This window comes from Delphinus delphis, chromosome 9 (assembly GCF_949987515.2).
Source record: "Delphinus delphis chromosome 9, mDelDel1.2, whole genome shotgun sequence".
Classification (NCBI taxonomy): Eukaryota; Metazoa; Chordata; class Mammalia; order Artiodactyla; family Delphinidae; genus Delphinus; species Delphinus delphis.
The window spans coordinates 102,321,768-102,382,715 of NC_082691.1; the positions used below are offsets into that span (position 1 = coordinate 102,321,768).

At 40.3% G+C, this 60,948-nt stretch overlaps 1 protein-coding gene across 1 annotated transcript; it reads right to left on the reverse strand.

Moving 5' to 3' along the window:
• Positions 1 to 24,515: 24,515 nt before the first annotated feature.
• Positions 24,516 to 46,472, reverse strand: XRCC2 (X-ray repair cross complementing 2). The gene is made up of 3 exons (XM_060020080.1): positions 46,379 to 46,472; positions 34,384 to 34,465; positions 24,516 to 25,968 (listed from the first exon to the last, which is right to left on the reverse strand). Exons 1-3 carry the CDS (start codon positions 46,415 to 46,417, stop codon positions 25,247 to 25,249), a joined length of 843 nt encoding a protein of 280 aa, XP_059876063.1. The 5' UTR covers positions 46,418 to 46,472; the 3' UTR covers positions 24,516 to 25,246.
• Positions 46,473 to 60,948: the final 14,476 nt, after the last annotated feature.

Sequence of the window (60,948 nt, forward strand, 5' to 3'; positions counted from 1 at the left end):
CTAAGTGTGACCCAAATAATTCTGTGTATGAGACTATTATTTTCAGTACAGGGGTATAGGAAGTAAACAGATGGATAAATAGATCAATACACATGGACAGATAATTAGATTAATACCTTTCAAAAATACATTTGCTCAAACTGCAGAGGCCAGAATAGGAGAGAGAGTGAACATAATATTCAAAGCTGGAACTTGGGAAACTTGGCTCTCCAACAAACTCAATTTATCAATTCCTTCAAAAACCTCTGGGGAAATGAAATGTGCCTCTCCCTTACTTGAGAAACGGTGTGAGGTGAGTCTGAGAGATGCCACCCACGAGAGCAGTGTCCACCTTGCACTGACACCAGCAGAAATGTAAATGTAACCTCTTTGGGCATGTGCTCCTAAAAACTGTCTCAGTTAACAGAACTCAGACCAGCATCTTGCGGAGAGCTAACACAGGCACCATGTTGGGCAAAAGTGCTAATGTCTAGCCCTGGGGTTTGTATCCCATCAGAAGTGGACTGCCAAGTTCTTCTGGTAGGGCTTAGATTTAAATGAATTTATATTTGATTTTAACTCAATTTATTAGTTGCTGTTCTTGGATAAATAACTTAATTTCTGAACCTAAGACTGCCAACTATTAAAAGAGGGTATTGTTAGGACTTCCCTGGTGGCGCAGTGGTTAAGAATCCGCCTGCCAATGCAGGGAACGCGGTTTCCATCCCTGGTCCGGGAAGATCCCACATGCCGCGGAGCAACTAAGCCCGTGCGCCGCAACTACTGAGCCTGCGCTCTAGAGCCCGTGAGCCACAACTACTGAGCCCGCGTGCCGCAACTACGGAAGCCTGCACGCCTAGAGCCTGTGCTCCGCAACAAGAGAAGCCACCGCAATGAGAAGCCCGCGCACCGCAACGAAGAGCAGCCCCCGCTCGCCGCAACTAGGTTACTTTTAGCTTGGACGATGGCTATCTGAAGGGGGAAAGGATGTGAGTGGCTGCACGAGCAGGAGGAGGTGAGAGGAAGAGGTTAGAGGAGGAAGTGCAGCATGTACCAGTGCCACAGGCACAGTCATGCTCAGTCCTGGCCCTGTACAGGCCTGCAAGTAGAAAGATCTTGAACTTGTATGATGTGTCTCCACCTGTGGCAAATGCGTATCAAGCCTATTTTGTGCCAGGCCCACGTCCTGTGTTTGGAAATGGCAAAGTAGAAGGATTTCATTTTACTAACTAATATCTTCTGGGTACCCTGTTCAATATGGCAATATGCCCCCAAGTAGTTCTAGAGTACCAGTGGAAACCAAAGAAGTACGAGGCCAGGTGAGGGGAGTTTTCTAGAGGAGAGTCCCAGTTCTTATTCAGGTGTTTCCTTATGTCAGTGCAAGAGCACTCTTAGCTTTCAATTTCTTTCCTTAGTGAAAACAAAAGAAGGATCACAGTGGAAACTACTCACAAAGTTTTCTAGGTCTTAGGTAACCGGGGTAGCTCATAGGGAGGCTTAAAATTAAACCTGTATCCATGCAAGAAAGTATTTATTTAGCTGAAGGCTGTTTAGTGCTGTCCCTTCACTCTTTTGGTTTTTCTTCACTATCTCACATTAGAACATATTTGAGATTTATATTTGGAGCCAGAATTTTAAAGGGCATCAAGGAGGCTTTCCATTTGTATGTTATTGTAGTATGGTCGGAGTTATTTTCCAAATGAAAACCAGCAGATAAATAGTCCTCTGGTTACTACCCTACAAGGATTCCAATTTTCCATATGAAAAAAGCCATATTGTTGGACAAAATTTCAGCTTGATGTTTCATCCCAGTCACTGCAATTAAATTCTGCTATGGGTTATAGGTAAATCCTTGTCTATGATGTAAAAGATCCAACTGTTTTTTTTGAATAATCTCAAATGCAGTGAATTCACGTCTGGGGAGCATCTGATACTTCACTTCCTAATCTTGCTCCATTTTTTCCATCACAAATAGCTCATTATTGAAAAGGAAGGGGGCTGGGCTTCCCCGGTGGCGCAGTGGTTAAGAATCCGCCTGCCAATGCAGGGGATATGGATTCGAGCCCTGGTCCGGGAAGACCCCACATGCCGCGGAGCAACTAAGCCCGTGTGCCACAACTACTGAAGCCCAGGCACCTGGAGTCCGTGCTTTGCAACAAGAGAAGCCACCGCAACGCGAAGCCCGTGCACCACAATAAAGACCCAACGCAGCCAAAACTAAATAAATAAATTAATTTTTTTAAAAACAAGGAAGGGGGCTGAGTCCTATTTCGTGTTGGTGAAATAACAGGGATCACTGGTAGGGGGAAGTTATAATAGCCCTATGGGCTAGAACATGAAGAAGAGAAAAAGATAAAAGAGTTTCAGGAAGAGGGTAGATTCTAGGGCAGCAGCACTGAGGGGTCTGAAAGACCCAGATTCTCTAAGGCAATGATTATCACAGTGCAATCCCAGACCAACACCAGTAGCACCACCTGGGAACTTATTAGACATAAAGAATCTCAGGCCTCACCCCAGACACACAGAATCAAAATCTGCATTTTAACAAAATCCTCTGGTAATTTGTATAAAGTTTGAGAATCACTGGTTGAAAAACACCAAGAGTTTTATCCTTTTATGCCATAATATTCTTGCCTTATTTAGGACTTTTATTAGAGTCACCCTAAAATGTACTTGGACTTGGAAGAGGGTTCACGATCACAAAGGATAAAGTGGTCCCTTATGCTGTCCATGTGTTAGCTCACAGCTTACCCTAATGACTCAGTTAAGGAATTTTTAATAAACTCCTATGAGCAAAGTACTAAGATATGTGTTATGGAGGATATATACTCTTTACAAAACCTTAATTTTCATGACTGGGAGACAGGCTATCCTTAAAATAGGAAATAATCCACATATCCTGTTAGGGTCTACTCTAATTCCCTAATGTATTAGACTTTTAAGATTCTAACCAGCTGCCATGAGAAACAAGGCATGTGGCTTTAATAAATGTTTCATTCAATCAAATGTAAAATGCATGTTATTATATGGAATTAGATTTGTTCTCCCTGTGCACATCCTGCTCTTCATTAGATGAGTCAAATTTAAATACTACATTGCAAATTCAAGAGTAGTTTCATAAGCTCTCTGCTAAATAAATACAGCTCCAATTTTAAGCATAGTGCAGTATAAAGAAAACAGCAGTAATGGCTGTGGATAGTTAAAAAATGCTGTACAGCAGACTGCATGCATTACTTCAAGATCATTCAGAGAAATAAATGTATCATTTGCCAATGAATTTGGTTATCTTAAAATAAAAAAGTCAGGCTATAGCACTTTTTCTACCAACATTGGCCAAGAGTAATCTACTCTCCTATGAACCAACCAACAGCTGCTGATTGTTGAGTGGCCCTATATAACCAACATTGTGAAGGACATAAAAGTATAGGAAACAAAACCTGTTCCCCAGGAATTTATAGTCTAGACTGAGAGAAAAACTAGATGCACATAAAAATAATGGTCAAGACAGTATATAAGTCTCAAATGGGGGATACAAACAAGTGTGCAGAAGTTAACTCTGTCTTGGATGATCTCTGAAGCGTCACAGAGCACACAGGATTTGAGCTGGGCATTGAAGCTCAATCTAAGCTGAATAAAATGATAGAATTGATATTTGTCTGGAGGAAAACATTCTCCGTCAGCCATAGTTCTCATAGTGCTTTTCTTAAAAGAAACATTTTCTTGCGACTCTCTCATATCAGAGGTCTGAGTCTAAGGTCCAAACGTGTTAGTCTTACTATGTTACTATCCATTCAGTTAAAAAAAACCAACAACAGGGCTTCCCTGGTGGCGCAGTGGTTGAGGGTCCGCCTGCCGATGCAGGGAACACGGGTTCGTGCCCCGGTCCGGGAGGATCCCACATGCTGCGGAGCGGCTGGGCCCGTGAGCCATGGCCGCTGAGCCTGCGCGTCCGGAGCCTGTGCTCCGCAACGGGAGAGGCCACAACAGTGAGAGACCCGCGTACCGCAAAAAACAAACAAACAAAAAAAACCCAACAACAAAATGACCATTTTTGAATGATAACTTAGCTAATGCTACATGGAACTTTGTTTATCTGGCAAAATGTTAATGTATTAGCCTCATCTCACCATCCTGGTGGATTTTCTTCCCTCATGCTTTGGCCGAGCAGGATTCTAGTTGAAAACAGTAACATGAAACTATGCAGTAACATCCCCCCTTTGACTGCATGTTCACTGTGTCCTACAGGGCCATGCTCTTCACACAGGGGGCTTAATAAATGTTGTTGGCAGATGGATTAACAAAAAGAACGGTCCTGGTGCAGCTCTCTAGTCCATCTTTCCTAGGTTACAGCAGAAAAAGCACTCAACAGTGAAAGAAGAAGGAAAAAAAAAGGCTGGCTGGGATTGGATACCAGCTAACTGGTTTCTGTCAGTAATAGTATATTTTTTTGTTTACCAAACAACCCAAACTACTTGGAAGCTAAAGTAAAAGTGAGGGTCTTAACATTATGCCAAAGAATAATTTTCAAAAGGCTAAAAACACGATCTCTCACATATAAAATAAACGCGTGGTGAATGATTCTTTTCAACTCATTAGTTAATGAGGGAAACGGTAAAAGACTGGGTTCTAATGAGAATTGGAGCAGCTAAGTATTAATAAATTTAAAAAGGAATGTTATGATAAGATTACTAGGTTAGATACAAAACTAGTTAATGTCCCACAGGGCCACAACCTACAACCTCTAGGATTATCTTTCCCGCTGGACAGAAATTATTTGTATCTCTAACCAGACAAAAATCTACAAGTTAACCTCTGCTCCTACAGAGATGTCAAATAACCTAGTCAACAGTCAAAGGGGTCTTCCCTGGTGGCACAGTGATTAAGAATCCGCCTACCAATGCAGGGAACACGGGTTCGAGCCCCGGCCCAGGAAGATCCCACATGCCCCAGAGCAACTAAGCCCATGCGCCACAGCTACTGAGCCTGCGCTCTAGAGCCCGCGAGCCACAACTACTGGAAGCCCGCGCGCTTAGAGCCCATGCTCCGCAACAAGAGAAGCCACTGCAATGAGAAGCCTGCGCACTACAACGAAGAGCAGGCCCTGCTCGCCGCAACTAGAAGAAAACCCGCACGCAACGAAGACCCAACGCAGCCAAATATAAATAAAATATATAAATTAAACAGTCAAAGGTGCAAGCCCGGAAGGGCATTGGAAGAACACCCAGTAATCTCATCGCTTGTGTCAACACATTTCGAGTTTTGAATAATTGTTCTGACACTCAGAAGAGGCTCTCAAAAGGCAATGGCAAAGGTCCAATGTCATGCTAGAATAGTATGCAGATCTTTATAATGCATATGACATTGTACGAATTATAAAAGAACATTGTTAGGGCAGGTATTCATTCTGTACAGTTTGAGGTAACATGATTTGATTTATGTAATGACAAGACTCAGAGAAGTAGGGCACAAAAAAAATGTTCCGGTGAATATTAATGACCACAGAGTTCACATACAATGGCAACCTCCGTGATCTGGAACCTAGCTGGGAACCAACCTAGATATAAATTTAAAGGGTATTTAAGTCCAATTTTAGATTTAATTCTAACAGTCTTGCTTGTCTGGAGAATACTGGACACAGTCATAATTCAGCAGAGAGGTGCCTTTAGAGAGGAATACATAATCCAAAAGCACCTAGGGGCACTTAGTTATAGGCTGTAGCACTATAGACCTCTGGAGGCATCAGTGCCTTATAGAGTAAAGTCCTGTAAATCATCTTCATATAAGGGTCAGTTATCAAAAACCCTAAATTGTTTTTTAATAAGCTCTGCTGAAGAAAATGTGCAAATATAGAATTCAAAACTACTTCTATGAAAAATGTTTTAAAATGTAAAAGGGTTGGTATTTATAGAGTTAACAAATCAATTCAACCCCCAGTATTGAATATATATCATGTGCAGGATACCTTATTGGGCCCTGAGTTGTACTAAAAGGAATAAGATATCGTTCCTGCTTTCTAAAAGCTTACGACAGCGAGATATCTTTGCAAACATATTTAATACAAGAAAGTCTGAATGAAGTGTTAGTGCACATATCGAAACACAGGAAAGAAAGAGTGACTCAGACCTAAATTAGAGGAAGTCATGGAAGACTTTGTGGAGAAAGGGACATTTAGGTTGGGACTTGAAAGATTTAGTATTCATTTGACTGGAAAATTCCCTAAAAGGAATGACTGTGAATAAATGAAGTGTTGCTATATTTTTTCTCAAAATGACTCCAATTATGTAGAAAAATACACGTGATACTGTAAACAAAGACAAGTGATAAATCGAGATGAAAACATCACAAAAGACAGACCCGTATTGTGGACAATTCATAAAAGAAACAGTAATGGCCATGAACATCCAAAATTGTATTTGATCTTGCTAATAACCAAAGAAATGCAAAGTAAATCAGATACACTTTTGCAGAGAGCAGCATGACAAACATTAAAGCGAGAGATAGTACTTGTGGTTGGTAAGTGTGTGAAGAATCTAGTGCCCTCGTGTACAGTTATTAAGAATTTAAACTGGTATAACCTTTCCTTTAGATAAAGGATTTATTCTATGAAAATAATTACCCAGTAGTACAAAGATTATATCCATATGAATGTCACCAAAACACATAACTTTTTTTTTTTTTTTTGCGGTACGCTGGCCTCTCTCACTGTTGTGGCCTCTCCCGTTGCGGAGCACAGGCTCTGGACGGGCAGGCTCAGTGGCCATGGCTCACGGGCCCAGCCGCTCCGCGGCATGTGGGATCTTCCCGGACCGGGGCACGAACCCGTGTCCCCTGCATCGGCAGGCGGACTCTCAACCAGTGCGCCACCAGGGAAGCCCCATAACAATTTTTAAAAGGAAAAAGCAAAGAAAGAAATAGCCAACAGTTGAGAATTGGTTAATAAATTATGGATCCATGTTATATCATGTGGCATTAAAAACCGTAATCACATAAAATTTAATGATGTGGAAAAAAATTACAAAATATTAAGTGAGAAAAACAAGCATGTTATAAAAGTCTGTCAGTCAATATGGTCCCAGTTTTGATTTTTAAAACACAAGAAAAAAAGGATCTTTGTTTTCCAGTTTGTTTCCAGATTATGCCTTTAGGTCTCATCTCCCACATTTAACAATGATCTAATTCTAAGCTGATACATTTTTTTTTCCTTATAAGAAACTCTGGAATCAACTAGTGAAATAATGTTTCTTAACTATTATAATGCTTAAGAAAATCTGAGAGAGTATATACACCAATAAAGTTAATATAACTTTTAATTTTCTTATTCTGTAAAATGTCTGTGATAACATATATTACTTTAAAATCAGAATAGCAAACATACAATTATTTACAAGCTGAAAAAAATGGCCTTATTTTATTTTTGGCATGGGATCTTAGTTCCCCGACCAGGGATCGAACCCACGCCCTCAGCAGTGAAAGCGCTGAGTCCTAACCACTGGACCTCCAGGGAATTCCCATGGCCTTATTTTAAATAGCGTCAACACTTCTAGGAATTTAGTGTAAAGAATTAATCATAGGGCTTCCCTGGTAGCGCAGTGGTTGAGAGTCCGCCTGCCGATGCAGGGGACACGGGTTCGTGCCCCGGTCCGGGAAGATCCCACATGCCGCGGAGCGGCTGGCCTGTGAGCCATGGCCGCTGAGCCTGCGCGTCCGGAGCCTGTGCTCCACAACGGGAGAGGCCGCAGCAGTGAGAGGTCCGCGTACCGCAAAAAAAAAAAAAAAAAGAATTAATCATAGATATACAGAAGAATGTTTGTACAGCACTGTCTTAGCCTGTGTTCCCCAGAAAAAGAACATGAGGCAAAGCGTACATACTAATAATTTATTAGTGAGGGGAAGGGGAGTCAGAAGAGCATATCCACGGGCACACGGCAAGCTTGCCACGGAACCCTAACAGTCAGCTTGGTCTCACAGGGTGTCTTCAGTGATATAAAGTGCTGTGTCTAGGAGCAGTCCATTCAGGGGGAGGAAGGGAAAATAACTCATATAACAGTTCCCTTCCTTTCGCGAACTCTCATTTGTCAGTCAGCCTCAGAGGACATTAAGGCCCCTCAATTTCCAGGTTGTGCTACCTGGCCTCTCCAGGCAGTTACTGGGGAGGCCAGTGGGCAGGCACGGCAGGTGGTCTTCATTGTCAAGTTGGTGGACGGAGCTCCTTGATTTGCAGGGCTATGGTGGAGGCAGCTGTTACTGGGTCCACAACCACGGAGAACTACGAGCCACTGCTAGTGTTGCTGTGTGTGTGTGTGTGTGTGTGTGTGTGTGTGTGTGTAAGGGGGTAGGGGGTAGTGGGGTGAAATAGGCATGGCTGTGCAGATTTTGGTTGGCACACCACAGCGTGAGATATAGTCAACCCCTTGCACCACTTGGACCTACTCATGTCCTCTTATGATATCCAGATCTCATACGAGAGCACGATGCCCTCACTTCCTCTCCAGAAGAAAGGAAAGAGTCATCTTAATGGTAATAGCCACTCATCTCCTTGAAGCACACCAAGACCCACTCTGCCGCTGCAGCTGGCCCCAAATTTGTAACTAGTATTGGTGTCATTTCCTGCCACCTATTCCAGATTGTTCTCCCTTTCAGCCAAGCGTTTTGGCTGTTCTGAGTTGCCTGCTGGACATAGATTGAGCCCTTCGTTGTCTTGTCCACGTTGGGTCATGGATGCTTCAATTGCTCATTTACAGTTATCGGTGGCATGGAAACATCACAAGATACTCTCATTTTATAGAATAAAGTGTACCTACTCATTTTACACAAGAAAGGCATACCTATCACCCATACCAAATCTTACTACGGTACACTGCTGAGGCACCTCCCCCCCCAAAAAAAGGCAAGTCAGCGGGTGGTGGTGGGGGATCAGTCTGAAATACTGGTGTCTGTGAGGATTCCTTTAATCAAAGAACCATAAACCCACAGCAGGTTTTCATGCTTTGCCCTCTCTTATTCATTAATGGTGGGATAGCTTACAGAGTGCGTCAGTGGAGAAAACACAATTCTTCTAATGACCTGACTAACATCTCTGATTATTTAGAAGAAAGCATCACTTCTGAAGGAGAATACCCTGTGAGCAAAGAGGCATGTACACAAAATACTGAAGGCAGAGGATGCTCACTTCATCCAGGCAATAAAATGGCAAGGATTTATGTCCTCTACCTACTACCTACCTACCTGCCTACCTACCTACCTACCTACCTACCTATCTATCCATCCAATAATTCAAATAGTCAAGATTTATAAACATCATCTTGGGAAATCCCAATCTGTTACAAAATGCACTTTCTCTGCATTTTCTGAGTTCTCGACAAGGAGAAGGAACTTCGGCCATGTGCTTGTCTCAGTTGTCTATTTCAAAGAAGAGGGATGAATATTTCCATGGTTACTTCTGACAGATGAACTGCCAATGAAAGAAACATATATTCAAGCTAAGTTAAACTTTCATATTACTGTTCTAATTTCACTAACTTTTAGATTACTGGATTTTAAAATCCATACTTATTTTTTAAATTGGGGCAAGTCTCCTTCCTGATGCTACCCATCAACTAATTCTGTTCATTTATTCAGAACTACTATGTACTTATAAAATGCAGATTCAACTTACACAGCTTATGAAGAAATACATTTCCAGCACATTTACTTTGTGTTACCCATTATTTATCAATATTTGAAATACATAGGTTGTTTCAACCAAATGTATTCTACTAAGAGCTGTAGTAATTATTCAGTTATTTAATACTTGGAACCTTAAGATCACAGGAGAAAATTGCTTCTAATTTAAATTTATATACATATTTTTGTTGCAGACACATGTGATCAGGTCAACAGTCAGTAATGGACTTTTAAATATAAAAAATATGTTAGATCAAACTTCTGTAGGGGGAAGGAATTCAGGAAACTAGTAATGATGTAAAAATTTTGACTATTAAATAGAAGCTTTACTTTTAAATCTATTTTTAATTTAAAAACCGGCGGTAGGGCTTCCCTGGTGGACCAGTGGTTGAGAATCCGTCTGCCAATGCAGGGGACACCGGTGTGAGCCCTGGTCTGGGAAGATCCCACATGCTGCGGAGCAACTAAGCCCGCGCGACACAACCACTGAGCCTGCGCTCTACAACCTGCGAGCCACAACTACTGAGCCCGCCTGCTGCAACTACTGAAGCCTGCGTGCCTAGAGCCCATGCTCTGCGACAAGAGAAGCCACCGCAATGAGAAGCCCGTGCACCGCAACGAAGAGTAGCCCCGCTCACCGCAACTAGAGAAAGCCTGTGTGCAGCAACAAAGACCCTATGCAGCCAAAAATAAGATAAATAAATAAATTTATTTTAAATAAAGGTGTTAAAATACACATAACATAAATTTACCATCTTAACTGTCATTAAGTGTACAGTGCGGTAGTGTTAAGCACATTCACACAATCTCCAGAACTCTTTATCTTGCAAAACTGAAACTCTATAACCATTAAACAATTCCCCATCTCCCCCTCCCCCCAGCCCCTGACAACCACCCTTCTACTTTCTATGTATTTGATCACTCTACAAAACCCACAGAAGTGGAATCACACAGCATTAATACAAGCTGTACTTTTGTATTTTAAAAAAGGGTGGTAGGTATAAAATTGCTATGATATGTAGATTTCATTGGATATATTTAATAAATATTTTATTTTAAAGTGTTAATATGTCAGAAATCAAACTTTTTGCCACTATCTAAACTTATGAATTAAAGTTCTGAAGGTCAATTCAAAAGGTGTAAGGCAATACTTAATTTTCCAAATTTCATTTAGGGAGTATGTGAGTAGAAAAGAAGCCCAGTAATCCCAATTTACTCTGTTTGTTTGCTTTTTTGGCCGCGGCCCGTGGCTTGCGGGATCTTAGATCCCCCATCAGGGATTGAACCTGGGCCACTGCAGTGAAAGCACCAAGTCCTAACCACTAGACCACCAGGGAATTCCCTACTCTTTTTGTTTTATACACAAGAGATTAAATGATTTGCATATAGTCAAGACCTAGGTGACTGTAATTCATGAGAGAACCTAAGACTCCTGATACCTAAGAGCCCCTTTGCACCACAGATTCTGTTGTCCATACATTTTATATATTTATTTCAATTTTAACCACACTATTCACATATAATCTGTGTGAATACTTAGTATAGTCAAGAATCCTTTGTAATAAAAAAATACCTTGTATCTCTAGCATAAGTTAGATTTTTTATATAATAAACTTAAATAGACGAATCTGTATTTGGTAATATGGTATTCTGTTTTAAGTAACTGTATCAACCTATAAATGATCAGTACACTAATATGGACTTACAGAGGTAGGATAGGCCTCAGAGGTCATCTAATCTGAAAAATACAGAATAAATTAAGGCACAGTGAAGTAAATTGCCCACAAATAGCCTTCAGGAAATTCTGAAACATATTTGAAATGTTAAAGACATGAGTTATGTGACTATCCATAAATATTTCTTAATCTTTTAAAAGGGATCCTTTAAGAAATTTCAAAATAAAGGAATGAAATCCAATAATTTAAAACTCAAGTGCTGTTATTTCTACGAGATCTCGGATTATATGTTCATTTGTTCATTGGAAGAAAAATCACATTTTCATTTCTTATATTTTATTTATATTAGAGAGAGCACTTCAATATTAATTCAAATATCCATTAAATGCAAAAATGTTAATGCAATATTAAAAATGAAATTTAAATGAAAGCAAGGGGATATCACATTAAGGTTCCCATGGCAACTCTCACTACACTTTTCAGCTTCTGAATTGTAATATGGTCATTTATTACAGGCTCATATAAAATATAATTTTGCAAATATTTAAAGATATATAGGTTAATTCATGTCAATTTAAGGCTTCATATGCAATGTAATATAATACATCAGACTAAGAATACTCTAAATATTAACCCATATTCTTAATTTAGACATACTATATAAAAGATGCAAACTTCCTCAATTTTGAATAATCTGTTATTAAATAATTTGTGTTTTGAATAGCACTCACACGAATTATAGCATTTCGCAATTCCCATCATGGTTGAAATCTGAACTTTATGTTACGTAAATACGAATATAGGCGGGGTCAAGTGCCTCTCTCTTTAGCTTAGCAGGAGTTTGAAATTACAGATTACACATTTTGCCAGAGTAGGCAAAATGTAAATTCATTAGTTCACACAGTTAAAAGTCCAGGAACTGAATTATGTAGAAGATCAAACGATACTGTCAGAGCCCTCCTGGCTCTGCTTTTTCTACAGCCTTCAGCAGTACACAGTAACGTACTGAGAACTCAAAAAAGTAACCATCTGTTAACCAAGCAATATCTCTTTATTTATCTAAAGGAAAAAATTGGACTACTACAAAGCTATATGAAGGATTTAGAAAAAAATGTAGACAATCTAAACATCCATCAATAGGGTAGGTTAAGCAAACTACGGTACACAGAGCTTTGACAATGATTAGATCAATATTGATGTGGAAAGGTGTCCATAGCACACTGTCAAGTAAACAAAGTATAAAACAGCATGTACAGTAAGGAAAAACCCAGAACAAATCGAAACAAAAAGCCAAACACTATCTCGCAAACAATGTGTATACATGTATAGAGAAAAGTCTAGAATGATATACTCCAAATATTAATAGTAGAGATCTCTGGGTGGTGGGATTATGACTACTCTATTTCTCGATATTATTTTTCTGAGTTTTTTCAAATGAATATAATTAGAAAATAAATATAAGGTGTAAATAAAGTAAATACTCTGTTATTGGTGTGAAGATACTGATATTCTTCTCCACTGAGAGCAGGAGTATGAATTGGAAAAAACCTTGAGATATTTGACATCGTGAAAACGTTGCAGCAAATCTATTTCTATATTCTATTTTTTTAAATATTCAGGAAATTGGAAACCACTCACATATTCAAGAGTGATTAAATAATTATATATCTATAAGAGGGAATACTAAAATCATGTTGTAGAATACTTCTATGTGAAAATACTGTTGATAACATGTCAGATCAGGATGCCCTTAGGGGCAAGTAATAGAAAAAAACCCTGACTCAATGTACATTATAAAATTTCTGGGTCACCACAGTAGTCGAACATACCCGTTTACTTCTAATTCCTCCTGAAACCAAACTGCAATGACAGAAAAGGGGAAAAAGTAAAAATTCAAAAAGACAAAGAGGGGGGAAGAGACAATAGCAACACAATTTTTGAAGCTAGAAAGCTGGTGGATGGGGATGGGTCTGTGGACCCGGTAAGACAGGACGTGGACGGCTCAGCAGAGCCCAGAAGCAGGCTGATTCACCCAGCAGAACTCAAAAAATACTCAAGAGATGAACACATTTGGAAAGTGGGAGCGCCATGGAGGAATTTATATGAGAAATGAAAAGAACCCAGGTCTCCCCCAGAAATCAAGACCTACTGGGGGTTTTAGAGGCTAGCGCCTCCCCCACACCCAAACATTGAACTTTTACAAAAGGTTGAGGCCAGAGCGCCCTACTCCTATGTGTTCGTGCGTAAATGTGATAATTACGGTAACCTATGATAATGTTATGAGACGCATTAAAAATGAACCTTAGTGAACTGATCAGAACTTCCCCAAATCTCATTCTGCTGTCCCCTTCTTCTTCTAACTTTAGCATACAATAGTTTCGCTTGTCTTTGAACCCTTTATTTTTTTAAATACTTGGTTTATTTTTTATTTTTTGGCTGTGCCCATGCAGCACGTGGGATCTTAGCTCCCCAACCAGGGATGGAACCTGCGCACCCCCCCGCAGTGGAAGCGCTGGCATCCCATCCACTGGGCCGCCAGGAAATTCCCTCTCTGAACCTTATTTTTTAAAGAATCTCCACATTAAAAATGTATGAGTGTTCACGGCAGCACTATTCATAATAGCCCCAAATTGGAAGCAACCTAAATGTCTTTCAACAGATGGAATTTTTAAAAAGTGGTATATATTCCCATAATAGAATATTACAGGGCAATAAAAAGGAATGAAGTACCGACACTTGCTGCAACAGGGAAGAATCTTGAAAACATTATCCTAAGTGACAGATGCCTCACAAAAGGCCACCTATTGTGTGATTTCATTTATAGGAAATGTCCAGAATAGGCAAATCTATAGAGTCAGAAAGTAGATTAGTGGTTGCCAGGGGCTGGGGAGAATGACTGATAGTGGATATGGAGTTTCTTTTGGGGATGATGAAAATTTTCTAAAATTAAAATAGTTGTACAACTCTAAGTAAACTAAAACCCACAAGGGTATACTTTAAATGGGTGAAGTTTATGGTATGTGATTTATATCTTAATAAAGCTATCAAAAAGGTGTTATACTGAAAGTATTCTTCTGCAATTTTTTTTTTTTAATTGTCCGTGCCATGTGTGGCATGTGGGATCTTAGTTCCCCAGCCAAGGATGGAACCTGTGTCCCCTGCATTGGGAGCGCAGAGTCTTAACCACCGGACTGCTAGGAAGTCCTTCTGCAATCTTTTAAGAAAATTCAACATTATGTTTCTAAGATTTATCTAATGTTTATGCATCTTGCAGTAGTGCATTCATTTTTAATGCTGTTCAGGGCTTAATAGTAGGGGTAAACTACCATTTGTTTATCCATTCTATGGTGAGTGGATGTTTTAGTTGATTCCGGCTTTTGCTGGTACAATGCTAGTATATTCATACATCTCTCCTGCTGCATAGGAGCAAGAACTTCTCAAGGGTATATGCCAGACGAAAGGGGTATGTGTGTTACGTGCTGTTCCACACACAGCTGGCTTGCATTCCCACCAGCACTGAACTGGGCTTCCCTTTGTTGCCTACCTTCTTCAGCACTTAGTACTGCCAGCCTTCCAGTTTCTGTCAACCAGGTGTGTATGAAATGACATCTTAAGATCTTAACCTGTATTTCCAATTACCAATGAGATTGAACCTCATTTCATGTTTCTTGACTATTCCTGTTTCTCCTTCTGTGAAATGCCTCTAAATGTTTTGCCCATTTCCCTATGCATTAATTCTTCCTTATTGATTTGTGTGTACACCATATGTATACACAATTATAATGAATTAGAAAAGCTAATGAACAGAAAAAATTACAATGTGTATATTCATCTGTGTATATATTTAATTTGGTTTGGATATTAAACATGTTGTTCACATGGGTTGCAAATATACTTTCATACTTCAGTTTGTAGCTTTTCACTATTTTTTTTTTTTTTTTTTTTTTTGTGGTACGTGGGCCTCTCACTGCTGTGGCCTCTCCCGTCGCGGAGCACAGGCCCCGGACGCGCAGGCTCAGCGGCCATGGCTCACGGGCCCAGCCGCTCCGCGGCACGTGGGATCTTCCCGGACCGGGGCACGAACCCGTGTCCCCTGCATCAGCAGGCGGGCTCTCAACCACTGCGCCACCAGGGAAGCCCAAGTTTTTCACTATCTTTTGATGAATAAAAGTTCAAAGTTTTAATGTTGTCAAAATTTTTCTTTTCTATTATGGCTATTGATTGCTTTTTGTGTCTGTCTGAAGAAGTACTTCCCTACTCCAAGATCACAAATATATTCTCATGTATAGTCTTCTGTAGTTTTTAATGTTTTGCTTTTACATTTATGTCTTTAACCATTGAAATGGATTTTTCAAATATATATATATAAAGGTCCAGTTTCATTTTTTTCCGCATGTCATCCATCCTTGCTACAATGTGAACAGTCCATCCTTCCCACAGTGATTTGCTACTTCTGGCATTTATTAAGCTCCATACTTGGGTGGGTTTGTTCTGCTGCTCTATGCTGTTCTACTTGCTTATCCTTGTACCAATAAGACACAATCTTAATTACTTTAGCTATATAATATCTTTCCACATAATAGGGTAAGGCTCCCTACCTCAGTCTTCTTTCAGAACACAGAGCAGCATTAGAAGTGCACCACTCGGGGCTTCCCTGGTGGCGCAGTGGTTAAGAATCTGCCTGCCAATGCCGGGGGACATGGGTTCAAGCCCTGGTCCGGGAAGATCCCACATGCCGCAGAGTAGCTAAGCCCGTGCGCCACAACTACTGAGCCCGCGCACCACAACTACCGAAGCCTGCATGCCTAGAGCCCATGCTCCACGCAAAAAGAGAAGCCCACGCACCCCAACAAAGAGTAGCCCCCGCTCACCGTAACTAGAGAAAGCCCATGCACAGCAACGAAGGCCTAATGCAGCCAAAGATAAATGATAATAAATAATTTAAAAAAAAAAAAAAGAAGTGCACCACTCAGATTTCCTTTGAGAGTGAATCTGCCGCAATGGGTGGGGTTAGTTAACAGCCTCCCCCTAAAGCATCTTCTGGATCTGCTGCAGCAATTGAGCCGGTCCTTCCCAGGCAGCTAACCAATGCCCGAGCAAGGCAGGAGTCCTAAGGACTGGCCCAATGTAGGACCCTCTACAGTCTTCGCACCGGCGTTCCCTGTGGTCAGGCCAAGATTTTCTGGGCTGTGCAGCCAGTCTAAAGCTCTTCCTGCCAGTCCTTCCTTCCTTCCTCCACCCACAGGTGTAAGACCTGCAGCACACTCTGAAGGCTCTCCCTGCCTATTCCTGCTTCTTCTCTTTATACTTTACATCTCACACTTCTAGCCACATTTTTACATCTGTCTCCTAGAAGACCTGAACTGATACAAGGGTCTTGGCTGTCCTTGGTTCCTTGCTCTGCTAAATTTAAGAATCATTTAAGTTCCAAAATGAAAGAAAACAAAAATACTTTGTTAGGATTTTGACAGGAATTGCACTGGATCAATTAATCAGTGGCAGAATTGATGTCTTTATAATACTGAGTCTCTCAGTCTATGAACATGCTACCACTCTCCATTTGTTTAGGTTTTCTTTAGTTTCTTTCAATATAGCCTTGTGATTTTCTCCAAAAGGTCTTGCATATTTTTGTGAGATTTCCAGGTATCTTATATTTTTAGTTATGATTGAAATTGTGTACTTTTAAAATTCCATTTTTCTAATCCTGTTGCTGGTATTTAGAAATATTTAAATGTTGATCTTTTAACTAACACATTTGCTAAACTCTTAATTCTAATATCTATTTACAGATGGCTTTTGGGTTTCCATGTACACAACCGTACAATCTTACAATAATGACAACTTTGTTTCTTCCTGATGCCTTTTATTCATTTTCCGTGCCTTATTGTGTGGACCCTTTCAGTACAATGTCGAAAGTGACAGCAGACATTTTTGTCTTGTTCTTCATTTTAAAGGTAATGCTTCTACTGTTTCACTATTTTGTAATGTTTACTGTGGGGTTTTTGTAGATACCTTTTATCAGTTCCAGGAAATTCTCTTCTATTCTACAGGAAGACTTAATATTGTAAAAAGATGTTGAATTTTATTAAAGGCTTCTGGGTATCTACTGATGTACTCACATTAATTTTTACTTTAATCTCTTCGTGAGAAACTTACAGTGACTTATCATGAAATAACTGAATTTTATCAAACACTTTTTCTGCATTGTTTGGTATCTTAACTTTTCCCCCTTTAATCTAGTTTATGTGGCAAACTTTACCGATTTTCAAATGCTAGGCCCACCCTGAGTTCTGGGATAAACCCAACTTGGTCATGATGCTATTTACATTTAATTGAATTGTTTGTTGACTGTCTTTAGTGTTCTTTATATGTGTGTGTATATGTATATATATATATATATATACACACATATATACATATATGTCTTTTTTCTTCCAGTTTTATTGAGATATATTTGACATACAGCACCGTGTAAGTTTAAGGTGTATAACATAATGATTTGACTTACATACACCATGAAATTATTACCTCAGTAAGTGTAGCGAACATCCATCATCTCATATAGATACAAAATTAAAGACACAGAAAAAATATTTTATCCTTGTGATGAGAACTCTCACCATTCACTCTCTTGACAACTTTCCTATACAACATCCAGCAGTGTTAATTAGTCATGTTGTCTATTACACCCCTGGTACTTATACCTGGAAGTTTGTACCTTTGACGGCCTTCATCCAGTTCCCCCCATGCCCACCCCCTACCTCTAGTAACCACAAGTATGACCTCTTTTTCTATGAGTTTGTTTTTGAAGTATAATTGGCCTACCACACTATGCTAGTTCCTGTTACACAACACAGTGATTTGATATTTCTATACATTTCAAAATGATCACCATGATAGGTTTAGTTACCACCCGTCACCAAAGATATTACATAATTATTGACTGTATCCCCCACACTGCACATTTCATACCTGTGACTCATTTATTTTGCAACTGGAAGTATGTACCTCTTAACCTCCCTCACCTATTTCTCTCATCCCCCTAACCCTCTCCCCTCTGGTGACCACCTGTTTGTTCCCTGTATCTAGGACTGTTTGTTTGTTCATTTGTTTTTTTAGATTCCAGATATGAGTGAAATGATACAGTATTTGTCTTTGTCCCACTTATTTTACTTAACATAATAACCTCTAGGTCCATTCATGTTGTTACAAATGGCAAGATTTCAGGTATTTTTTTAAAAATAAAGTTATTTAATTTTGGCTGCATTGGGTCTTTGTTGCTGCGCGTGGGCTTTTCTCTAGTTGCAGCGAGTGGGGGCTACTATTCGTTGCGGTGCTCAGGCTTCTCACTGCGCTGGCTTCTCTTGTTGCGGAGCACAGGCTCTAGGTGCGTGGGTTTCAGTAGTTGTGGCACACGGGCTCAGTAGTTGTGGGTCGCGGGCTCTAGAGTGCAGGCTCAGTAGTTGTGGCGCACGGGCTTAGTTGCTCCGCAGCATGTGGGATCTTCCCAGACCAGGGCTCAAACCTGTGTCCCGTGCATTGGGAGGCAGATTCTTAACCACTGTGTCACCAGGGAAATCCAAGATTTCATTTGTTTTATGAGTAATATTCCATTTTGTGTGTGTGTGTGTATGTGTGTATACATTCCACATCTTCTTTATCCATTCATCTACTGATGGGCACTTAAGGTTGCTTCCGTATCATGGCTACTGTAAATAATGCAGCAATGAACATGGGGTGCATCTATCTTTTCTAATTAGTGTTTTCATTTTCTTCAGGAGTGGAAATGCTGGATCATATGGTAGCTCTATTTTTAATTTTTTGAGGAATCTCCATACTGTTCTCCATAGTGGCTGCACCAATTTACATTCCCACCAGCAGTGCACTAGGGTTCCCCTTTCTCCACACTCTCACCAACATTTGTTATTCGATGTCTTTTTATAACAGCCATTTTGACAGGTGTGAGGTGGCATCTCATTGTGGTTTTGATTTGGATTTCCCTGATAATTAGTGAGGTTGAGCATCTTTTCCTGTTGGCCATCTGCATGTCTTCTTTGGATGAATGTCTATTTAGATCCTCTGTCCATTTTTTAATTGGGTTGGTTTTTTGATGTTGTATGAGATCTTTGTATATTTTGGATATTAACCCCTCATCAGATATATCATTTGCAAATATCTTCTTCCATTCAGTAGGTGGCCTTTCTGTTTTTGTTGATAGTTTCCTTCACTGTGCAAAAGCTTTTTAATTTGATGTAGTACCATATGTTTATTCTTGCTTTTGTTTCCCTTGCCTGAGATGATATAACCAAAAAAAATATTACTAAGGCCACTGTGAAAGAGCATCCTGCCTGTTTTCTTCTAGAAGTTTTAGGAGTCTTACATTTAAGTCTTTAATCCATTTTGAATTTACCTTTGTGCATGCTGAAGAGAAAGTAGTCCAGTATGAATTCTTTAGCATATAGCTATCCAGTTTTCCCAATACCATTTATTGAAGAGGCTGTCTTTTCCCCATTGTATATTCTTGCCTCCTCTGCATTGGCTTTATTGATCCCTTATTACATTTTTCCCATTTTATTTATCTCTGCTTTTGTTATTACATTTCTTTTATTTGGGGAAGGGGATTTAATTTACTACTCATTTTCTTCTTTAAGGAAATGCTTATTTAGCTCCTTTTTTAGCCTTTCATCTGATCTAACAAAAGGGTTTAAGGCTATAAATTTCCCCCTAAGTATTGTTTTAACAATACTCCTCATATTTGATATAAATTTCATTAGTGAATTAAATATTTTATATTTTCTATTGTGATATCTCCAATCTATTTTATTTTGAAGTTTATTCCTTACTTTTGAAATATATGCAGATTCTCTATGATCTTTTCGTTACTGATTTCTGGTGTAATTGTATCAGCACTGGAGAACTTACTCTGTGATTTCAATCCTTTGAATTTTGTTGACACAGCTTTATGGCCCACTACATGGTCCCTAAAAAGTGTTATAAGCATGCTGAAAGATAATGTATTCTGCACTTGATGAGTGGTGTGGTGTTTGTGGATCATCCTGTCTGATTTTGTTTTGTTTACTGTTTACCAATTACTCGGGTGTTAAAATCTCCAAACATAATTCTCAATGTCTCTATTCCCCTTGTATGTCTGTATTATCCTGGTGAATTGAAAGTTTTATCAACTCCACTTTTTCTTTACCTCTAGTAAAGATACCTTCTATCCTTACCTTAGTATCTTTTGTCTGGTATTACTGTACATATACCAGCCTTCTCTTAGTTCGCATTTAATGGAGGATCTTTGTCCATTCCTTTAATGTGAAAAATTATAACTTTTTTCTATTCTTGAGTGGTTATTCTAGAAACCATAAGACGCAATCTCTTTATCAGTGTCTAACGTTGATAGCTTTCCTTCTCCCAGACAATGTAAGGACCTTAGAACACCCACTCCATTTACCCGACTCCTGACTCACGGCGTTCCTCCCATGTATTCTTAGTCTGCATGAGTTGTGGATGTGTTGATATATACATTCATGTCTGTGGGGGCGGGGGTGGTCATTTCTTTCTGCAGTTTCTCACCCATAGAGACCTGTCTTTTTGTGTGTCGTAATACCTTAGATTGTATTTTGGACACTGCATTTAAGAATTCAGTTTTAAAAATAACTTGAGGCCTATGAATGATATTGTCATCCTCCAGAGAGGATCTGTTTTGGTAGCGACATATTCTGCTATTACTGGAAGTCCCCCTAAATGACTGTGGGGAGAGTTCAAATTACTGATTCAAGTCTTGTAATGATTACAGTATTTTTCAGGGACTTTTTTTGAGATTGTTTTGATGTGTCCACTGCCTCAGTTTTCAGATTTACTGATACCGGTTGTTACTGATATAAAGTCTCCGCTCTATTTACAGTCATGCCTTCCTGTTCGCTCTGAAAACTGTTTGAGCCCTTGCTCTTGGCAGTCATTTGACTTTGTTGCTTCTCTCGTGTCTTCTATTTCAGTAATTTCTACTCAGTTTTTCTCCTGTGTCCTTTGTGTTTATTCTTTTTCTAACAATTTGTATGTTAGTATTTTCTAATTGTGAATATGATTTCTTATGTGACCTATTGATTATTTAGAAATTTAAACTTTTTTCTAAATTTGGAAACTTTCTAGTTATCCTTTTTGTTGTCGACTTCTGACAAGTGCATTATAATGAAGAAAAATGATCTCCATGATACTGACTCTCTGAAATTTGATGTCTTCTCATAGCACATGATCAGTTTTCATAAATTTTCCTTTTGTGTTCAAGATATGCATTCTCATTTTGTCTGCAGAGTTCTACATACGTTTATTACATCAAGTTTGAGCTTGTGCTTAGATTCTCTCTCTTTAACTGATTTTTTAACTGCTTGGTCTCCCAGGTATATTAAAATGTCTACCATGATGGTGACTGTCAATTTCTCCTTGTAGTCTCTAAATTTTTGCTTTATATTTTTGAAGTTATCTTACAAAGGACATGTAAACTAAACCTTCCATCATTAACCAGTTAAGACAGAAAATATTACCACAGTTAAAGTCTATTTATACGCTCCAGGAGCTTCCTTTGATACTTTTCCGGTCTTTTTAATCTTTAGGCTCTCAACATTTCTGTATCTCGGTTTTAGATGTATTTCCTTAAAAAGCATGTAGCAGATTGTTAAAACTCTAGCCTAATTACCCAAGATTTTTCACAGAAGAGTTCAACACATTTATAAGTGGATTTATCTCTACCGCATTATTTAGTGCTCATTTGTCCTATCCACTTTTGCTGTGTTGGTTCATTTTTTCTTTTTCTCTTTTCCCTTTTGCCTCAACATATACTACTGGAGCATATATTAATTTGTTTCTTTTAGAAGCAGCTCTTCAAATTGTCAAGTTAATACTTAAGTCTAAACTTGGTCCATATCTTTACTCTCCTTCAGAATAATACAAGCTATTTAGATTGATATAATTTCAATTACCTACCTTCTATGTACTAGGCTTATAGGCAATGGGATGCCTAGAATTGCTACTTTATATCGTTTCTTCCTCCCATAAATTGGATGTGGTTTTACACCATCAATATTTCTTTAGATTTCTCCAAGTGCTTACTATTCTCTCTACTCACTATTACTTCTTACATTTCAGGCTTTGGGATCATATTCTTCCTCCTTGAAGTCCATCTTTCAGAAGTTCCTTTAGTGAGGCAATTTTGGTGGTAAATTCTCAGTTTCTGTTCATCTGAAAATGTCTGTTTCATCCTCATTCTTAGATAATCCATACAGAAGAGTAGTCTGCATCAAAGTTTTCTGGAATGATATTAATAATCCAGCATTTGAGAGCTGAAAGCTGACAACTTTATACAATGGAAGTGATAAGGTGAGCACTGTCTTGACTTTCTGTAGCATTTATCAGATGAACATCTGAAACATCTTTCATATGCATGTTTTAAATGGTCTCCCTGAGAAGTGCACCTATAAGAAATGTATTTTATGATCCCCCCTTTTAAACAAGTAAATGGGATAACTATCCTAGGATCCGTAGTGCTCACTCCGGTTATTCCTCTGGTCCCATCCAGCATCCCCATTATCCGCCACCTGTGGCTCAGGATGTGCCGCTTCTACCCCTTTAAGGTTGGTTCTTTTTACAAGTATTAATTTTTCTACAGTGTTCAAGAAATCCCATTGGTATAACTTTTAGTTTAAAAGACTTTTTTATTAGCCAGGATTAATTCCTTCCAACATGTTAGATAACAAATCTTTTTAAGATAACTAAGTCTTTGGTCTGACACATTAATACATAATTGATAATTTAAGTTAATATAAAAGTTCATTATTTTTTAATCATGTTCCTGAAGAATAAGTTATAAATCTGTGAATAACAGCCCATTAAATTAGCACTTCATTGATACAGAGGAGAAATGGAAACTCCTATCATAGCCAAGGCCAGAATTCTGCTAAGAGTCGCTAGGTTTTTCATAAACACGTGTAACACACACCCAGAGGTTGACAGGGAAGGTAGCAGAATTTTCACATCTCAACAGCTAAAAGGAGAAGTCCTCTTAATTACAGCAAGAGATTGTCACTCTTACTGATCACACACTCTTATGGGGGAAAAATAAGCATATTCCCTCAACATACAAATATTTATAAATTACTTATGTGTAACATGTATTGCATGTAATAACATACAGAAAAACATAAGCTGAAAAAGGATGAACTATGGATAAAATATGTAAATATTTAAAAGTATATTAATGGCAAGAGAACATCTATTGATGGCACACAGGTAAGCGGGTATGAATGACAGTAATGTGATCCAATGTAATTTAACTTGACAGCCAATTAGAATGCCATCATTTTAAATTCCATAATGTGGCTAAAGAGCAAATACTGAGCCTAGAGGGGCTGTTAGTCTGACGCCTGCCGACAGTTTGGTTCCCCCTCAACCCACAACAAAAGTAGTTCCTAGACAAGGATTTGCTCATTAGGGAGACAATCCCAGGAGCCCCATGAGAGTGGGGAAGTGAGAGGGAAGGATGGGAGGCAATAAACAGTGAGTTAATGGACAGATTATTGCTGTACGTGACTGGGAATCAGTCCTACCAGGGCCACCCTGAGAAATGCGTCGTTGTCCTCACTGAGGGGTGAGGAAGCAGGTGCATTCATCTACCGAATCCTGACCCTCACTGCTTAAGGACTGCCAGGTTTGGGCCCCACGCAGCAGGCTCTGGCGTCCAGAGACACCTTCAGAAGTCTTTGGGTTTGGGGAACTGCAGGTAAGCTCCAGGAGCTCCAGGTATGGACAGCTATGCCTGCATTATGAAGATGATCCTTTAAGCTCTTATAAAGAATCTTCGTTAGATAAGTGAACGTACAGTTATTTTAACTAAATAGGTTACATATAAATGAACATACCTGTGAGAACACCACTGTCAATTCTTTCCAGTTTTCCCACAGGATACCTCAAATATACATGTGACATAAGGCAATCTGATATATAGGTTGAGTGAGTGCCAGGGTCAATCTGAATATCAAATATTGATATAATTTAATCTTTTCTTAGATTAAAATATATAAATCAAAGTTCTAAAATTTTCTTCCTCTTCCACAATACACTACCTTGTGTGCCCCTGGAGGTGCATGCTCCCCTTTCTGGTCATTACTGGGCCAAAGTATATACAGCCTTGTCCAGCTCTCAGCTGGAAACATTTCAATTCATTTCAGAGTATGTCTGAAGTATTCTAAATGGGTAAGAAAACACAAGTAACATACAGTTACTATATAGTTTTAGCATTTATCTATCACTTAACAAGAAAGATGAAAATTTCAATATTCACAGAACTCCTTGAATGGGTATCTTATTTCCCTGTATTTTAAAAATTATACAGAAACTCAAGCATAATGCAGCTCCATCTTTGAATTCAGTAAAACAGATCAAAGTGCTCTGACTTTCCATCGTCTTTGGTGTGAAAGGCAGATTGGGTAGGCGCCTTGTTTTCATCCTCTTTACAGAAATAACAGCTCTACAGAAACATTTTCCAAATTTACAGCTTCTTAAAGGAGTTACATATGAAAAATCAGAAATGCATTTCAACTTTCCTAAACAAGTATTTAACTGAATTCCAGAAATGTGACACAAAGTTAGAATATTCCACTTTATTTGGACTGAAATGTATATCTTATTTACTTAGTCTTAAAACAACTTAATATAGCTTAATTGTTATTATCACTTTGAATAATCTTCAACAACCTAGGGAAGAAGAGTCTAAGGTTCTACTGTACTAGTTTAAGAAATCCATTCTGTATAGAAACACGGTTATGTTAAGTTCCCTTAGAGTTTAAGAACTTTAGAATCAAACCCTTTTGGCCTATTAAAGATGTTTTAAAATTTGCATAATATCCTACAAAAAGACTATCTTACGATACATATCAACAAAACTCAACACCACTTTCTCCAATAATAAAAAAATGCTTTTTTAAGTTGTTACTTTTTAAATGACGTGAGACTAAAGAAAACTGGTTGCTCGTTTTGGAATCATCTTGTTTGGAGAAAAAGATTCTGTGCTTTACCACTTGTTGCCACGCCTTACACAGATAGGGTCTATAGTCTACATCCACATCACTCTGGCGATTAAAGGCACAAGAAGGCCCTTCTGCTGAGCTTGAGGTTTTCTGCATTATACTTTGTGTTGTTGCAAAAAGAGCCAACCGATACTCATTTACCAGCTTCTCTAAGAGTTGGGAACATTTCTTCAGAGTGGACTCCTGTAAGTGAACACTTTCTCCTCCATTGACACGGTCTATCCAATAAAAAGCTGACAGGCTATCTAAAATCAAAAGGCAGAGGGAGGGGTGGCTACAGAACATGGTTTCTAGCGAGTACAGTGTGAGGAGTAACTGGGTGCTACTACTGCAGTGCACCAAAAAAAACCTCCCAAGGCAGTGTTTGATTATTTCTTCAGAACTTTCCGATAGTCTGTGCTCAAGAATTGTAACAAGCCGAAGTATATCAAAGTGGTAATCTGTGTCAATAAACAAGACTTCTACTTCCAGTCCGCCTTCCGATTTTGGAAGTATACACCGTGCTGTTAAATGATAAAGCATTTCTGTTTTTCCTGTTCCTTCTGGGCCATGAAATTCAAGAATATCACCTGTGTGAAATTTAAAAATGTCAGTCAAAATGCAGCAGCATTTGATAGCCTACAATAATGACAGCCTACAAAATGAAAAGTGTGCAAAAATGTTTAAAAAGACATTTACTGAAATTTTTTCCTTTTGAAAGAAAATCTAAATCCATTTGCCAAAACGGATTTGTATAAGCAAATACAAATAAATAAGGAAATAAAAAGTAAATCACTAAATTTCACCTCTGAGAAAGGTGTTGGCTATTAATTAGCACAAAGAAAATTTGAAAAACAAAATGACATGGTTGAAATGGGCCTAAGGGAATCTCCTGGTGAGGGGGCCACATACACTCACACTTAAATTGGTGACATTACAGCACTAAGAATGAAGTGCCACAGGTCTAGGGTCTTTAAAAGCTACTGACTACTGCACACACCATTTCTGGTAGTTAGTTATCCCATATCCAGTTTCTCATTTTTCCTTAAGTATAAAACCCCAGTTTGGGGGGAAAGCAATGTGCCCAGCTTAAAAACGATTCTTCTCAGTTTTCCTTGCAACGAGAGGCCAGCAGGCAGCACAGCTGTAGCCAATGAGACACAGGTGGATGTCTGTTGGGGTTTCCAAGTTGTGCTGTCCTCACACAGGCGCCACTTCTGTCTGCTCTGCCGCTCCCTCCTCTGAGATGACAGCGAAGATGACAGGTATACACTGAGGAAGGCAGACCCTAAAGAGGGTGGGGCAGGAAGACAGGAGGCACCCAGGACGTGGATGACAATAAGGAACCTCGCACACCAGCCTGCCTCCATACCTGTGCGAGAAAAATAAGCCACTTGGCTGGACTTCTGCTACGTGCAAGTGAAACAGTCCCTAACTAGGGCTTCTCAAAATTGCTGGCATTATGGGTGGAACAGTTCTTGATGGTACAGTTTCACACACACAAGGCAGTAAGAACCCACAGCTTTCAGGCCCTAAGTGCCAACTGCATCCCTCAGGTGAAAACACCCCTGCACGTTTCCAAACTGCCTTCAGTTACCCTTTGCTATATGAGTATCGCTTGATACTGTCTTGCTGAAATGACATCTGCACTGTGAATTATTTTCCTAGCATTATAAATCAAAGTCAACTACTCTAAACTTTGAGGACCCCAAATCTCTTTCTATATAGTTTCCAATAACTCTCTTTCATTGAGGACAGCACAGATAAAATAAAACACCTGGGGAAACTGTCCAGCCTCCAGAGCTTTTCAAAATCCACTCTAAACAGTGGCCTTCCAATTCTTGTTTGCTTGACATTTAATTAGTTTTTTAAAGATTTATTTATTATTTATTTATTTATTTTAGGTTGCATGGGGTCTTAGTTGTGGCATGCGGGCTCTTCGTTGTGGCGCATGGGCTTTTCTCTAGTTGTGGCGTGTGGGTTTTCTCTTCTCTAGTTGTGGCGCACAGGCTCCAGGGCATGTGGGCTCTGTAGCTGTGGCACGTGGGCTTAGTTGTCCCGCGGCATGTGGGATCTTAGTTCCCCGACCAGGGATCAAACCCGCATCCCCTGCATTGGAAGGCGGATTCTTTACCACTGGACCACCAGGGAAGTCCCTGTTTGTCACTTAATTTATGGCTGAACTACATAATTGGAAACACTATGTTAAAAATGCAGATTATTAGGCCCTAAACAAACTACAAGTTGATCTGAGAATCCAGTTACTTTATTTCCTGCTATTCCTAACAAACCATTGTATGTTGGAACATTCACAAATAATGTGTAAGAAACCTAGCAATCTGTCACCATACCATATTTAAGGTAGTATAAAACTTCAGCCAATTTCCACTATAATCTTATATACAATCTGCAATTCAAAATTTTAATTAAAGACTCCCCCAAACCCCTGCCCCCAAGATTCCAGTCTCAAGGAGTAAAACTATTTTCATATTAACAATTGTTCATGGATGCCCTTATTAAAAGTTAACACAGTGACTAAAACTATATTCAATCCAGATGTTCCAGTTACTCTCTCCTACTATATAACTGATGAGCTAAGTGGAAATCCTCCCTGCCCCCAAATAAAAATCTTTTACCGCCCTCTATTATAGAAAGAGAATAAGCTATACGCACTAGATGAAGAAACATTAACACCGAACCAATATTAATGATAGTGAAGGAAAGCTGAAAACACAGCTTAGCAAGATTAACCTGAAAGTGATTTGGAGGACACAGAGGACCACGCAGAAACACGACGCAGAGACCGACAAGCAGGCCACACGCAAGCACCTTCTCTCCTTTCCCCAGGAAAGGCGGCCTAAGAGGCTGAGAAGGAGTAACCAACCTTTTTATATCGCTTTCCAAATGAAAAGGGACGGCTGCGTATCTCGCTGGATCCTACTAACAACACTCTGAGGTGGGAAGAGCAAACTGTATCATCTTCTGTCATCACACTTAACATGCTATATCATTTTTGATGATTTGCTTGACTGATTCTATTTCTTGTTCACTACTTTAAGGTGGGGACTTGAATACACTATCCCCAGCACAAAGTACGGTATCTTTTGAATGCATTTCATCAGGTTACTTTCTTCTTAAGAATTTCTTAGAAGAAATCTAAATAATGAAAACGTAAGTTCTCATTTGGTGAAGAAAGTCAATTTTGGAACACGGCATTTTGAAAGGGAGCAGGTGTGGTAGGGAGCTACAGGTGGGGATGTGGGCTTTGGTTAGCAGAGTCGGCAGGTGTGAAGGCCAGCTGCCCTGGGCCCGAGTGTGCTGACACTTCATTTCTATCAAGTCTTCAGCCTCCTTCACTTAGAAGGTAAGGGTTAAACCTAAGGTAGTGATTTAAAAGTTCTCAGAGACAGGCTTGGAAGTGCTGTGTAAAAAAAAACACATAAGCGGAGCAGAGATTTTTTTTTTTTCTTTTTTTTGCGGTACGCGGCCTCTCACTGTTGTGGCCTCTCCCGTTGCGGAGCACAGGCTCCGGACGCGCAGGCTCAGCGGCCATGGCTCACGGGCCCAGCCGCTCCGCGGCATGCGGGATCCCCCCGGACCGGGGCACGAACCCGTGTCCCCTGCATCAGCAGGCAGACTCTCAACCACTGCGCCACCAGGGAAGCCCAGCAGAGATTTTTAATTCACATAATCATGTAAATATCCTAACAAGGATTTAGCTTTCAAAAAAAAAAATTTAGCTTTCAAAATGGTAAGTTAAGATGTATCTCTAGGTGTCACAAATAAATATACCCTACAGCCACTACGATTTAAGATTCCCAACAGTAATAAGAGGCTGGATATAGCAATCTAGGAATAAGTTACACAGAAATAGAGAACAGAAAACTCTTTGGGGGGTGGGAGTGAACCTAAAACTAAGATAGAGGGCCAAAACTCAATTCTTTGGATAGATCCACAGTTAGAGAAGTCAGCATAAAGACAGATAAAACAGAAATTTAGTAGAAATAGTACTAAATAATACTAAATGCAGCAGAAAAGTCCTAAAAATAAAGAAATGGCAGGGGAGGGTAGGAAACCGACCTCTAAACTGGCCCTGGATAGTAACCGCAGAGCAGTAAACGTGTAGCCTGCAAAAGCACATTAATGTAAACAGTTTATGAACCAAACCTTAGAAACTCAGATACTCAGAAGATAGGCTGAGGGACTTCCCCGGCGGTCCAGTGGTTAAGAATCCACCTTCCAATGAAGGGGACACGGGTTCGATCCCTGGTCGGGGAACTAAGATCCCACATGCCGCGGGGCAACTAAGCCCGCGCCCTCTAGAGTCTGTGTGCTGTAACTACAGAGCCCGTGTGCCACTAGAGAGAAGCCTGCGCGCCAAAACAAAGAGCCTGCACGCTGCAATGAAACCCCCCCGTCCTGAAACTAAGACCCAACACAGCCAAAAACGAATAAATAAATATTTTTTTAAAGTCTATTATTAAAAAAAAAAGAAGTCAATAAGCTGAAAAGGCAGCACAGGGAGCAGTCACTGCCTCTAGAGTAAGAGCAAGGAGAGAAATCAGAGTGGGGGAAGGTAGGGACACATCAGGGACTAGAAAAGAACACAATGGTTTAGGCTCATTTAAAAAGTAAAAAATTCAGTAGCAGTTCCATGTGGCTGGAGAGTCAAATGAAGATAAATTAAGCTAAGAGAAATGTAACATATTCTGAAGTAAAAGAGGAGGGACTCCACAGAGAGCTAGAAATACTTGATATTGGTCAGAGGGTAACTGAGATATCTCTGGATATTTTCTGGATTCTTAGAACAGGGGAAAAAATGAAAAGTTTGCCAAGTATTTTCTTGGAGAGAGGGGTGGTGCTCGTGAACATTTTTCATCATAACACAAAAGAGAAAGGCTTTCCTACATGGTTTAACAAGGCTTTCTAAATCCATGTGTTAACGAAGGACTAGCTGGTGTGGTGTAAATATGGACTCCTTAGAGCCTTGGTTCAGCACAAGTTAAACTGAGGCAAAGTTTAAGGCTGGCTAAGAGATTATTAGGTAGATAGAAACCCTCCTATCCTTTTACAGATTACTAGCAAAGTGGGGGAAAAGGTCATTTATAACAACTGGGTAAGTAAAATCTGCAAAGTTGGAAATTACACATGAATACTATCATTAACTTCTTGAACTAGATTCCCTGCAAATATGTTTAATGATGAATTGAAATCAATTTCACCGATTTTTATAAACATTTACTATCTAATCATAAGATCAAAAATAATATTCAGGGACCTCCCTGGTGGCACAGTGGTTAAGAATCTCCCTGCCAATGCAGGGGACACGGGTTTGATCCCTGGTCCCAGAAGACCCCACATGCTGCAGAGCAACTAAGCCTGTGAGCTACAACTACTGAGCCTGTGCTCTAGAGCCCTCGAGCCACAACTACTGAGCCCTTGCGCCGCAACTACTGAAGCCCACATACTTAGAGCCTGTGCTCCGCAACAAGAGAAGCCACCGCAATAAGAAGCCCGTGCACTGCAACGAAGAGTAGATCCCACTCGCTGCAACTAGAGAAAGCCCACTTGACAGCAACGAAGACCCAATGCAGCCAAAAAAGTAATAATAATATTCAAACATTATGTTCTGTAGAGGAGACATGGTCCTTTTAACTGCATCTGAATCACTATCTCGTAAGTTTCTGTGAGCTGTTAAAAAAATCTCACCCTAGTCCAGGCAAACTACTGCATATTACAACTGGTAGTTAAAGGAAACAATGCCCCCAAAAAAACCCCAAAAAATCACCTCTACAGTTTGACATTAGACAAATTAAACTAAATCAGAAAATCTGGATGGTTTGGCCTTGATAGTTACTCTCACAAATAGAATGAGTAAGGGGTTTGGGTAACAGATTGTCGGAGTAAGTTCACTAATTTAAAGAGCCTTCAAAATAAGTAAAAGAAAGAAAAGCCAAAAAAATACACCATCTAGGTACCAACCTACTAATTGTATAACAAATATGTTGAATTTGTAGAGGACAATCATTATAGTACTGAAGAGGTAATGAGTCTGTATATGGTACTGAATAAGTACTATCCCAAAAAAGTATTAAAAATATGTTTTACAACAGCATTAGAGACCCCTGTAACAGCTAAATCGCTTACAGCTTCAACTTGAGCTTCCCTATAACAGTTTCTGATAAACTGCTGTTGTTGATAAATTACTCTTATAATCCCAGTCTTATGTATGCTGTTGCTCCCATGAATATTCATCTAACCAGTTCTTTTTTTCCATCTAACCAGTTTTATAGCTCTAAGAGCTATCATAGTTTTAAGTAAACTTTTTTGTTAGTGACTGAACATAATGGTGTTTTTAAAGTTTCTATAAATGTAATATTCAAATGTATAAGCTGTGCTTCAAACCTATTTTTTTTTTGTTTTCATTTTATTTATTTTTGGCTGCACTGGGTCTTCATTGCGGTGCGCAAGCTTCTCATTGCGGTGGCTTCTCTTTGTTGGGGAGCACAGGCTCTAGGCTCACAGGCTTCAGTAGTTGTGGCACGTGGGCTCAGTAGTTGTGGCTCTCGGGCTGTAGAGCACAGGCTCAGTAGTTGTGGCACACGGGCTTAGTTGCTCTATGGCATGTGGGATCTTCCCGGACCAGGGTTTGAACCCGTGTCCCCTGCATTGGCAGGAGGATTCTTAACCACTGCGCCACCAAGGAAGTCCTTGAACCTATGTTTTAATGTCAGTTTCGTAAGGTTCAACTTAATAATATCCTTTCTGATAGAATAAAAAGAGTTCAATCTTTTGTCCAACATGTTTGATCAAAATTTGTCATTTATTATTGATAGTTTAGAAATTTTTTTTAACTAACAGATATGCTCTATAGGAAATACTAAAAGGAGTCCTTCAGGCTGCATGAAAGGACAGCAGTAGACAGTAACAAATCCAAATGAGTTAATGAAGAACATAGGACTACATAGGTAAATACAAAAGCCAGTATAAGTGTTTTATAGTTTTAATTATTTTTTCATCTGATTTAAGATTATTAAATTATTAAATAATTATTAAATTATTTTTATATTTTTAATTATTTTTAATTACTTTTTCATCTGATTTAAGAAACAACTGCATTAAGTAATTTTAATGATTTTAACTAAGCAAAATTTTAAGTGTGTTTAAGGGCATACCGTATATAAATATGTAATTTAAAACAGCACAAAGGAAGGGGACAGGAATGGAGCTATACGGTAGCAAAGTTTTTTATAAAATATTGAAATTAAGATGGTATTTAATCCAAACCAGATTGTCATAAATTAAGATGGTAATTGTAATCCTCAGGGCAATCACGAGGTAAATAACTCAAAGAAAAAAAAAAGTAAAAATAATGACAAGGAATTAAAATGCTACACTAGAAAATATCTATTTAACACAAAAGAAGACAGTAAAGGATGAATAGAGAAACGAAAGACGTAAGACACATATAAAACAGATAGCAAAACGGCAGTCATAAACCCTATCTTAACTAATAATAGTAATAAATGGATTAAACTGTCCAGACAAAAGGCAGATTGACAAAATGGAATAAAAAAACATGATCCAACTATAGGTTGTTTACAATGGGCGCACTTTACACCTCATGTCACAAGGCTGATAGTAACCAAACAGTAACCAAAAGAGAGCTGAAGTGGCTAGCCTATTATCAGACAAAGTATACTTTAAGACAAAAATTGTTATTAGAGTCAAAGAAGGACATTTTGTTTTTTTATTGTGGTAAAAGATGCTTAATACCATTAGCCGTCAGCGAAGTGTAAATCAAAACCACAATGAGGTATCACTTCATACTCACTAGGAAGGCTATAATCAAAAAGACAGACAGTAACATGTCTGCAGGAAGTGGGGAAATTGGAACCATTATACACTTCACTGGAACCACTGGAACCATTATACACTTCACTGATAGTGGCAAGTAAAATGTGGCAATTCCCAAGCAGCTACTTTGGAAAACAGTCTGGCAATTTTGCCAAAGGTTAAACACAGAGTTACCATACAACCTAGCAGTCCCTCTCAGAGGTATTATCCAAGGAAGCTGAAAACATTTCTCCACAGAAAAACTCGTACACAAAATGATCATAGCAGCATTAGTCATAACAACCAAAAAGTAGAAACAACCCAAATGTACACACCAACTGATGAATGGGTACAACAGAATATTATTATTCAATAAAAAGGAATGAACTACTGATGCATGCTACAATATGACAAATCTTTAAAATATTAAGCAAAGTGGAAAGAGTCAGTGACAAAACACCACATACTGTATGATTCCAATTACATGAAATGTCCAGAAAAGGCAAATCTATCGAGGCAGAAAGTAGATTAGTGGTTGCCTAGAGCTAAGGGATGTGAAAGGAAATGGGTAGTGACTAGTAATAGGCAACGGTTTCTTTTTGGGGTGAAGAAAATGTTCTAGAATTGATGGTGCCGACAGATGCCTAAGTGTGCAAACTGTACACTTAAATGGGTGAACTGTATCTCCTTGAGGCTGTTATATTAAAAAAGAAGAAAACCACCTAAGCACACTACCTTCTTTCTAGTTCTCCCTAGTGTAGAGGGGCCAGTAAAACAAATGGGTATTATTCTCCCTATCGCAAAAATATTAACAGAGCTACCAAGTACCGAAGGACTTTCCCGTGATTCTCAAACTTGTAAAGAATAAAAATAAATAACAAAACTCCCATTAAATACTGTGCTGGGATAAAAGAGGTTTTCATACTGAAGACTTAACTGCAAATAAACCAAACCCCATCTCATCTGACACAGATAATGAAGGCTTAAAAGTGTCTCATTAAAAAAAAAAAAAGTGTCTCATCATCATCTTTCTCAGTTAATTTCACAGTGTAACCTATATAGGCTGTTGCTAGAAGTGTGTGTATGTATATGAACATACGTGGGGGAAAAACGTGTTTTATAAAACTTAATTTATGACACTATATTTTGGCTTGAGATTGTGTTTTTACCATGCACAGGTGAATCTTCATCAGCAAACAGATGTGGTTCTATTTCTTTCAAGGAACTTCTACCTTCCAGTCGGGCAAGGAGCTTGCGAAAGGGAAAAAAAAGAGAAGGAAAACTCATTGTTTAAAAATATAAAATCCTAGAAATCGACATTTATTCAATTTTCCAAAAGTCTGTAAGAGACTTTTCATCATTTTGAGGATCTGAAGGAAATTATGAAATAGAAAATACAGTCTAGGAGAAAAGTTGTGTTCATTTATTCAGAAAATACTTTATTTTTTGTTAATGTACCATATACAGTTGGTATAAAATGAGTCCCTGCCCTCAAAGAAGCTGATAGGGTCTTTGGGACACAGCACCAAACTGCTAATTGCAAAGTATTTACCTTCCTTACTCATTATAATTATCTTTCTCACTCTGCTCACCACATTTGTTATCAGGTATCAGCTTTTAATCTGTCTGCCCATTATATCGCCAGCTCCTTATCTAGGGGAGTGGGGGGGGAGGAGACAGAGAGAAAGGTGGAGAAGAACTTCCCTGAGACGCTCCCAGTGAATTTGTCAATTCGTGAACAGGGCACAAGCAGGCATACCTGGCAGATGGGACATCAGCACAGTGTGTGGGTAAACTATAAGCAGATTTGAATTGCTAGAGCTTGTGGCACGAAACTGGCAGGAGATAATGAAGTCCTAAAAGAACAGAAGTCAGATCACAAAGGGTCTTGGATGTCACCTTGAGGAGTTTGCTCTTTGGCTTGTAGATAAGAGCAAGGGGTTTTAGAAGCAATCTAGAACAGTTAAGAGTAGACAGCTAGGTCTTTGGGCCTGAGGTTTCTCATCAGTAAAGTGAGCAAAACAAACAGTATTTCCCTCACAAGACTGTTGAGGATTCAGTGTGTTCCGAGAGTGCCTGGCACAGAGTAAGCATAAGCTATTATTATCTGCATTTCAAACAGATCATCTTGGTGGCTACCGAGGGGATGGATTTGAGAGCAAAGCCAGATGCGGAGAAAAGGCTCAAGTCCATCACACTAACCTGGAGAAGTGCCTGTACCAAGACAGAAGGAGCTAGAACTACAGGAAGCAAAATTCCAAGACAGACTGAAATGTCAACGTGGGAAATACAATCAAAGTTGATTCTCAAGGTTCTAAGGAAACAGTACAGATTTGACAACCCTTCTAAACAACAAAAACGCGTATCACAAACGAAGAAAAGCAGTCATCCTTTGTGGGTTTTTTTTTTTTCTTTTAAACAGAAGCAAAAGTTTTTGACAGAGTTCCTGCAGTGATGAAAAGGTTCTATATATTAATTTGGCAAATACTTACTGAATGTCTACTATGTACAAAGCACTATGGCAGGTAAAATGGAGACTACAGAAACGAAGATAATTAAGCTACCCTCAAAGAACCTGCAGTTAGGTCCTCTAGGAGATGAGATTTTTATCACAAAACAAGCTAAAGACTGCTAACTACACTCAACAGTGCTTTGAGTTAGAACAGAGCTTCTGAGGGCAAACCTGTGGTCAATTATTTTCATAAATATTAAGACATTATTTGTCTTTCTCACTATGCTGACACTTGCACTGATGGTGCAGCAGCAAAGGTGGTTAACACTGCTGGCACCCAGCTCAATCAAGGCAGTGGCATCAATCCATATTAGTGCACACGGTACTCTTCACCACTCACAGAAGAACAAAGAAGCAAGCGAAACTATTTTTGCATAAGAATGTTTTTGATGTGGCAGTAAATAAGTATTGACTCCATATTAAATCATAACCTTTGAGTACTGTTGAAAATATTCCCTGTGATGACGTGGGAAACATATTAGTAGGAAAGAATTTAACCTTGACCAAAGGGAGGTCTGGCCTTTGCCCTTGGCTCCTGGGAGATAATCTCTAAGCCTCTTGGAAAATCCTGCTGATAAAAGTGTCTTTGTTTACCTGGGGGCCCTGAGCCACACCAGATAGTCTCACAAGTATCTTCACCTAAAGGTGAGGGCTTTGGGTCAGCTCAACCTCTGCATAGTGGCTGGACACAGAGGCCAGCTGGTTGGGGGGCTGACCATGTCTACATGACAAAGCCGCATAAACACTCTGGACACCAAAGTTCAGGGGAGCTTCCCTGGTTGGCATACTGTCCCCCACTGTTGCTGGGGACAGTTAGCACTGTCCATACTCCACTAGGACAGGACAATTGGAAGCTCCAGATTTGGAATTCTGGATTTTGTCCCATTATGTCTCTTCCCTGGGCTGATTTTAATCTATATCCTTTTGCTGTAGTAAACTATAACCATGACTAAGCTTTCAGCATATTCTGTAAGTCCTTCCAGCAAATCACTAAACCTGAAGGTGGTCTTGGGGACCCCCAAACATGCAATTAATGTCAGAATGAGTGAGGTCACGAGAACCTGGAACTCTGCAGTTGGTGTCTGAAGTGAAGGCAGTCTTGGGGACTTCCCCCAAGTTCACACACAGACAAGGAAAGCACTTTTGCTCCGAACTGAAATACAATGGTTTTTCTCTAGGAAAAGCACTTGTGTGATTACCTGAGCTGCATACTTTTTCATAAAACACCCTTTTATTTGAAAGAATGACTGACAGACAAATTAGGATTACACAGACTTTGTTATTTGGCAGACGTTTTACTGAAAACAAAGAAAGTCAGCTGGTCACTTTAAGGAAACTGACAGTATTTGTTGCCAATGATAAAATTTGAATTTTGGAAAACTTTTATCCACTACCGTGAGCTTGACACCATCCCAATACTTAAAGCATTGGTGAAATCACTAAGTATTTTAAATTTCTCCATTTACCTGACAGATATAACCCACATAAACAACAACCTTTTGGTTATGGATGTTAACTGGAACTGCTGTGGTGACCATTTTGTACGACATACAAATACTGAACCATTTATTATGCTGTAACTCAGTCCTCGGGCCAAAAAGTATGAGAACCACTGGGTTAGAAGGTTGAGGGTCCAAAAGAAGAAGACAGAGAAACTTTCGTGGACAAGATGGAACACATGAAATCACTATAAAATGTTTTTAAAAGCATGTATACAAATGACCAACATCCTCATCAGAATGATTAAAGTGAGAAGCTACTCCAACTGTTTACCCTTACTGTCACTGCTCAAGATATTTTAGAATCCTCCTCTGGAGAATTCCTCGTAAGACAGAATTCAGAAAAGCATTAGAATTGTATTGACAGGACTCTTAGATAAAATGGTATTACTCCTCTTATCAAACTGGCTGACTTTGCCGATTTGCATCTGACTTTCCACTATTACTAAAAAGTCAAATTCATTTTCAAAGGATGAAAACTACCTATCAATGAGAAATTTCAAAACAGTGTTTTACAATGCCAAAAGCAGAGTATACCGAATACAGAGGAAGTGAAAGTACCTCCCAGAATTTGGAAATAGATTAACTCTGACAAAAATAGATAATATTAACAATTTATAGAAGTCACTTGATGGGATGAGATATCTTACAAACCTAAGCAGAAAATACCCTAAAAATTTGTCATTAACCTGACCATTATGTAAACTAAAATGAACGATGTTGTCCAGATTTGAGGAATAAGCTGAAAGAAGCAAGGTAGAATCAATCTAGAGTTTCAGAAGGGCAAAGAGTAAATTAAGCCAGGGTAAAGGGAACCAAAGTAAGTTGTTTGACATGATAGTTTAATCCTTTTAGGGAAGATTAACACATCAGGCAAACAAAGCAGGGTGATGGTAGCTATTAAGATAATTCAACTATTTCTCTTGATTCTCTAAGCAACCTTTCTGAGCGCAAATTTCCTAACTGGGAAAGAATACACAGTGGACACAACAATTTTACTCTATTTGGCAGTTCACTAATATTGTAAATTAATAGATTTGGCATTTGGTTTGTAAATCAGTATCTGCCAGGTTTTATTATCATAACAATAGCTAACTAATAATAGCTACTATTTGTACTTGCTGTGGTACATAATTTATATACATTATCTCTTTAATTATCACATTAACTCTATTTGTTATCATTCTATTTTTCAAATGAGAAAACTAGTAGACGCCAGAGTTGGGATTTAACAGATCTCTGGCTCCCCAAGCCTGGAATTCTTCCCCTGTGCTACACAGCCTCAGAATCAGTATCACTGAGTCTGAAAAAATCTGAGTACAGGGATGACAGTTTTTGGACCTACTCAGCCGAAGATCAAACCAATCTGAGGTCCTGTCTAGGCAATTATCTGGTCTCTCTCAACCATCTCTCTTAGCACTCCCTCTAACACCACAAGGAGCCCCAAATGTTTTCAACAGCAACATCAATACTGGAGCTAGTATACGGTCTGCCAAAGGGGTAATACTCAATTATACAGATATTATTTGGTAAAAATTTCAAGCAAGTCAAGTGTATTCCAGGAACTGAGTAAGGTGCATAGAGACAACACCTTACTTACATAGATACAACAGACACAGTTCCTATCCTCAAAGAATTTAATGAGGGAGAGTCAAAGGTTTAAAAAGTACGATAAAGTATGGTAGGTGCTATAATATCAATAGAAATAACATGGGGCTCTGTGAAGGCATAAAAAAGGGACAGTTGATTCTAATCTGTGTGAGAGGCAACTTTAACGCTGAAAGAGAGATTCAGCATGTAGTTCTTTCAGGCACGTACAAAATATTCATTGATAGAGCAATGTCCTTTCCCTATTCTCTCAATTAAATGCTCTAAGGCCTAGACTATTGAATGAATGAAAATTCTACACATTCCTCAGGGCCAGCTCCTTCCATGAAGCTATTCCTATACTTAGGAACACATTACCTACCAGTCTTCCTCATCTGGATCTAAGAGCTTGAAAGGAACTGGCTCACCACCAATTCCAAAATGCTTTACATTTGGCAGAAACTTAGTAGCTACCTATTAAGTTGAAGGTAAACAGGTCACAGGTAGGTAGAATTGGGGGAGGATGGAGAGTAAAAAGAACCTCCAACTACATAGATTTTCACATGTTTGGACAATCTATGCAAACTTCTACTGAACAAAAGTCCTTGAGTATTCTTACAGCTTTCATCAAAGTTCTTAACACTCATTAACAAAAGTCTGTTTTATAGACAATCATATAGCTTCAATGCCTGTTAAGTAGAACACGTACCATACAGATGTTTTAAAACATCATTTGGTTATGGAAAAGCTTACACTAGAGCAGGAAGGAGAGCTTAAAGATCAAATTAACCAGAAATGAATGACATTAAGGCAAACATGTGTATGTAATTGTCATTTGGATAAAGGCTCATTTCCCCTGACCTTTTGTGATTAAATCTGTTTACAGATGGACCCCAGCAGCAAGGTTTCAAACCAGTTAAGTATAAAAGTCTACCTAAAGAAGCAAACACTCTAAACCAAATATTCCCACCCCCGCCCTATAACAGGCCTGGATTTCCACTACAAACTGAATACAATTCTTAGTAGTTTTATTACATATATACAGAGGAAATTCACTCCAGGCAAATCTGTGTTAACTATAACATACAGAAAGTAAGAGAGGAGTTGGAATGTGTAGGATGGCAAGGGAAAGCAGCAGCTATGTTAACATGTATGTGATCAGTGCAAAATTGGGCCCTTACCATGGTAGTCCCTTAAATTCACAGACTAATTCTTTTTCACTTGTGAAATTAGGCTCCTCTGCCACTTAGAAAATTCAATCGCCCTTCAGGGCAGAGTACTAGGCCTGGCTCTTAATAAAGCTTTCGTCTAAACTATATGGAAAAGACAATTGTTACTCGAATACTAAATCATAAAAATTCCATTGTTTCTAAGTATAGGCCCCAAAGAGCTGCTGCCTTTACAACTAATATTTTTTAAAAAGCAATCACCCTATAAGAAGGAAAAATAGATATATAAAAAGTCAAGCAAAAATTACTATAGGTACCTAAGAAGCATTCACTTCTAGTAGAATTTATAAGGACTAAAATTTAAATTTATGACATCCTACCAGTTAGTAATTTCATTAAATGCATAGTTAAGATTTCACTAAGAAGTTATATCAGACTATGCTTCAAAATGTCATTTAGACAGAATAATCAACTATATGCAAGATCCCAGAAAGAGACAATAAAGCACAGAATCAAAACTGCAGAAGCTTAACATTGGAAGGACACTTACCCCTCCCCCACCTCCCTTGTATGTGAGGACCTCTACTGGAGAATACCTCTGGTGTATGCTCCCATCCTCCTGTTCTCTCTTCCCCAGGGAAGAAGAGGTTTTTCTAATGGGTTAATTTGAGAGCAGGAACTAGACACACATTGATTGGCCCCATCCTGGGTCCTGACAGCTTGCCTGCAGGAAGTGCATATTCTGCTGTTTCTAGTGTAGGAGAAGGGGTGCTCAGAAATGAGCATTTGGCAACATGAAGTTCAATGGTAACCCTGACAAGAGCACTTTTGGTGGAATATGGAGACAGAAGCCAGATAACAGTGGGCTGAAGAGTGAACGAGAGAAAAGTAGGCTCAGGCCAGAGCACAAGGGAGGAGGGCTCTACAGAGGAGGAAGGGAATGGGGCTGGTAGGGGCTGGTGTGTAGGGAGTCTTCTGGTTTGTTTTGTGTGTACTGCTTTATGTTAGGATACTGATAGAAGTGATTGGTAGAAAGAAGACTGCAGATGCAGAAGACAGAAAAAGTGGGGATACCTGCAGGAGTGATGTCCTTGAGGGAGTGGAGTGGGGTGGATGGAATTCATATCACAAGTGGAGAACCTGCCCTTTCTTAGAAGCAAAAATATTCTACTTCACAGGAAGGAATTCAGAGAAAATCAGTACATGTACTTTTTATCAATACAGACTTGATGAAAAACCAGGAATTGCTATATTACTACCCGATAAAGTAGACTTCAGAGCAAAGAAAATTACTAGAGACAAAGAGGGACACTACATAACGATAAAAGGATCAATCCACTAGGAAGACATGTGATCCTAAATGTGTACGTATCAGACACATCTCAAAATACACGAAGCAAAACTCGTACAGCTGAAAGGAGAAACAGACAAACTCACTAGCTGGGACTTCAACACCCACTTCTCAGAAACCAAAAGACTTACTAGAAGATCTGAACAACACAACCAACAGGATCTAATTCATATACACAGAACATTTGACCCAACAATAGCTGAGTGTACATTTTTTTTCAAGTGCCCATGGAACGTTCATCAAGCTAGATCACACCCTGGGCCATAAAACAAACCTCAACAATCATAAAAGAACTGAAGTCATACAGAGTATGTTTGACTATAATGGAAACAAACTAGAAATCAGTAACAGACAACAGGAAAAAATAAGGGAGTTCCTGTGATTTTTTTTGTTTGTTTTCTCAATGACACATGAGGCAAGGCAGAAAGGAGAAGGAAGAGAAGGGAAGGCATGAAATTTATCATTAAACAATTATTGAGCACCTACTGTGGGCTAAATATTGTTCTAAACACTAAGACTTAAAGGAGTAATCCCAACAGAGAGCAGTCACCACCCTTCATTGGCAGGGGTGGGAGGTGGGGAGGAAGACAACATATAAACAATATAAGATGTCAGATGTGGTAAGTGTAACGAAGAAAAAGAAACAGAGTAAAGGAATAAAGATTAACAGTAGGAAGGACCTCCTTATACTGGATGGAAAAGCTTCTCCTCTAAGAAACATGAAGCAAGTGAAGAGGCGAACCATGTCAATTTCTGAAGGCACTGCAAAGGCCCTGAGGCTGAAGCACACTTGGCACATTCAGGGAATAGCAAAGACAACAGTGTGTCTGAAGAAGAGTGAGGGAGAGTGGAAGAGGAGATCAGAAAGGCAGGAGAAGAGATCCGAGGCGGGAATGAAGGGCAAATCATACGATCTGCAAATCATGCATCAGTGGAGGAAACAGGATTCTGGATATTACTATAAATGATACAGGAGCCTCTGGAAAACTTTGAACAGTAGAGTCTGCTTACATTTTGAATGGATCACCCTGGATACTATGTGGAAAATATGTTAGAATAAGTGTGAACAGGGTGGAGCAGAGCCGAGTTAGAAGGTTACTGTGATCAAGCAGGTGACAGTTCCTAGGAATAGGAATGGCTGCAGTAAAAAGCAGTGAAACATGGTCAAATCCATGACATATATTGAAGGCAGAGAAAACAGGATGTGCGAATGGATGTGGGCTGATATGAGAGGAAAAGAGGATTCAAGAATGACTTAGTTTTTGGCTTGAGCGACAGGTAGAACAAATTCACCGTTTGACAAGATAGGGAAGGCCTGGGAGGAAGCAGGTTGGGGCTGGGTGTACATGTGTGGTGGTAAACCAAGACTGCAGTGCAGGGCATATTAAAATTTTTTTCATGTTTTCTCTGCATCCAGGAGTCAATCGTGATGAGCGTGTTAAGTCTGGGATGCCTATGACACATCCACGTGGGTATGTCAAGAAGATACTAGAACACGTGTGTCTGGAATTCAGGCGTAAGGTTGGATTTGATGACAGGTGTTTTGTAGGGAGAAAGTGAATTACTTTCTAGAAAAACACAAGTGGACTGGGAGTCCACTTGAAGTTGATGGTTACAAATTTAAAATGAAATCAGTCGGCCTGGTTGTGATTTTCTTTAGCAATATTCAGCTGAGTGGGTAGACAGTGAAAGTAGACAGCTGGGTTTAACCGCAGTTAGGAAAGTAGGTTAGGATTGAAAGGGACAGGGAAGTTGAAAGTACTTATAATGGAGGAACGGTAATGATGGAGCACTGATTCTATTCTGGGTAAGAAGGGAAGCAAAGAGAGACGGGGACAGATGTTGTTCTAAGTCTACCATGCGAGACCAGAATATTATTAAATGCTAAATATTTTCTTATTTAATATTTGCCTCTGGCAAAAAGGCCACCCTGAACCTTTTCTAAGAAAAGAAAACCAGGGAATTCTCTGGTGGTCCAGTGGTCAGGACTCTGCACTTTCACTGCCATGGGCGTGGAGTCAATCCCTGGTCGGGGAACTAAGATCCCAGAAGCCGCACGGTGTGGCCAAAGAATAAATTTAAAAAAAGAAAACCAGTCATTATTATTAATAAATAGTTATCAAGTGTTTACCGTGCAGGGAATACTGTGCTTAGGTGAAAGGACACATAGAAATATAGGGACCCACCTCCTAGGAGTACAGCTGAAAGACAACTGAGAAATCATCATCTACCGCCCTCCTTTTACAAAGGTAGAAGCCAAGGTTTAATAACATCCAAAATCATCCAGCTTGCTCCCGGCTGAGCCAAGACTACAGCCATGGTCCAGGGTTCTCTATCTCAGCCCCCAAAATGATGCCATTAGAAAACCTCTGGGAAAATGTGTAAAAGTCCACCTTGAGAAATGATAATTGGGATGGAGAAGTTTCCTACTTTTCATTTCAGTACTACTGGAATTTTCTGTCATAAGCATGTACTACTTTAATATAAACTATCATAATAAGGTTAAAGAGAGGAAACAGTATGTTGTGCATGACAACCAAAACTGGACACTTTGAATCTATCCATTGATTACTTTTAAACGCGAGGCACTTTCAGCATTTTTGAGAAAATGTAAAGTACACCAGGGGTCCCCAACCCCCGGGCCTCGGAGGGGTTTGGGCCCGAGGCCTGTTAGCAGCAGGTGAGCGGCGGGGGAGCGAAGCTTCATCTGCTGCTTCCCAACGCTTGCATTACCACCTGAACCAACACCCCTACCCCCATCCATGGACAAACTGTCTTCCACGAAACCGGTCCTTGGTGCCCAAAAGGCTGCGGACCGCTTTAGGACACCACTACTTAACAAGGATGCGTAAATGAAGCCATTTGGTGGATGATACCAAAATACTGCCAAAATCTTTTCTAATACCGTCAGAGGAATGTAAAAGTAAAACATGCCATTGTTACTGTGCAAAAGTAAGGTAAAGAACAGGTTACTCTACTGTAAATTGCATTCCAATGTGTGTCTTTAAACCAAGGGCTCCTTATATAAGTTTTCCACTCAGCTATCTGGCCTACCCTAAATTGCATCCCTAGAATCTGTTAAAGGAAAATAATTCTTTGCGACTGTTTTCTTGGAAGACATGTATGAAATGTCTCTTCCCTACTACTCACAAGATGTGGGAAAGATTAGCTATTTTATAAGGTGGTTATTCTTGTGAATTAAAAATTTAAAGTAGTTTATTTCAGGACTACCCTGGTGGTCCAGTGGGTAAGACTCCACGCTCCCAATGCAGGGGGGCCTGGGTTCGATTCCTGGTCAGGGAACTAGATCCTGCATGCATGCCACAACTGAGTCCACACGCCACAACTAAAGATCCCGCATGCCGCAACTAAGACCTGGCGCAGCCAAAATAAATATATAAAATAATAAATAAATAAATATTTTTAAAAAATAAAAAAAAATTAAGTAGTTTATTTCAGCTTCTTGGGATAATTTGTGACCTCAGATATCTTCCTCTACACAATGCCTCCAGGTAGGATCCATCTAGTAGACTGATGTACAAAGAAAGACAATAGAAGCCAAAGACATCAAGCCATGGCCATACAGAGCCCAGCACTTAAGGGAAAAGAGGGCTGCTTAGTTGGTTTTGATGACAAAGAGGAAAAAGAATGAAGCGGCACCAACTGCCCAGCTCCCTAATCTTCTCCCCTCCACCCCACTGTACTCCACAGTAATATGAGTGAGCTAATCTTGCTTAGGATCTCCAGACAGCCGTGGCAGGCAAACGATATGATGCTAAATTCTTTGTTCAGTGCGTCGACTGCACTGGGCTCTCATTTTTTGGATGTTAGGCTTGTTCTGATTGCAAAAGTCATCTGAGTTTAACCTGCGTTTCAAATTATCATTTCAATCAGTAAGGTTGTAACTGTAGCAGTTCTTACAGGGAGCAGCGCCTCTACTCTGAAGGCCCAAGGGTTGGCAAACTATGGCCGGTGGGCCAAATCCTGAAGTTTAAAAAATAAAAGGTTTACTGGCACACAGCCATGCTCGTTTGTTTACACACCTCTGGCTGCCTCCACATTAGCACAGCAGAGCTGAATAGCTGTGACCGAGACCGAATGGCCCACAAAGCCTAAATATAGACTATCTACTCTAGTCCTTCACAGAAAAAGCCTGTTGGTCGTTTAAGAAGGTATCGCTTCCCCTCCCTCCTCTGTATAAAAGATCCTCCATAACCTGCCTCTGCCTCTGCTTACTTCCCAACACTGTTTCCCCACTAGCTTTGTCCGTCTACAGAGAACCACTTGCAGTTCCCCTAAATCAGTGACGCCCTTGCTCAAGGCAGAACCCACATACTTCCAACTCCCTGCCCCGAATGCCACCCCCTCCTTGCCAAGCCACCGACCATCCAAAGGTCCCTAAAAACCTCAGCTGTCCCCTCCTCCTCCCAGTTAGTCTTCCAGGCTGCCCGCCCCTCGACTGGACGGCACGATTTACCAACCGTCCTGTAATTTGTAGGCAGCCTCCCTTACTTGTCCTGCAAAAGCAGAAGCTGTTTCTTGCGTTTTTTAATCAGCGGTTAACACGTAATAAGTGCTTGATACTTGCTAGCTGAATTCCTGAATAAATCTTTGCAGACACCACATGGCTTGTGTGGCCTTGGATGCTCAGGCTGGAAATGTAAGCTGCGATAGCGAGGCTGAAGGCCCTAAGCAAAAGATGTACAGAACAGAGGCAACAGGTGGAGCCACCTACTCAGATACCACTGTTCTAGAAAAGTCTATGAGCACTCCGCCTGGCGATCCCCTGCTTTTTCCTAGCCTCTCCTGCACACCGTACCATGTCTGACTGGTTCACGCATGACAGGTTTGGCCCGTAATGCTAGCGGTCTCGGGGGCCGGCTCCGGGGACACAGGTTTGGGGGGCGGGGCTCTAGGCTCGCCGGCGTCCGGGCCCCGCGCGCCTCCTCCTCCCCGGGGCGCCCCGGCCTCCCGCGCCCTCGGGGCTCCCTCGCCCGCCCATGGCCCTGTTCTCGTCTCCCTAGCTCCCACCTCGGCAGCTCTCACCTCCGTCCCAGACTCAGACCTATGGAAGTCACTACACATCGCCACGGAGGCTCGGCGCAACAGCCACTCAACTTCCCCGCCAGCGTCGCCATTTACTGCGCGGCCTCGACCCCGCAGCCAGTCAGAGACGCTAACCCGCTGACCCGGGCGCGAGCATGCGCACTGCGCCCGCCCTCGGCCGGGGAGCCGGCGGGCATGCGCAGCAGGGCGCGCGACCGCCCCCCGCCCCGCTCACTGACGTCAGACCACGTCTCCTAGGAGACCGGGAGGTAACTGGGGATTTTCTTTTCTTCCCTCTCATAAATTTCCATTTGTTTTTATTGGGTAGAACTAGCAGCATGTATTTTTTTTTAAAGTATTAACAGAACACTTACTGAGCAAACGGGCCTTTTTGTTCATTCTTGGGTTAAAAGCCTCTGGCTGGCTGTGGGTGTAGTTTATGGTTGATTCTGAATAAACGAAAAAAGTATACTAAATTTAAACGAATTTTTAGAATAAAGCGAGCCGGCAGATATATCCAGTTCTTTTTGGAGGTAGAATAATTCTATTACTGTTTGTTATCCAGTGCCTATCCATTAAGATAGATAAATATTAGATGGACAGATGATAGAAGATGGATGTTGAGTATTTGCTCTATGCCAGACCTTGTGCCGAGCTCTGGGAACAGAACAAAGAATAAGAGACATGCATAAATGGGGTTTACAGCCTATTAAGCCATTTACTGGAATGTGTCCTTAAAAAATTCGCTTTCCAATAGCTGTAGCTGTTGTTTAGTTGGGCAAAACAGTGAGGGTTCTCTTTTTCTTATCCTTACGCTTGCAGCTGTGTAATTAAGAAACGATTATAATATTAGTAATGATAGGTAACACTTCCAGAGCGTATTATGTGCCAGGCACTGTCCTAAGGTCTTTATATATAATAATCCATTTAATCTCCACAGTCCTGAGGTGGGTATTGTTATTATCCTTATTTTAGAGATGAGAAAACTGAGGCACCAATTTTGGCCCATTTTACTTTGTTGTAGTGATTGTGGTGGGTCGACATTTTAATGGGAAATAGGAAGCAAAGACCATGAATACAGACAGTTCTTCACAGAAGCTTGGCTGTGAAGGAAGGAAATAACATATTACACAGAAAAATATATACAGGATAAAGGAAGAGTCATTTAAGGAGGCAAAGCCTGGTTCAAGTTTAAATGCTGATAGGAAAGAGCTGGTAGAGACTTAAAGGTTAAAGACACCATCTGAGAAAGGATACTTGATGGAGCTGGACTGGAAGAGGAAAGAGGGTGCTGGGTGTAGATATCAGCTCTAGATGGGGGAGGGCATCTCTTCAACGTGAGCAGGGGCAAGGAGTCAAGAATGAGTGCAGACTATTCACAGTAGCCAAGACACGGAAGCAACCTAAATGTCCATCAACAGGTGAGTGGATCAAGAAGATGTGGTACACACACACACACACACAATGAATACTACTCAGCCATAAAAAAGAATGAAATAACGCCATTTGCAGCAACATGGATGGACCTAGAGATTATCACACTAAGAGAAGTAAGTCAGACAGAGAAAGACAAATATCGCATGATATCACTTATATGTGGAATCTAAAACATGACACAAATGAACCTATTTATGAAACAGAAACAGACTCACAGATATAGAGGACAGACTTGTGGTTGCCAGGAGGGAGGGCGGTGGGGGAGGGATGGGTTGGGAGTTTGGGGTTAGCAGATGCAAACTGTTGTATATAGAATGGATGGACAACAAGGTCCTACTGTATAGCACAGGGAGCTATATTCAATATCCTGTGATAAACCATAAGGGAAAAGAATACAAAAAAGAATGTCTATGTGTGTATAACTGATCGCTTTGCTATATGGCAGAAATTAACACAACATTGTAAATCAACGATACTTCAATTCTTAAAAAAGGGGTGCAAATGCCAGATACAGTTTGGGATGGGGAGCTCAAAGAGGTTGAGGAAGTTCTAGTCTGAGGACTTATGCTTTTTCTCTGAAGTAAAAAGCAAGGTAGTAGAAATGTAAGATTTGAGTTTAAATTCCTCTGGTGAAAATTAAAGTGAGCATCCGAGTCAAATCCCTAAACAAATGTTACCCACCTATGCACTCTGCTAAACCTTCCTCAGAAAACCATTCTTGGTCCACTTGAGTACACGGAGCAGTGGGTGAGAGACCTAACTACTACCCTAGACTATGGCAGTAATCGTTCTAACTAGGGAAATTGTCCTGTAATTGTCTATAATCACATTTAATATTCAACATACATTAGTACTATTCTTTCATTGCACAGAGCTCTTCCCTGAGTTACAATGTTCTTGAATTCCAAGGTGAATTTTCTGAACTCACCATGGATTTTGATGTCAAAATTTTGAACCCGGTTCTGTCACTTATTACCATCATTTAAGTTACTTGCCCTTCTGGGCCTTAGTTAGAGCTGTGATGACTAAGGGAAACTGTGTACTAGCGCAGCACCTGACACAAAATATCGATTCCCTTCCTACCTCCCTACCTTTCTTAGATCAGCGCTTAACAGAGCACCAAAGATATAATAAATACTCAGTAGATAGCTCCTGTTCACCGTGATGGTAGTGATTAGGGCCAGATTAAGAGATGAACCTGTATGGCAGTAGTTCAGAGTGGCACATGATAAAGAGTGCAAAAACTTCTCTAGGCACTAAATTGCCGCAGAAATATGATATGGAAAAACTCTTGTTTTTTGGCCGTGCCGTGAGGCTTGTGGGATCTTTGTTCCCTGACCAGGGATTGAACCAAAATTTGCTTCCTCTGCCTCTCCCCATCCACTCCCACCCATACACGCAGGATTATGAATCTCTAAAAATAGACCGAGAATTTTTTTGAATACAGTTTTTTTTTTTTTTTTTGGTCGCACCACGTGGCTTGGGAGATCTTAGTTCCCTGATCAAGGATTGAACCCCTGCCGTGGAAGTGCCGAGCCCTAACCACCGGACCGCCAGGGACTTCCCTAGACAAATATTTTTAATATGCCAAATTATATTATTTGCTCCCCCAACCAAGTCCATAAATCTTAATCCAATTTGGATGGTATTGATGATGGTGATGATTTGAGCTATTACCCCTTTTGTACTGGGGTCCTGGATTTCCTATCTTAGACAAGTGAAGTCTGTTTATTTTTTTAATTCTACAGGATGTCAAAGTCATTTGTAGAGTGACCAGAGCAGAGTCAAGTTTATGCCCATTCTAAAAGATTTGGGCTCCCTAAGCTGAAGTTTCCTCTCCCGTAATGCAGCCCATTCCATGTGCGGGTGTGACCTCACCCTTCTCCCATTGCCCTGTGGCTACTAGGGCTCTGGGAAGCAGTGCAAGAAAATGCTGGTATTCTGCCTGCTGCTGTTACTGTGAGTCATAAAATCTTCCGTCTCAGACTTGGACTTTTGTGTGGTCTGTCAGCATCCATGAAACTCTGGTAGGCTGACTTGTTAGCTTGCAGGAAGAGTAAACTCACAAGCTCTTTATAGGTCTTGACAACCCACACTAAACAATCTGTAACAGGATAAATTAACGGTTTTGAGTGAGCAGAGCAGAAGCCCCGAGAAGCGGGAATATAATCGTCATTGAGAATGGCAGGAAGACTGTTTCAAAATGGTGGGAAAGTGCAGCCGATATCGATGTATACGTCTTTCATTCTGACCTAAAGATGTTTCATGTCTTGTTAAACTTTCTTGATAAAGTTTTGAATCTAACTTCTAGGATTTGAGAACTACCAATTTAGACCTGGCAATATGAATCCCCACTTCAAGTTCTAAGAGGCAAGAATATGGAACTAGTATCATTGGCTGTTAATATCAAGATGGCAAGCTGTTTTGTGGAATGAAAAAGCTTCATGCAAAGATATATATTTTTCTGGGTGGACAAGAGCCTACTGTATAGCACAGGGAACTAAATTCAATGTCCTGCGATAAACCATAATGGAAAAGAATATAAAAAAGTATGTATATGTGTATAACTGAGTCACTTTGCTGTACAGCAGAAAGCAACACAACATTGTAAATCAACTAGACTTCAATTAAAAAAAGATACAGAAATTTTTCACCCATCTATTCTTTGAAAAACCTAGGGAATATCATGTACGTATGAAATATTTCTTATAGGTAATACTGAAGTTGCTCACTGTATAAATCAGGATGTTTTCTCTTTTAAAAAAGTGTTTGGGGCTTCCCTGGTGGCGCAGTGGTTAAGAATCCGCCTGCCAATGCAGGGGACACGGGTTCGAGCTCTGGGCCAGGGAGATCCCACATGCCGCGGAGCAACTAAGCCTGTGCACCACAGCTACTGAGCCTGCGCTCTAGAGCCCATGAGCCACAACTACTGAGCCCGCGTGCCGCAACTACTGAGCCCGCGCACCTAGAGCCCGTGCTCTGCAACAAGAGAAGCCACCACAGTGAGAAGCCCGCGCACCGCATCGAAGAATAGCCCCTGCTAGCCGCAACTAGAGAAAGCCCCCGCGCAGCAACGAAGACCCAACACAGCCAAAAATAATAAATGAAATAAATAAATAAATGGAAAAAAGTGTTCAAGGCACTCTCATAAATTTCTGGTAGAAATGCAAACATGTACAGTCTTTTGGGGGGTGGAATTTGGCAGTATCTAACAAAACTATACATTTATTAACTTTTTGACACAGCAATCTTACTTCTAGGAATTTATCCTAAAATCATACCTTCAATTCCAGTCCTAGGTATATACCCATGAAATCCATTTAAAAAGATTTTTTTTTGGCCGTGCCACTGAACTTGTGGGATCTAGCTCCCTGACCAGGGATTGAACCCGCACCATGTCCTAACCACTGGACCACCAGGGAATTCCGGATGATGGATTTTAAGTATCCATATTTAAAATCTATTTAGGGAATTCCCCGGCAGTCCAGTGGTTAGGAATCCATGTTCTCACTGCCGTGGCCTGGGCTCCATCCCTGATGGGGGAACTAAGGTCCCACAAGCTGAGTGGCACAGCCAAAAATAAATAAATAAAATAAAATCCGTAATCAACTCTGCTCTTCCTATAGGATCCTGGATATGCCTCCAACTTCCATGAGATGGTAGTGTCCATTCCTTCTCTGCGAAGTGAGGGATCTGGACTAGATGATAGCTCCCATTTATTGAAAGTCAACTGTGTCCCAGACACTCTGCTTACTGTGGTATGTGTATCATTTCCAACCCTTCTCTGCAAGGTATTTATTACACCCTGATTTTATAGGTGAGGATTTTGAGGTGCCAAGAGGTTTAGCAAGCACACAGTCCTCCAGCCAGTAAGAACCCAAGTCTCCCTGACTGTAAACCCTGTGGTCTTCCTAACACATTAAGTTCCTTCCAGAAGATGCAAAGGGTCTAAGTCCTTTTACAACTCTAGATTCTGTGATTCTTTGTTAAGAAGCAAGAAGGTGAGAATTGACATACCTGCTAAGGTGCTAATAATTCATGACCTAAATGTTCATTCCCTTTTTCTATTGGAATTAAACAACAGCTGGTATCACATTCCCTTACCCTATAGTCATTTTCAGCTCAACCTCTTTTTTATGTTCCTTGGTGTTAGTTAATGGTACTTTTCGGTTTGTGAGCAGGTATCTTTCGGCTCCTGCAAAGCCCTGCTCTTGTTTCATTTATTTGTTTATTCCCTTTTAGCCCCATTTCGTACTCCCTGGTTCATCCCTGCATGGACAATTATTCTCGTGTGTTTTCTATGTGTCTCTCATTTTGTAGGTTCTTTGTGAAATAAGAAGTTTTTTTTGAATGTGTATGTATTTGTAATTTACATAAATAACTATGTGCTGGCTGGTGTCTTTTTTTTTTTTTTTTTTTCGGTACGCGGGCCTCTCACTGCTGTGGCCTCTCCCATTGAGGAGCACAGGCTCCGGACGCACAGGCTCAGCGGCCATGGCTCACGGGCCCAGCCGCTCCGCGGCATGTGCCTGGCTGGTGTCTTTGACTCTCAAATTCATTTCTTGTTCTTTCCGTGCTCTGCTTGGTATCACAGGGCAGTGCAGGGTGGTGTGACGTGGGGAGGTAGGGGTGGACTGACATCTGCAAGCAGCATTGCCAGTTTCCCTGGTCAGCCTCTGGCCGAGGTTAGCTAGTGGGGGGCACGGCAGGAGCTCTGAGGATGGGCGAAGGGAGAATAGGGTGCATGCTCCTCTGTCTCTCTTTTTTAGGATCTCCTGCAGCAGCTGTGTTTCCCCATAGCTCCAGCTCCCCCTGCCACGGGTCCAGCTTCTGCCCAATGACCTCAGCCCCTGGACTCAGGTCACATCATTTCATCCCCTTGTCCCTCCAACCTTGGATGGTGGTGATGACTTCCTGCTGTTGTGAACACCTAGGCTGCCTCACCCGTCCCTTGGTGGTTTCTCAAATATTTCATCACCTGTGTAACCAATTCCCCATATTAAATTCCCTGTCTGTTTTAAAATGCTTAAAATGTTTTCTGCTTTCCTGGTTAAATCCCCAGCTAATATATTTGGTTTTCCCCTTTTTTTGTGCAACACCATATTTTAAGGTCTGTGTCTGTTCTTAGTTGCATATGTAGCTCTCTAACTGCTGAATAGTGAACTACCGTGTATCCACCACATTTTATTTATCCGTGTCCTCCGTAACAAGTGTCTCCAACTCCTGCCCCCCCGCCCCACGGCACTCTGATGAACATTCTCATACATATGTTCCTTCGTGGATCTTTTCTGAGAATTATTCTGCAATATATACACTGGAATGGGATGGCTGGGTCATAAAGTAAACACATGTTTAACTTGACTAAGTTCTACCAGGTTGGTCAACAAAAGTTACTCTTTCCTCGTATCCCCAACACTTGGCATCATCCAACTTTCCCATTTTTGCCTTATTTAATTTCATAATAATACTACTATTAGATAACAGCACTAACTAGCATTTGTTGAGTGCTTTACTATATGCCATCCACTTTACATAGTTTCATCATTTGGTCTTTATCTCACTTCTGTGAGTAGGTGTCAGATGAATGAACAAAGGATCAGAGAGGTTAAGCAACTTGCCCAAGGTCACAGAGCTGAGAAGTTGCGGAGCTGGATTACAAATCCAGGCAGATCGGTTCCAGAGCTCATGACTCTGACTGTTACAGCATATTGATCTTAGATAGGTGGTGATGTCCCATTTTATAGATGAAGAAACTGAGACTGGAGAGAGGAAATAAATTACACAATGAAGTTCACATGGCTGGGAAGAGTTAGAGATTATTTTGACCTTGGGTCTGACCCAAAGCCAGTGCTCTTGACTTCACACAGCGCTGCCTAATAGATTCTACGTCCGGGAGAACAGAGAACCAACTCAGCGAGCTTGTGACTACGCATGGGGCTTCTGAATTCTCTGGATCATGCTGACAGACAATAGGTTATCAAAATGACCTACAGAAATAAAATTGCACTAAACTTAATTTAATTACTTAGGAGGTGAAACGGTTGAGGTTAGCATCCCCATTAGAATAAGAGTTTTAGGTATTTGGGCATCTAAAACCTGAGATACTAGAATTTGCCAATTGCCAATCTTCATTTCCCAATGAAAAGACCACGAGAAACCAAAGCCACAATGAGATGCCTCTTCACACCCACCAGAATGGCTAGAATTTTTAAAAAGGAAAATAACAAGCGTTGGTGAGGGTCTGGAGAAGTTAGAACCTTTGTGTGTTGTTAGTTCGAATGTAAAATGGCTCAGCCCCTGTGGAAAAGTCTGGCCGTTTGTCAAAATCTCAAACATAGAGTTACCATCTGGCCCAGCACTTCCACTCCTAGGTTTATACCCAAGAGAAATGAAAACCCATACTCACACAAACACTTGTCCACTCCTGTTCATAGCAGCATTTTTCATAAGAGCCATAAAGTGGAAACCACCCAAATACCCACCAGCTGATGAATGAATACCTAACATGTGGTATAGTCATACAATAGAATATTAGTTGGCAATAAAAAGAAATAAAATACTGACTCATGTTACATCTGTATGAACCTTGAAAACATGATGTTAAGTGAAAGAAGCCAGTCACAAAGGATGACATACTGCATGATTCCATTTATAAGAAATGTCCAGAATAGGTGAATGTAGAGACAGGAAGTAGGTTAGCGGTTGCCAAGGGCTGGAGGGTGTGGGAGAGTTGAGGGGCGATGGCTGATGGGTACAGGATTTCCTTCTGGGGTAATGGAAATGTTCAGAAATTGATTGTGTGACGGATGCATAATTCTTAAATATGCTAAAAGCCATCTAATTATACACTATATGATATATGAATTATATTTCAGGAAGGCTGTTTAAAAAAAGGCTATGAGATGGTGACTTTACAGAAATGGGAGTTGGGAATAGACTAGGATGACATGATCCTCTTTTTTTTTTTTAAAGTAACATTTTAATTACTTTGACACACGATTATATACACTTCAGCTCATACCAGAAGAAATTTGTATTTCTCAGGGACAGATTTTTTACTCACGGGTATGTATTTTCTGGGTTCTATGGGATGGGGCTTCCAATTCCCTTTTCCTTTTTATTTATATTTATAGACATAATAGAGTTGTTATAATAAAAGCCTATGATATAGGTGAGGATGGAAATAGTCGATAGAATTTCCCCACCTTTGTGAGGTAAAAAAAACTCAAAAGAAGATGTAAGATCCAGACTGAATTTGAATAATCATTTTAGTGCAGCAGCTTTCAGAGATCTTGGGCTGAGGAGCCCTTTACACTCTTAAAAATTAAGGACCCCGAAGAGCTCTTGTTTAGGTGAATTATATCATTGATATGTACTGTATTACAAATTAAATTGAAAAAAGTTTTGAATATATACTTATTCAACCCATTACATGTCAATGTCTTTTATTTTATTTTATATTGTAAAGTTTTTATTTTTATTTATTTGGCTGCGACAGGTCCCAGTTGTGGCACACGGGCTCTTCATTGCAGGCTTCTCTCTAGTTGTGGCACGTGGGCTCTAGAGTGCAGGCTCAGTAGTTACGGCACTCGGGCTTAATTGTCCTGCAGCACGTGGGATCTTAGTTCCCCGACCAGGGATGGAACCCACATTCCCTGCATCGGAAGGCGGATTCTTCACCACTGGACCACCAGGGAAGTCCCTCAATGTATTTCATTTAAAAAAAACTATTTTCTGAAATAAAAAATTAGTGAGAGGAGTAGCATCGGTCCACATTTTGCAAACTCTCTGTGACAGAATCTCATACCTGCTTCTGAATTCGATCTGTTGTGATGTGAGCACAGTGCAAATGTCAGCACCACGGAAAAGGAAAATGGCATCTTAGTTCTTTTGTGAAATAGTTTGGATCTCGTGAACCCCTGAAAGGTCTTGGGGTTCCCTGGGGCTCTTAGATCATACTGTGGGAACCAGGGGTTTAGTGCTCACTAAATTCCTGATAGCAGCTCCTTTGACTAGGTTCCACATTTCATTTTAATAGGATCATCATTTAATAATTACATCTCAAAATATGTGCACAGATGCCCGGGTATATGTACAAAGATTAAGTAATGAAGCTTCTGCCTCAAAACTAAACATTTACTTTCTCTCTGTGAAAACATGGAAACCATTTTGATCATGGAGGAGGAATGGCTAGCAGAAACAGAAAATCCTGCTGCATGACCTGATGGTTTGCAGTCAACTACTCCACATGTAGAGCACACTGCATTTCTACTCAACTTTGGACATGCTTTCTAGTAGAAGCCCAGAGGCTAGAACCAATGGTTTTCAGTCCTTGTGTGACAGATTGAAAATACAGCAGGAAAGAAGCAGATTTCAGTCCGGGCTAGTTCAGATGTTAATAACATAGGAGAAAACAGTGGAAACCCTTGTTCCGGTAATTCTTGGGACACGACAACAGGGTTTAAATGAATCCGTATCCCTGTAACACGCGATATGCCACGTCCAGACCCTGGGTACTAAGCAAAGTGAATTTTGAATACATGAATATGGAAAATGGTCTTATAAAGTCACTGAGAATGAGCTATATCAAATTCATCATATGAATAAGAAAATAAGGGAGTACACTTTGTTCTAAAAAAAACATATTAAAAGAGAGATGACCTGGTACTTTCTATCCAAAACGTATACACCTGTTGGGGAAATAACACATTCTAGTAGGGAAATGGTGGAAAGCATTTGGGAAAGCAGAAATGAGGAAGGGGGTGCAGGAGGTGTGTTGTAGGGAGACCACCAGACCACATGGAGAAAATGAGTCATGTGTTCCCCAAATGAGATGCAAAACCAGCACAAGAAACACAAAGAGGATTGAATTGTCTGTTCGTTGATGAAAAGTCTCATTCTGTTGAAAGGGGAGCATCAGATATGTCCTCAACTTTCTTGGTTGGGAATTAAACTGTTAACATTTATTTATGTATTTATTTGATGTTTGTTTGTTTAATTTGCTCAGGCTGCACAGCCTGCAGGATCTTTGTTCTCTGACCAGGGATCCAACCCAGACTCCAGCAGTGAAAGCGCCAAGTCCTGACCACTGAACCAGCAGGAAAGTCCCAAACTGCTCAAATTGAAACGTTAGATGAGAGTAACTGCTACACAAAGCTTAGTCCTGACCACGTGGGAGGGATGTAGTGGAAAATGACCACACTATCTTAGAGGAAACGCTGGGTCCAGTCAGATATGTCCTGAACCTAAGAATAGTAGAATTTTAGAGGAGGGAGAAAAAGCTATAACCCTGTGGTTTAAAAAGAGAATTTTAATTTAAAAGAGAATAAGACCAAAGGAAGATGTCTTCAAAAATAAGTCCCTTAGGTCGTGGAATTGTCATAGACATAACACTTTTTTTTTTTTTTTTGCGGTACGCGGGCCTCTCGCTGCTGTGGCCTCTCCCTTTGCGGAGCACAGGCTCTGGACGCGCAGGCTCAGCGGCCATGGCTCACGGGCCCAGCCACTCCGCGGCATGTGGGATCTTCCCAGACCGGGGCACGAACCCGTGTCCCTTGCATCGGCAGGCGGACTCTCAACCACTATGCCACCAGGGGAGCCCAGACGTAACACATTTTGATTAGACCAAGCATTTACTAGTTTGTGAATAAAGTAGAGAAATAAAATCTGACTGATAAAACAGCTTTTGTCAAATCTTTATCTCTGGGAGGCTGAAAGGAGTATGATCAGTACCCCTAGACCTATTAATACCCCTGTAAGAATCTGTCCTCGAAAATACCAGCTAAGGTATATTTGCAAGGATAAATACTAGAGCTTTGCTTGTAATAGAGAAAAGTAAAATAATACAAATGTCTGTAAATAGGTTGTTAATTTAATAATTTATGGTGATTCACTCATAGTGGAAGGTAGCCTATATACAGACATGAAAAAGATATGAACACAATATTGTTCAGTAGGACAGCAAGAGGCAGAGCATGGCATGGTCAGAGGGTCTGAACTCCGACATGACAGCAGCTGAAACCACGAAGGGAGGCCTAGGAGGGGCAACAGGGAGGGCAGCTGGAGGTGGAGTCTGGGGCAGAGCCCAGACCCTCTAAAGGCAGAGAGAGATGGGAAGAAGGTGGATCCTGGGTGACATCATCTGAATCACTGCAATTAGCTCACCTGAATCCAGACCTCAACTTCCTGTTACATAAACCAAGCCAATTAAGTTTTGCTTTTCTTTACTTGTAAGCATCCCCCTCAAAAAAACTTAACACACACACATACATGCACACACACATACTGCATTGCCCATGGCATTTTTTGTTGCTGTTATTTTTAACTTTATTTTATATTGGAGTATAGCTGATTAACAATGTTGTGATAGTGTCAGGTGTACAGCAAGGTGATTCAGTTACACAGATACATGTATCTATTCTTTTTAAAATTCTTTTCCCATTTAGGTTGTTACATAATATTGAGTAGAGTTCCCTGTGCTGTACAGTAGGTCCTTGTTGGTTATCCATTTTAAATATAGCAGTGTATCTAGAAACAATAAATGCTGGAAAGGGTGTGGTGAAAAGGGAACCATCCTGCACTGTTGGTGGGAATGTAAATTGATACAAACACTATGGAGAACAGTATGGAGGTTCCTTAAAAAGCTAAAAATAGAACTACCACATGACCCAGCAGTCCCACTACTGGGCATATACACTGAGAAAACCATACTTCAAAAAGAGTCATGTACCACAATGTTCATTGCAACACTATTTACAACAGCCAGGACATGAAAGCAACCTAAATGTCCATCCACAGATGAATGGATAAAGATGTGGCACATATATACGATGGAATATTACTCAGCCATAAAAAGAAATGAAGTTGAGTTATTTGTAGTGAGGTGGATGGACCTAGAGTCTGTCATACAGAGTGAAGTAAGTCAGAAGGAGAAAAACAAATACCATATGCTAACGCATGTATATGGAATTAAAAGAAAATGGTACTGATGAACCTAGTGGCAGAGCAGGAATAAAGACACAGACACAGAGAACGGACTTGAGGACATGGGGTGGGAGGGGGAAATTGGGGTGAAGTGAGAGTAGCATTGCGACATACATACACTACCAAATGTAGAATAGATAGCTAGTGGGAAGCAGCCACGTAGCACAGGGAGATCAGCTCGGTGGTTTGTGACCACCTAGAGGGGTGGGATAGGGAGGGTGGGAGGGAGGCTCAAGAGGAAGGGGATATGGGGATATATGTATGCTTATGGCTGACTCACTTTGTTGTACAACAGAAACTAACACAGCATTGTGAAGCAATTATACTCCAATAAAGATGCATTAAAAAATATATATATAGCAGTGTGTACATGTCACTCCCAAGACCATGCCTTTTTTATGTGGCTGAAATGTTTCAGTATGACCTGGTTGGAAGGAAGAGAACAGACATGAGTCCTCAGGGGCTTCAGGTCTTTTATTTTCATGCTCAGCTACGTAACGGTAGGCCTTGGGAACAGTGATTTCTTTGAAAGCCATAGCCAGTGCACATCTGGCAATCTGTGTCCTCCTGTCCTAGTCACTCATGATACACTGCTTTTCATTCATTGCTTAAAAAGCTTCTGTGAAAATGTATGGTAATCCAGCTTTAAAAATGCACGTGCAACTTCCTGTTTCATCTCCGACTTCTAAAGTTCTTGGAAGTCACCACACTATCCCCACAGCAAGAAAAAAGCTGAATAAATTGAAAATCAATAACTTCTCCTAGACTCATGAAAGAACTAAAATATCAGGGGGAAATCACTCTGAAATCTGGAGAAATGGGTGAAACCAGAGGCACAGGTGAGATCTGCTTACTGGAACAGAAGCTGCTAGAGCCATAAACTCTGGTAATTTTGATGATTTGCTGGAGGCTGAGTGTGGACTAGTATGCAAATTAGAAACTCCAGGGTGCTGCAGTCTTAGAGGACTCCCACAGTTTTGTGGGTCTTACCTCCAGCAATTCCACTAGGTTCTCATAGCGCAGAACCAAGAAAGATCCCTTCTCGTTTGGGGGTCACAGCGGGTGGGGGGTAACCTTGTAAAATAACATATCCTCCATTACAAAGGCTTACTCTCCAGTGTAAAAGTCTTCACCAGAGCCTCATCCAGCCTTGGGAAAGGGTATTTCCCAGTTCCTCCCAGTTGTCTCACTAAGAAGCGGGGGGAAGCTAAAAAAAGATTTGTGAATATAGGTTCACTAAAGGACTAATATTTGGGAGTTCCCTGGAGGTCTGGTGGTTAGGTCTCCAGGCTTCCACTGCAGGGGCCAGGGGTTTGATCCCTGGTGGGGGAAGATCCCACATGCTGCATGGCCAAAAAAAAAAAAAAAAATATATATATATAACTAAATATATATTTTAAATATATATATATATGTTTTAAAAATATTTATAAAAAGGAGTCTCCAGGGAAACCCAAAATCAAAGACACTAAAGGAAACTGAAGACTCAGCCATGTACAACTATAGCAAGCATTGAACGAAGCCCATTCTTAGCCAGATTAACGTAAAAACCTCAAACTAAAGGCCTAATTAGCTCCATTCCTATTACCCAATACATCATGTCTCACTTTCAATGAAAAAGTACAAGGCATACTAAAAGGGAAGAAAAAACCCACAAGGTTGGAAGATCCCAGGAATGAATACAGATTATGACAAAAGAATCTAACTGAATTACAAATGTAGAAAACATCCTCACTGAAGGGGATGAGGGGAAATGTGCTGCACTTAGTAACTGTGGAAATGTCTTTAACGCTAAAGCCAAAGGGAATTGCATGTAAGCATTGCAGTCTAGTTGATAAAGTTGTTTCCACTGGGGGCCTGAGGTATTGTGTATATACAGGAATTGAAAAATTAAGCATTAATAAATGGATGGTAGATGATGGTAGCTAGTTTTCTTATTGTTGGAATGATTGATGCGGTAAGGCATTAGAATTGGAGACATTAGTAAGAACTCATGTTTAGCTTAATATAGATACAGATAGTAACATAGAGAAATATGAAGTATAGAGAGACAGAGAGAGGCAGAGAGACAGAGAGATTAGTATACTCAAATACGAGGGTCTAAAAGAAATGACAAGGGAAATCTCTGGCAGTCCAGTGGTTGTGACTCC

What these genes read in the sequence shown, in the direction of transcription:
- XRCC2 (XM_060020080.1), bottom strand. Translation starts at nt 46,417, where the DNA reads ATGTGTAGTGACTTCCATAGGTCTGAGTCTGGGACGGAG. An exon ending in GGTCTGAGTCTGGGACGGAG is followed by an intron (nt 34,466 to 46,378) that starts GTGAGAGCTGCC and finishes CCCTTTCGCAAG; the next exon opens with CTCCTTGCCCGACTGGAAGG. An exon ending in TGAAGATTCACCTGTGCATG is followed by an intron (nt 25,969 to 34,383) that starts GTAAAAACACAA and finishes AATTTCACACAG; the next exon opens with GTGATATTCTTGAATTTCAT.